The sequence below is a fragment of the Glycine max genome, chromosome 19 (genome assembly GCF_000004515.6).
Source record: "Glycine max cultivar Williams 82 chromosome 19, Glycine_max_v4.0, whole genome shotgun sequence".
NCBI classification, from domain to species: domain Eukaryota; kingdom Viridiplantae; phylum Streptophyta; class Magnoliopsida; order Fabales; family Fabaceae; genus Glycine; species Glycine max.
This window is the reverse complement of record NC_038255.2, coordinates 4574231-4646319: the sequence shown is the minus strand read 5'-3', so window position 1 is coordinate 4646319 and position 72089 is coordinate 4574231. Positions and strand designations below refer to the sequence as shown.

General features: G+C 33.9%; 3 protein-coding genes, 1 long non-coding RNA gene, 1 other non-coding gene and 1 pseudogene across 5 annotated transcripts; all 6 read right to left on the bottom strand.

Moving 5' to 3' along the window:
- Positions 1–22: 22 nt before the first annotated feature.
- Positions 23–1908, bottom strand: LOC100777434 (uncharacterized). The gene is made up of 2 exons (XM_003554888.1): positions 1873–1908; positions 23–898 (listed from the first exon to the last, which is right to left on the bottom strand). Exons 1-2 carry the CDS (start codon positions 1906–1908, stop codon positions 23–25), a joined length of 912 nt encoding a protein of 303 aa, XP_003554936.1.
- Positions 1909–23854: 21946 nt separating this feature from the next.
- Positions 23855–24741, bottom strand: LOC100776902 (uncharacterized). The gene is made up of 2 exons (XR_005890060.1): positions 24582–24741; positions 23855–24467 (listed from the first exon to the last, which is right to left on the bottom strand). It is a non-coding gene; the product is annotated as an uncharacterized protein (transcript).
- Positions 24742–31321: 6580 nt separating this feature from the next.
- Positions 31322–32897, bottom strand: LOC106797525 (dehydration-responsive element-binding protein 2F-like; annotated as a pseudogene).
- Positions 32898–34165: 1268 nt separating this feature from the next.
- On the bottom strand, positions 34166–35932 carry LOC100781880 (extensin). Its single transcript, XM_003554935.5, has 2 exons — positions 35447–35932; positions 34166–35339 (listed from the first exon to the last, which is right to left on the bottom strand). Exons 1-2 carry the CDS (start codon positions 35604–35606, stop codon positions 34477–34479), a joined length of 1023 nt encoding a protein of 340 aa, XP_003554983.1. The 5' UTR covers positions 35607–35932; the 3' UTR covers positions 34166–34476.
- A 5899-nt stretch (positions 35933–41831) lies between these two features.
- LOC100776367 (phospholipase D beta 2) lies at positions 41832–46931 on the bottom strand. Its single transcript, XR_003265693.2, has 13 exons — positions 46713–46931; positions 46255–46371; positions 45856–46050; positions 45059–45307; positions 44853–44921; positions 44452–44777; positions 44182–44341; positions 43985–44061; positions 43257–43310; positions 43071–43161; positions 42633–42986; positions 42364–42462; positions 41832–42236 (listed from the first exon to the last, which is right to left on the bottom strand). It is a non-coding gene; the product is annotated as a phospholipase D beta 2 (long non-coding RNA).
- On the bottom strand, positions 42337–44535 carry LOC121174169 (ABC transporter G family member 32-like). Its single transcript, XM_041012863.1, has 7 exons — positions 44452–44535; positions 44182–44341; positions 43985–44061; positions 43071–43161; positions 42933–42986; positions 42633–42745; positions 42337–42462 (listed from the first exon to the last, which is right to left on the bottom strand). Exons 1-7 carry the CDS (start codon positions 44533–44535, stop codon positions 42337–42339), a joined length of 705 nt encoding a protein of 234 aa, XP_040868797.1.
- Positions 46932–72089: the final 25158 nt, after the last annotated feature.

Below are 72089 nucleotides of genomic sequence, written 5' to 3'. Positions count from 1 at the left end.
CCTTACAACTTTCTGGTTCTACCTAGAGAGATGTCTTGTAAATTGTAATTGCAACTTGAACTATTCGCATGAACAATAAATTAACCAATTCAATCAATTTGTCTTTGAACTCTTGAAACATCAACTTCAAAGGCTGAAAATCCATGTAACTTGAACATAAAAAGCCTCCCTCTAAATAAGCTTCTATGCCCCCCACTATGTTCATGCAATTTGTCTTTGCAGCTCTTTGTCCTGTTTGATAATTCTCATCTTCCAATCCAATTTTTGGTCTTGTTTCAGAAACAACTTGGTTATCTTCAATTCCACAAGCATTTACAGCAGATGAATCCTTAAAGTTGACATCTTCTTCTTCAGTCATATTTCCCGAAGAGATTAAAGATCCAGCATTCATATTTCCAGAACTTTCTTCTTCAAATTTTCTAACTATTTTGTTATTTTTAATAATGAAAGTTGTAGCTGAAACATCACACGAATTAGTTAAACTCATGGCAATCCTCCTTTTCAGCCACTGTTTGTCTTTAACAGTGGTTTCCCGACCAAATGTTACCTTAAATAGTTCATGCAGTTCTCTGATTGATAGCTTGTCCAAGCATATTTCTCCATCTGACATTGAAAGATCAAGCTTTAAATTGGAATAGACAGCAGAAGCAGATGATCCACTCTCTATTACTCCTTCTGAAGGTCTGGAACACTGATCAATACTCCCAGATTGATTACTATGAGTATAATTTAAACTTGATGCTATAGAAGGAATTTCCTGGCAGGGAGTTTCAGATTGAACCTTCCCATCCATGACTGGAAATTTATCAGCTGAACACTGGCTGTCTATATTTACATGAGAATGAGCAGGTGATCCACATGATATGCGTTGTTTCTCCTCTTTGACCTTTTGCAAAATCTGTTGAATGTATTACAAGAAATTTTAGAGGTAGGAAACAATATACTAAAAATACCAGGATATTCACACATGCAAGCAAAGCCCCCAAAACTATGTGGCAATGACCCAAGGGGGAAAAAGACCACAAGATGTGATTATGAAAATATGGGGTAATTAATCACTTTCCAGATAAAAACCACATACAATATCGTAAAGGATAAAAAAACCCATGGTCAAAGACTCATACGGAAAGTTAAATCCAAACAAGAACATATATTCATACTCATGATCAGGAAAGAAGCAATGCACGATGACACCTATATTAACTTTCTTCTTGTGTCAAAGAATGAAATGTAGCAAAACTTGCAATATACATATGTAAATCCAAGCATAAATATATGCTATAGTTCTGCCAAACTAAAGTATCATCAATTATTCAATGCAACAATTCTTAATTGGATAAACCTGAGTCAGTTGTTAATATGTAGAAATTTATTTAAGCTATCTGTTACTACATTACGCATACAAGGCAAACTAGTAATTTTCTTTTCTTGTCAGATAAAAGAAGAAATTTTATTAATCAATAATGAGGAAAATTACATCGGGAGAAAGCACACATTGGCTGTGCATGATTCATACATGGGAAATTGAATCTAGGAAGTAATCTTTTCTGAATCAAAATACATATGTCTTAACTATAAAATATATAATAGGATCTCCTGAGAATACATCTCAGACCCACATCTAATCTAAAGAAAGGGAAAATGTAATTATAACAGGAAAAAGCATGCTGCAACGACTACATAAAATGTTTTAAACTCAATTAAGTAACTAATATGGCCATCACTTCCTCTCTAATATGCTACCAACTTTTTCCAACTGTTCAAATAGAATCACAATAGATCAAAGTAGAGTTTGAGAGTTTTTTTTTCTTCTAATTCTGAAATCAATATACAGAGGAAAGGAACGAGAAAAAATAAAAGAGATCTGATTACCTGTAATTTGCTCACCATTTCATCGTCCACACCCATCATGTGAGTCAGAGACACAAAGAGACTAAATTCCTAAGATTAGATGTCATAGAAGGAACATGGCTTCCATAGACTGTTGTGTGTAGTGTTAAACTGCATCCTTTTCATAATGAATTCCGCTTTACTCACATTTGCATGACTTTACAACAGACACATTATGATTAACAATTAAGTCGTTAATCAGATTAGAGAAGCCCCGACACCTAACACTTGTACTACTGCTATGTAAGAACAATCATACAGGTCATGTTTGTCGCCAGTTTCATCATCCACCACCCTTTTCTTCTCTGTCTTCTCACGTTTATTGTTGTTAAACCCATATTTATGCTTTCTTCCCTTCATGTCTTGTTTCATCACAACTTTAGCCGAATCTCCAATCTTTAGCACAGTTGAATCTCCTGTCTTATTCTCCAATGACACACTTTGATAGCCTGTATCTCTTTTCTTCATATGTTCTAGTGCTTCAGCTTTATAATGCATAAAGCAATCTGAATTTTCCAGTGATCACCAAAGGCTTCTGCATCAACATTGACACTCTCCACCCTCTTTGGTTTATGCTTTTGTGCTGCATTCCGTGCTTCCTCCTTATAAATCTCAGATTTATTAGAGGTTGGACTAGAACGATCAGCACCAATCTGTGCTTCTTCCTCGTCTACCAGCTCAATATCTTTCCTTTCAACTTTTGTTTTGTAAATTACAGTGTAGTTTACAAAGCAAAGGTGAAACGAAAGATATTGAGCTGGTAGAGGAGGAAGAGGCACAGATTGGTGCTGATTCTTCTAGTGCAACCTCTAATAAATCTGAGAATTATAAGGAGGAAGCACGAAATGTAGCACAGAAGCATAAACCAAAGAGGGTCGAGAGTGTCAATGCTGATGCAGAAGCCTTTGGTGAACACTGGAAAGTTCAGATTGCTCTATGCATTTTGAAGCTAAAGCACTAGAACATATGAAGAAAAGAGATACATGCCATCAAAGTGTGTCATTGGAGAATAAGACAGGAGATTCAACTGTGCTAAAGATAGGAAATTCAGCTAAAGTTGTGATAAAACAAGACATGAAGGGAAGAAGGCATAAATATGGGTTTAACAACAAGAGAAGGTAAGGGTGGTGGATGATGAAACTAGCGACAAACATCAGCTGGATGAAGTCCTAAGGATGCCATGTACATGTGTATTTTTGAAGATATAGTATTTATATTCCATCACGCATCCATTGACTGCTGATTACATGTAATAGACTTTTTTTAACATGCTTGCCCCAAATCACAATTAAAAAGCACAACTAAATCACTTATGACTTATCCTTTTTTGATTAATCCTATTTTGTATGTTGTTGTATGTTATTGTATAAAAGATCATGGGTTTTCCACCTACCTCCCCTCCTTCTCCTCCTTCGGACGCATCGGCTTTGCCGTCTGCCGTGAAGCGGACACGCAAAGCCTCACGTCTACGATCGTTGTCCACTAAACCACTTGGTGCTGAGAGACCAGTGGTCCATGTTGATCCTGCTACTGGGAAGGCTGACGGTCCCCACAGGAAGAAATTAAGAACATATTTGGGGATTGTGGCGCGTGATAAGGTGGACGTCACCTACGAGAACTGGAAGGAAGTCCCTACTGCTCAGAAGGACCTGATTTGGGAGGATATTCAGGTATTTTTCTTTTCTTATTTGATTTTGTTTAATTAATAGCCAAAAAATACATTATTGTAACAAATAAACTTTATTTGATGTTGTCAGGCAGAATTTGATATCCCAGAGGCTTCTGACAGTAGGATGAAAAGGAAGTTACTTTAGACCGTGGGGGAGAGATGGAGGCAGTTTAAATCAGACCTCACGAGGAAATGGGCCCTTGCAGCCAATCAGGACAGTGTCGAGGACACTGTCTATGAGAAATACGGCATCAGCAAGGAAAAGTGGGCCCAGTTTTGCCAGACTTGCAAAGACCCTTCTTGCCATTTAACTTGTTTTTCAAAAAACATGATATTGTTATACTTCATTCTACCAATTTCAAACATTATTATTTAATTTTTTCAGGATGCGAGCAAGAAGGCACAGGCCATCCAGAAGCAGAATACTGCCCCCCACGTTTTGTCTCAGGGGGGTTATGACTATTTGGAGCAGAAGCTCCTGGCTGAGAAGACGAAGAAGAAGCTGGAGGAAGTTGCACCGTCAGGAAGTGTTGATGGCATCATCGACCCTCCATCCCCAGTCAGACGCCACGTGAAGTGGAAGATGGCCCGCACGAAGAAAACAGGGGAGATGACGACTGAGGCCGCAAAGGAAATTGCTGAGAAGATTGTAAGTCATTTTCAACTAACCATTACAATTATATTTCAATATTTTGTGAATGCCATGTACCACTGTGTGTTTTCTGTGCAGGATTCCTTTGAGGAGCAAGCCACACAGGGATCCTTCGTCCCTCATGGATGTCAGGATGTTCTCGCCACTGCTATTGGACGTCCAGAGCACCCTGGACGTGTCCGTGCTGCTGGAGCCGGTGTCACCATCAAGCAATACTTTGGATCGGCTCCACGGACGTCCAGAAGCTCTTCCTCCCTGCCTTCTGAACAATTGCAACAACTGACCCAGCAAATCAAGGACCAGCTAGAGGAGTCCATCACAAAAAGAGTGACGCGGCAGGTCATGGCATCCTTCAGCCAGATGCAGTCCCAGCTTCAGTCATAGATGCAATCTCAGGGACTTGCAGTGCCTCCTGACCCTCTGGTTGGTCCCTCCGGTCCTCGAGTGAGCACAAAGGGGAGTTGTGTTGATCCCTCAGGAAATGATCCTGAGACGGGTGACTCTGATAGGTGCGGCTTGAACATAGAAGCAGATCCTGCCCGCCTGGTTGCCATGGGGAGAGTTTATGAGGGATCCACTGTTGTTCATAACACTCCTTTGTTGCCTGGCCAAGTAAAGGTGAGTGTGGAGGAGGTTACAGATGCAGATGCTCCAGTTCCTGTACCCACTGATGAGGTTTCCTTAGTGGGGCAGGCACTTCACACCTTCCTTGCTTGGCCGACACATCTGGTCAAGTCTTTATCACAGCAGGTACTTATTGTCCTTACTATATGTTTCTTCTTTTTGTTGGATCGAGTGGCCTCAGAATAATTAAGAAGGGGGGGGGGGGGGGTTGAATTAATTATTCCTAAAAGTTTACCAATTAAAAAATTACTCTTTTAAGGCTTTTAACTTATGTTGTTAAGAGAATATGGAGTAGAAGAGAAACTTAACAGAAAGTAAAAGCGGAAATTAAATGCACAGCGGAAAGTAAAAGAGTAGGGAAGAAGAAATCAAACACACAAGAATTTTTATACTGGTTCAGCATAAACCCGTGCCTACCTCCAGTCCCCAAGCGACCTGCGGTCCTTGAAATTTCTTTCAACCTTGTAAAAATCCTTTTACAAGCAAAGATCCACAAGGGATGTACCCTCCCTTGTTCTCTTTGAACCTAGTGGATGTACCCTCCACTAGAACTGATCCACAAGAGATGTACCCTCTCTTGTTTTCAGTCAAACCCAAGTAGATGTACCCCCTACTTGTACCACAAAGAATGTACCCTCCATTGTGTTAAGACAAAGATCTCAGGCTGTTACACCTTTGATACTTTGTGAATGGGGATACAAAATAATTCTCAGGCAGTTAAACCTTTGAACGCTTTTGTATTAGGGAATGGGAAGAATCAAAAGAATTCTCAGACTGTGTCGTGTTGAATTCTTTGACAAGGGAGAAGGGGAGACACAAAATAATTCAGGCGGTTAGTCCTTCCTTCTTTTGGAAAAGAGAGAAGAGAGACACAAAAAGAATTCAGGCGGTTAGTCCTTGGCGAATTCTTTTTGGCAAAGGGAGAAGAGAATGAAAAGGATGAATAACACAAGTTTTCAAGGTTTGGAAAACCAGAAAACTTCATAAAGCTTTGGGTACAAAGAAGAAGAAGAAGTTCAAAGAGATTCAAGGCTTGTAAAGGATTGTTTGAATGAATTGAAAAAGTATTCAAGATTGGAATGATTGATTCAAAATGCAAAACAAAGCCTTGCTTTTATAGACTCTTTATGTCTGGTCAAGAAGACCATTCAGAAGAGTTATAACTTTTAGAAAAACTTAAAACCCATTTGAAAAAGTCAAAACCTTTTTGAAGAGTTACATCTTTAGATTTTTCAGAAACAAACACTGGTAATCGATTACCAAATATGTGTAATCGATTACACAAAGCTTTTGAATGAAACAATGTGACTTTTCACATTTAAATTTGAATTTCAACGTTCAAGAACACTGGTAATCGATTATCAAAACATTGTAATCGATTATAGCCTTTTGAAAATATTTGGAACGTTGTAAATTCAGTTTGAAAACATTTTCAAACTTATTTTGCTACTGGTAGTCGATTACAACAATATGGTAATCGATTACCAGAGAGTAAAAACTCTTTGGTAAAGGTTTTGTCAAAAACTCATGTGCTATTCAAAGTTTTGAAAAAAAACTTTTTAATACTTATCTTGATTGAGTCTTTTCTTCATTCTTGAATCTTGAGTCTTGAATCTTGATCTTGATTCTTGAGATCTTGAATCTTGAATATTGAATCTTGTTTGTAGGCTTTCTTCTTGATTCTTGAACTCTTGACTTGTTCTTGATTCTCTTGAGATGGATGTTCTTTGATTCACTTGAGATGGATGTTCTTTGATTCAGTTGAGCTTTTTGTTCATCACTTTTGTCATCATTTTTTGTTGTCATCATTGTTATCATCAAAACACCTTTGAATCATTGTTGATTCATCATGAAGCTTTGCTTCCACAATCTCCCCCTTTTTGATGATGACAACTTCTGAAATCAAGAAACACATGCACACTTTTTCCTAGTCGATCACTCTTATAAATGCTCCCCCTTTGTTTTTGAATTTATGTTTATCTTAAAAATAAGTTGATTACTTATGTGTATTCTTGATTTAATCTCATTTCTCTCCCCCTTTGGCATCAACAAAAAGCCAAAGTGCGTATCAAATAAATTTAATTTAACCATCCATACAATGTTCATAAAAAATATTAACCAAATCATGAAGCAAGAAGCAAGAACCATGAAACCATGAAGCAAACAACCATGCATAGATAAATTATAAACTCCACATAGTCAAATAACATACTTAATAATTGTTCAAACATACCATGAAAATAGGGAAATAGTAAATTGTTCAAATAGTATAATAATATAGCCAAAATACAAGGCTGAAAATCAAAGTACTAATATTAAAATATAAGTCTAAGATGATGGTGGCGGCGGTGGTGGAAGATCAAAGCTTGATCGGATGTAAGATACATCTTCTTCAACCTTAGTCATTCTTGACTCCATTTCATTGAAGCGCATATCCACTTGCAGTTCCAAAGTATCAAACCTCTCACCAACAAAGGTTTGAAGACCATCAAACCTTTCCAAATTCTTCAAAAGAAGAGATGAATCTTCTCCCTCATGTCCTTCTTCATCAATATTTCTAGAACCCTTCTTTACCCATGATCCATCATGCTCCTTAATATAACCAAAGGATGCTATGACTGAAGCGCCTATAAGGAATGATCTCTTGATTGGAACATAAGGTTCAGAATCAAGAGGGATGTTGAAATGTTGAAGGAAGAGGGTAACAAGGTGAGGATAAGGCAATGGGGCATTCAATCGCAATGCCTTATGCATGCGATATCTAACAAGATGTGACCAATCAATTTGTAAACCTTTATGAAAGGCCCACATGAAAATGAGATCTTCTTCAGAAACTTGGGCAAGGTTTGAAGATCTAGGAAGCAAAATGCGAACTATAAGGTAATGGAGGATGCGGCTTTCAAAAGCCAATGAACCGGCAAGAAGTCTTCCGGTCATATCCGCTTGGTTGGTGCAAACCAACCGGCGGGCATCATGCATAGAGAAATCAAATTTCCATTCATCAATCAGTGCACCCTCAAAAGGCACACCTTCACTAGGCAATTTTGTTAAATCATAGAATAGGGATTGGTCAATGACCATCTTAATCCCATAGATTTCAGACATTAGAACATCTTCATGAATTTCTAAATTTGAATAAAAAGCTTTAACTAACTCAGAATAGACAGGTAATTTCAGAGACATGAATGGAATAAGATTGGAGTTTTCAAATGCTTGGAAGCATTCAAAATTCTCATTAGAGAAGAACTCCATATCTATGAATTTTGGGTCTGCAATGGAACGAGAGGAAAAGAGGTTTGTGTACTGTGTACGCTGTTCCTCTGATGAGAATAATGACCCAGAGGGAATGGAGGGAGGAATTGGAGCTTCGTGTGACCCAGAATGCCGCTGACTACGACTCGAAGTTCCTTTGCGCTTTTTCGATGGTTCTGCCATTTGAAGAGTTTTTTCGGGATTTCAATCGGTTCAAATGAAAGAGATTGAAAAAATATGAAGTTTGGGCTTTGTGGGGAGTGATTTGAATAAGAATTGAGTGAGATATGGCTGGAAGAAAAATTGGGGGCGAGGGTTTTCGAGAGAATGAAAGGTTGCAAGTTTCAGAATTTGAAATTTGAATATATAGGTGCAGGGATGCGTCATAATCGATTACACAAATATAGTAATCGATTACCAGAGAGCAACTTTGCCAAAAATAACTGCTTGTAATCGATTACACTATTATGGTAATTGATTACCAGTGGTTATTTTAGTCAGAAAACAAAAATAGAAGGCTTTTTAGGAGAGAAGAAGTTTTGAAAACTATTTTTGAAAATACTATATTTGAAAATACTTTATGACTAATTTTCAATCATGTAATTTACATATCATGTCATGCAAAAATATTCAAAACATGAAGATAATCAATTTTATCAAGAACAATTACAACACAAGTATGAAGAATATGATTTTACTTGAATAAATGAATGAATATTTCATGCAAATAGAATGAAATCAATCAGGCAAATATACTCATGATTTCAATCAATCAAAAGACAAACAAATAAAGAACTGTTAGTCATCATAGTTAAATTATTTGAATGAAAATTTCAACTTTAAGAGAAATTTTAATAAGATAATGATTTTGATATTACCTTCTTCAGGATTGAAGTGTCTATATCTTCAAAGATGAGAATCATTCTTTTTCTCCTTGTTTTTCATCATTGAGAGATGTTCTCGTCACTTTCATAATCTTTGGTTAAAAGATTAATCTCCTTTTCTGAACCATCGGATGAATCATTGTCATCCATGCAATGTATGCTTTCTTAGTTCTTCTTTCGTCAAATCTTTTCTTTTCACTTTTCTCCGACCATTCTTCATTTGACGGACAGTTTGCCTTGATGTGACCAATTTGGTTGCATTTGTAACACCTAAGGACTTGAGAATCCTCTTGTGATTTTCTTCCATTAATGAAATTCTGACGCCTATCAATTTTCCTTTTCTTGATGTATTTCTGAAACTTCTTAACAAAGAAGGAAACATCTTCATCATCTGAATCTTCTTCTTCGTTTTCTTCTTGTATGGAAGATGAGGCTTTAAGGGCTATGCTTCTCTTATTTTTGTCATTTTCTTCATTCTGATTGAGGCGTTGAAGTTCCATCTCGTGTTCCTGCAATTTACCAAATAAAGTGGCAAGAGACATGGAAGAGAGATCTTTGCTTTTAGAAATAGCAGTTACCTTGGGCTGCCATTCCCTACTTAAACTTCTTAAGACTTTATTAATTAAATCCTCATTAGGAAAAACTTTTCCTAATGATGCAAGATGGTTTACAATATGTGTAAACCCTTTTTGTAAACTCTGAACGTTTTCATTTGGATTCATCCTAAATAACTCATATTCATGGGTAAGGGTATTTATTCTAGACCTTTTTACATCTGTGGTTCCTTCATGGGTTAACTGGAGAGTATCCCACATATCCTTGGCATTAGTACAATTTGATACTCTAAAGTACTCATCTATCCCTAGGGCTGAAGTGATGATACTTTTGGCTTTGAGATCGTACTGGATTTTTCTCCTATCTTCTTCTGTCCACTGATCTCTAGGTTTTTGGGTTGAAGTACTTGTGCTTACATCTACTATTGTGGGTATATGTGGTCCTAATTCTATTGCTTCCCATATATTTAGATCTATGGCTTCAATGAATATTTGCATGCGGGTTTTCCAATAATGGTAACCCTCACCATTGAAAATGGGTGGTCTGTGAATAGAATTTCCTTCAGGAAACAAAGGATTTGAGGAGGCCATCCTACAAGAAACCTGCTCTGATACCACTTGTTGGATCGAGTGGCCTCAGAATAATTAAGAAGGGGGGGTTGAATTAATTATTCCTAAAAGTTTACCAATTAAAAAATTACGCTTTTAAGGCTTTTAACTTATGTTGTTAAGAGAATATGGAGTAGAAGAGAAACTTAACAGAAAGTAAAAGCGGAAATTAAATGCACAGTGGAAAGTAAAAGAGTAGGGAAGAAGAAAACAAACACACAAGAATTTTTATACTGGTTCAGCACAAACCCGTGCCTACCTCCAGTCCCCAAGCGACCTGCGGTCCTTGAAATTTCTTTCAACCTTGTAAAAATCCTTTTACAAGCAAAGATCCACAAGGGATGTACCCTCCCTTGTTCTCTTTGAACCTAGTGGATGTATCCTCCACTAGAACTGATCCACAAGAGATGTACCCTCTCTTGTTCTCAGTCAAACCCAAGTAGATGTACCCTCTACTTGTACCACAAAGAATGTACCCTCCAATGTGTTAAGACAAAGATCTCAGGTTGTTACACCTTTGATACTTTGTGAATGGGGATACAAAAGAATTCTCAGGCGGTTAAACCTTTGAACGCTTTTGTATTAGGGAATGGGAAGAATCAAAAGAATTCTCAGACTGTGTCGTGTTGAATTCTTTGACAAGGGAGAAGGGAGACACAAAATAATTCAGGCGGTTAGTCCTTCCTTCTTTTGGAAAAGAGAGAAGAGAGACACAAAAAGAATTCAGGCGGTTAGTCCTTGGCGAATTCTTTTTGGCAAAGGGAGAAGAGAATGAAAAGGATGAATAGCACAAGTTTTCAAGGTTTGGAAAACCAGAAAACTTCATAAAGCTTTGGGTACAAAGAAGAAGAAGAAGTTCAAAGAGATTCAAGGCTTGTAAAGGATTGTTTGAATGAATTGAAAAAGTATTCAAGATTGGAATGATTGATTCAAAATGCAAAACAAAGCCTTGCTTTTATAGACTCTTTATGTCTGGTCAAGAAGACCATTCAGAAGAGTTATAACTTTTAGAAAAACTTAAAACCCATTTGAAAAAGTCAAAACCTTTTTGAAGAGTTACATCTTTAGATTTTTCAGAAACAAACACTGGTAATCGATTACCAAATATGTGTAATCGATTACACAAAGCTTTTGAATGAAACAATGTGACTTTTCACATTTAAATTTGAATTTCAACGTTCAAGAACACTGGTAATCGATTACCAAAACATTGTAATCGATTACAGCCTTTTGAAAATATTTGGAACGTTGTAAATTCAGTTTGAAAACATTTTCAAACTTATTTTGCTACTGGTAATCGATTACAACAATATGGTAATCGATTACCAGAGAGTAAAAACTCTTTGGTAAAGGTTTTGTCAAAAACTCATGTGCTATTCAAAGTTTTGAAAAAAAAAATTTAATACTTATCTTGATTGAGTCTTTTCTTCATTCTTGAATCTTGAGTCTTGAATCTTGATCTTGATTCTTGAATCTTGAGTCTTGAATGTTGATCTTGATTCTTGAGATCTTGAATCTTGAATCTTGAATCTTGTTTGTAGGCTTTCTTCTTGATTCTTGAACTCTTGACTTGTTCTTGATTCTCTTGAGATGGATGTTCTTTGATTCACTTGAGATGGATGTTCTTTGATTCACTTGAGCTTTTTGTTCATCACTTTTGTCATCATCTTTTGTTGTTATCATTGTTATCATCAAAACACCTTTGAATCATTGTTGATTCATCATGAAGCTTTGCTTCCACACTTTTTAAATTAATTCATTAAGTGTGCCTCAAATTAGGCTATTTAACTTTGTTTCATGAACAGGTAGCTGTGTCTCCGACAAAACCACCTCCAAAGCCCAATCTGGAGGTCGATGATCCGCTTTATCTGATGACATTGACCATCCCAGAGCTTTTCTTGAGGCCTTATCAGGTTAGATGGGATGCCACCATGTTCAGGGTCTTTAATCCAGATTTCCCCCTCTACATAAAGCATGAAGACCTCTCTGAAATCGCACACGGTGGTCAATGTCTCAGCATATCAATGTTACAGTTGTGGATTCTGTAAGTCATTTTATATTACTTTTAATTACCTAAGTTATTGCTTTCAATTCATACATATTTAACTTTGACTTAACATTAACAGGCATCTCACTTAAACATGTATGCGAGCGGGGAATTCTGGTATCTATGGATTCCTCGAGCCACAGTCCATTAAGAGGTCTGGGCAATCACAGTTTGAGTCTGAAAGTTACATAAAGAGTTGGATGCAGAGTTCAAAACGCGATGTCTATCTTGGAGCCTACCAAAATGGGTAAGTCACAAAATAACTGAATTTAATTAATGTTTACTAATGTACTAACCCATATTAATCTCCACTGTAGCGGACACTGGCAGATGGTGGTCATCCTGCCCAAGGAACACCTAGTTGTCTAGTTTTGTTCATTGCATAACAGGCCAGACAACTACTTTAAGGGGATTATTAATAGGTTAGTGTTCTTTTCAATACATTTGCATTGAAATATCTCAACGTACAACACCAGTTTTTAATTGTTACTCATCTGGAACAGTGCTTTAAAAGGTCTTGATGATGCTCCACAGCCTAAATCAAAGGCTCCTGCTAGGTGGATTGTCGTCAAGGTACGTCATTTACATAAAACTTCCACTTATATATATTTCTTTATGTGTTTGTACACTAGTTGTTTAATTAATATCCAAATTTCATTATGTATTTAGTGTAATAGACAAAAAAGAAGTACTGAGTGCGGCTACTATGTGATGCATTGGATGTCCACCATCATTTTAGGAACTTTTAGGAATAATTGGGAAGCGGTAAGTTTATTTCAAACAAAATCGATTTATTTATAATTTGTATTACATTATTAACTTATTATGATTTATTTCATCATGCAGTATTTTAACGATCCTAGACCATTGGAGTCAGAGAGATTAAAGGCATTGCGGATCCAGTGGGCACAGTTTTATCTCCGAGTTATAGATCAGGCCTAGGATTTAGGGACATTATCTTTAGCTTTAATTTACTTTGCGTTAACATTTTTGACATTTTCTATGTAATATGAACATTGAATTCATTTGATGATTGTTCTTTATGATAAATCAATAATTTGATGTTTATTATCATTAAAACTGCTTGAAAGCAGAATAAAATGTTTATTTGCTGTAAATTGGGCTTGAAATTGCATTTGAAAGGTACAATTTTGGGTTTACTGTAAAAACAGAAAGTATATATAAAAAATACTTGAAAACAACATTGGTTATTAACAAAAACCGATGTCAATATGGTAAACAACATCGGTTATTTACAAAAAATGATGTCGACATGAACCTTAACATCAGTCATACACAAAACCGATGTTAACTTTTGTACATTAACATCGGTTATTCCTACATAACTGATGTTACTGTTTCTATATTAACATCGGTTATTTATATATAACCGATGTTAATGTACATATGTTAACATCGGCTATCTATACATAACCGATGTTAATGTACAAATGTTAACATCGGTTATCTATAAATAACCGATGTTAAAGTTGTACATTAACATCGGTTTTCTGTGAATAGCCGATGTTATATACAAAGACGTACAACAAATAAGTATATGCATCATCAACGTTGACATCGGTTTTCTACTGAAACCGATGTTAATATATTAAATTAACATCGGTTCTTACAGAGAACCAATGTTAATATTTAACATTAACATCGGTTTTACTACAAAACCGATGTCAGCTTTCGTCATGCATACACTTTTTTTGTTGTAGTTCTTTGTATTTAACATCGGTTATTTATAAAACCGATGTTAATGATGATACATTCAACATCGTCACTTTCAACATCAGTTTTAGAGCCGATGTAGAATGCCCTAAATAATTGATGTTGAAAGTGTAATTTCTAATAGTGTCTTTTAGTCTTTTTTTCTTAATTAGCCCTTCTTTCCTCAATTCGCTTGCTTTCCTGGGCTTAATTTTACTCACAAGGCTAGTGTTTCTCTCATTCTCATAAGTGTCTCGGTAAAAGTATTTGAATTATAACAACTAAATAGTAAAATTCTCAACTTTGCACATCATCTCAGTCAATGCTATCATGCATGCTCAATGTGGTTCACTAAGGACTTTATTAGCCTTGTAACATGATTGGGCTAACAAAGAAATCATGGTTTTTCTAGGAATCAAAGCTTAGGATCTGGGAGAGCATTCATTCCCCCAAAGTATGTATAAACCACAACTTAGAATTTCTCACAACACCAACCTTATTGCTTTGCTACTCTTTTCAGCACCTTTATTTTTCTTTGACGATGGTTTACCCCAACTTTTATTCTTTAAATCTTCTCTTTCTTTTTCTTTTCTTTTCTTTTTTTCTTTTGCAAATGTAAAAACATTCAGACTAAGCTAGTGTAATACCATATTTTGTAACTCAATTTAACTTGTTTTGTATATTTATTTTCCTGAAATAGAAAATCACCCAAAAACATTCCCCCAAATTTGGGGCAAATTTGTCTGGATCCATGAGTACTCTCCTACAACCTAAAAAAAGGTAGTTAGTAAATATCACTTTTTGGGTTTGGGTTCCAATAACAATTTTTTTTTTTACATTAGGCTTAGAAAGGGTGCAAGGGATGCATTCATTCACACGATGGCTTTTTGGCTAAGTAGTTGAAATAAAATAACAAACAAGGCCTTGATTATCTACACATCATACATGCATTTCAAGCAATCCAAGAATCTTGCAAAATCAGGAAATTAAAACCAGTTGTTCTCTCATAGTTGAAAGTCTGCACAACTTACCGGTTTTCATTGAAGTATTCAGGTTCTCATTCCATGTTTTTCTGTCAGAAATACTAACATTTTCACTCTTGTATTGTTAGTTCACACTCCATCATTTACACTGGTGCTTACTTGCACGAGAATCAACAATTCACAAAAATATCCATTAGTACGCAGTTCTTCTCACTCAAAATGTGTTGCAACCAATCAATAACTTTCTACTTCTCTATCAGAATTAAAATTAAATGACTAAATTTAAACTACTGAAATTAAACTGCCGAAATTAAACTGTCATAAATGCAAGAAATTAAAATAAAAATAAAATAAGTGAAAACAAAACAAAATAAATGAACACAAATAAAGAAATTTAAAGAAAAATCTTGATCAAAATGGGCCTCAATCCTGTGTGGGCCTTGGATCCCAAGCTTCTTGTACAGCAGTGATGTCCGCAACATAATCATCATCAGCTCCAGTCTCCTTGGCATCATCATTACTAGTACCAAAGGTATCAACCCCCCTACAGAAGGAAGCTGGACTCCTGACCAAGCAACTTGTACAGGCATTTGGTCGCTTCTTATCACTTCACTCATGCAAGACATTCCTACAGTTTTCTTAACCTCTTGGAGCTAAGGCAAGCACGCGTTATTATTGAAATAAATTGAACACAACTATCCTAAGAAAAAAAAAACACACAATGCAATTAAAAAAAGGATAAAGTAAGAAGTCCTGGATTGCCTCCTAGTAAGCACTTTTTTAATATCATTAGCTTGACGGGTCAGATGCCTTCAAGGTGGCATGAATGTCACTGAGAACATATCTTCCTTGCATTTTCGCTTCTTAGCTAGAGATTCCATGAAAGTCATGTATCTCGGAAATGCCTTGGATACCATTGCAAGAAAAGTGTTGGTGTTCAAGTGATGTGATCCTTACTAGGAGCAGATCGCTTGTTACAGGTTATAGAGTTTTGGATGACGCCACTTCCAGAGAGGGAAGATAAGTCAGGGTAGATGCCACAGGGATTACCTTGATAAGTCCGAGATTGGTTTAGTGAGGAACCCAGAGAGAAGTTCTCACGAAATTTTATCAAATGCCAAAAGTCATTCTATTGAAAATGAAATTAATACATATAGTATATTTGAACAAGAAAATAGAAATAGACATGGAACTTCAAATCAGTTTGGGCCAAAATGACAACGAAAAAAAATAGAAATATAAAAAGAACATATTTGGCATGGGTCTTTAAATTAGTTTGGACCTTCAACAACAATCAAGATTATTGGTAGTGCCTCTAGGCCTTCATCATTCTCCACTTGGACCTTTTTAGTATGGTTGATACCATTTGTTGGAGGGTATCCACTGACTGTTTGGTCCTACTCCTGGTCATAGGTCCCTGCATTTGGGCAGTTTTAGGATTCTCATCATCAAGGAGAGAATGACACTTAAAGATTTATCGCATTCTCCATGTCTTTCTTCCTTGCCAATCAGTTGATGAGGAGGGGTATTGACTTGGAGAATACTTCCTTGTTGAATGTCTACCCGTGAGCATTTCTCCCATTGTTGTTGTGTTGTCTCCTTACTTTTTTCTTCGTCTTTTTCTCTTAAATCATGCTCTTCTACAAGACTTTTCTCATGAGCTTCAACCTCGACAAAGTTTTCTTCCCTTGTGACCAAGGGTAATTTAGCCACTTCTTTTGCTAGCTTAACAACTTGAATTTCCAAATTTTGAATTGCATGTTGAGTAGCTTCGGATGTTTCCATGAGTCGCATCAACAAATTATCAAGATTATAAATTATTTCTTCTTCATATTGATTGTAAGTTTGTAACTCTTGCTCCCAACAATTTTCAATGGAGTAACTCTTGCCAACCTGAATCTCCAGATTTTGAAATGAGTTTTGATAGGCTTTAAAGCTAGCTTGGGATGTTTCCATGAATTGTATAAACACATTCTCCATATTAGAAAGTCTTTTTTTCTTTATATTGATTGTAAGGGTGTAACTCTTGTCCCCACCAAGAATTTTCCATGGAGTAGAGATGACAATAATTATTGAAATGCTTTCCTCCGCAAAAATCACAATTTACCAATGGTGGGTGACTGGCCCTTAATCGTATGCTTTCAAGATGCTTAGTCCACCTCCTTATAATATCTTACGTGGATCAAGTTCTTCTGAGGTTCCACCCTACAAGCATAGACTCACAAGAAAAGCATACTTCTTCTCTTCTTCTTTTTTTATCATTTAAATTTGAAAAATTAAGGAAAAATAACAATTAAAAATAGAATATCCAAAATACTAAGTACAAAGAACAAAGTCCCCGACAACGACGCCAAAAACTTGTTGATGGATTGGCAAGTGCACCAATTCGTCCCAAGTAGTAAAGTTAAAACAGAAGTTTGAGTGTCGAATCCACAGAGACTTTCTTTATAATTAAGTAGATGAATATTTAATTAAGAAAAAGATTTGGAAAGGTTGTAGAAAATAGTAAATTAAATTGCTGAAAATTAAATCAAACAAGAAAAAGAATTAAACATGAATTTAAATTAATTAATTAAAGACAAAAAAGATGAGAAAATCCAATAATATTGTAGAAGAAAATTCAGAAGATGAGAATGTTGGAAACCTAGCTTACCAGAGCTACTTCTTAATGTAATGTTAATGATTTTTTTTCTATTTATAATTATTCCAATTTACACATTCATCTACTAATATACTCTAACTTTGGTTTCTCGCATGAAAGAGCCTAATTTATCTATTTTCTCTCCCAAATCCCTTTGCAGAGCTAAAATAGTAAATTGCATTAAGAATAGAAATGTATAACATGCTAAACAAATATCAACATATCCCTAGTGATGACTTTATTTAGATACCCTTTCTCAGTTCTATTAGAAAATAAAGTTTCCCAACGCTACGCCTAAAACTTACCTTGCAAATAGGTCATCAAGCCACAAGCAACAATTTTAAGCATAGAAAAAGATAATGCAAATGTAATATTCATAAATAGATAGGAAGAGAAATTACATCAAGAGGAGTTGGCTGCCAAGTTCCCAACTAAGGGGGTTTAGCCTCTCATTATCATGGAGACTTTACAATTGCAAGAGGGAAATATTTAGTAAAGGAGGAAAAGATAAGAAAGGGAAAGGAGGGAAGGAATGACTCCCATTGTTTGCTTCTCCTACTTCTAACCTTGGTTTGTGCTTTAAGAAAATGAAAATTTTCAGACTCACAAAAGTTGGTGTGATGTTGACTTTGTTAGAGATAAACTTGAAAGGAAAAGCACCAGTGGAAGTAGTCACTTCATTGGTGGAAATCTAGTAGCATGGATATGTAAGAAGCAAGGTTCAATTGCATTATCCAAGGGATTTCCTTTAAACTATTATTAAATGTATTTTTAGATATCTAATTGGTACTTCTAGCCTTGGTTTGTGCTTTAAGAAAATGAAAATTTTTAGACTCACAAGTTGGTGTGATATTGACTATGTTGGAGATAAACTTGAAAGGAAAAACACTAGTGGAAGTAGTCACTTCATTGGTGGAAATCTAGTAGCGTGGATATGTAAGAAGCAAGGTTCAACTGCATTATCCATAGTTGAATTAGAATACATATAGAGTTTATCTGCTAAACTCCTTTGGATAAAGAATTGACTTGAAGACTACAACATCTATGAAAGTAAAATTCCTATCTTTTGTGATAAAAAAGTTGCTATCAAACTTTCAAAAACCCCTACATTGCATTTAAGGACCAAACATATAGAAATTACACATCATTTTATACGTGATCATGTTTAGAAAGGGACCTATAGTTTGTATCCATTGATATATATTTACAAAACCCCTTAATGAGTAAAGGTTGATTCTAGTAAGAAGTCAACTCAGAATGGACTTTATACAAGAATGACTTAACATCTATATGTCAACCAAAGTTACTTAGTGTCCAAAGGACCCATCGTCCAATGACCCTAAGTTAAAGCGTATTCACCATCGTCCAATGTATGGATGTTACATGTTATTTGCATTGTGTTACTTAAGCAAAACACAACATTTTGAGTAAAACAACGTTACATTGCTTTTTCCTAAGTCACTGCTTGATTAACAAGCCTAATGATTGTTTTTCAAAAATCCCACACGAAACCTTAATTAGAAACTGCTCCAAAGTGAACTTTCCCTCTCTCATCAAACACTTTGCATTCCCTCATAAAGAACTTTCATCTCCAAAACCATTGTGTCCAAGGTTCTTGGAAAACAAGGACTCTCATCAAACACTTTGCATTCGTGGATAGCAATACCATTGTGTCCAAGGTTCTTGGAAAATAAGGACTCTGTCAATGGATACCATTGCCAAAGCCACATGGTGCATTCATGAAGGCAACCGTTACCACCAAGACTAGGAGAGTATCTAAAAGTCTCACGTCCCTAGGGCTCTCTATAGGGAAAACCATGCAAAGGTTGGTAACCAAAAGAAAGTGGTTTACCATCTTATGTGCGAAAGGTCTAGGATTTGGGTCAATATCATAAACAATATCATCTTGCACAAAATTGGCTCAAATATCTCTATTTCTGACATCCACAAGTTCATGCTATTCCACCTAATAGAGAATATTCCATTTGACCTACCACACACCATCTACATCAACATTATTCAAAACTTAAGGCATCTAGGAGGATCAAAATACATCTACTATGCTTCTTTGATAAACAAACTATTGTGAATCACGAAGTCTATCATGTGTTTAACAAGATGGATGAGGACTCCAAGCACAATATTATTGTCAAAGGCTATGTCATTGCAAATAGTAGCAGTTTAATACGGTAAATTTGAAGGCCATTAAACTAGAGCTGGAACTGGACCGAAGAAAAGCTCCTCAAGTGGACAAGGAAGCAATAAACAAAAAAAGATAGAAGAGGCTTGCAAGATTCAATGCTGATGAAGGCAAAGCTTTGAACACTTTTGGCATTGCCAACACGGTTTAAAAGATAATTCAAGAGCAAGAGAAAAGGAAGAAGACTAGAATACAAACAAAAAGAGAAGAAGAAAAAGAACTTATTGCAAAAGAAAGTAGAATCAAGTGGAAACATGAACAAGTAGGTGCGTCCACTACCCCTCATCCAGTCACTAAAATAGCCCATCCAATGATTGTTGCTCCCTAGAAGATTGCTGAAAAGAAATGAACAATCCAAAAGTTAAAGGACTTGAGTGAAACTGAAGATGATGATAATACTCCTCTAGTCCATTGGAAAAGGAAAGCTAATATTCAAAAGCAATCATCTCTTGCTCCTAAGAAGGCCAAAATAACCAAAGCAACATTTTCTGCCAAGGTACAAGCCATTCCTTCTTATGTACCTAAGAGATTAAAAACTAGCGCAACTAAGGAAAATCCAAAATACCCAAAAAGCAATGGACTCCACCATCTCCTCCTTCATCTTCAAGTTGTGACGGAACATCATCAAATGCACCAATCACTCCTCAGTGCCTTCGACCATCCTCCCCACCTCATCATCATCCACTTCCATCAACCATCAATTTGGAGAAGTTCAAAAACTAATCATAAGATGAAGGCACCCATGGCAGGTGAACCAAGATTTCCTTTGGCTTTCACTTCAGCAAATCCACAGAACATATGCAGGAAGTGTGAAGTCATTGAAGAGGTGTTCAAAGAGCCTGTCCTTAGAGAATCCACTTCTACATCTACACCTGAATGGGTGAGGTATGACTATCAGCATACATCATCAGAAGCCTATAAGGCTCTACCTATAGATGTTATAGTCTCTCTTGAGAATCCTTCATGGACATGACCAGTATATCCCAATCTAGTCCGGATGCAACCACATTAATTGGTCCCAGGTACACAAAAACGTGTGTGTCCATCTGCGGAGGAAACATTAGAAAAGGCAAGGAGGAAATTTTAGACTAACGCCCCAAATTCTATTCCACTTGACATATTCGATAAAACAAAGCTAGACCCCTCCTTGGAAATCCAAACTCTAAAGATCAAGTGGGAAAAGAATATTAGTATCTGGACGCCCCTATCGAACCTCTTACCAATAAATCCAGTTGATCTACACCCGATCCCTTCTAAACCCAGTTAGTAAAATATCACTTTTTGGGTTTGGGTTCCAATAAAACTTTTTTTTTACATTAGGTTCAAAAAGGATGCAAGGGGTGCATTCATTCACAGGATGCACAAATCAAAGAAACCAATAACGACTGATGAGATGATAGCTCTTATGCGTGATGAATATGTGTAGTCATTGCAAAAACTACTTGTTACTTTTTTATAATAAACTTGAAATTCATCATTGAAATTATGTTGTTACTTTTTTTTAAGATTCTCTACTTTAATTGTGTTAGGCCGAGAGGATTATGATGTTTACCCGAGCTTTATTTATCTACGTCTTTTTTTTTTTGTCTTCTTCAATCTAAATAAAGTTGGTTTCATTTAAGGATTAAATATTTTTTTAAATACCATTCTAGATAAATTATATTTAAGTACCCATAGTTGTACATCAATCATTAATTCATACTATTAAAATTCAACATGTTTTATTTATATAATTTATTTAGGTAAAAGAATTAGATCACTTAAAAATATATGCATTTTTGTTAAAAAATATATTTAATAAGTAAGAAAATTATTAAAAATATGATGTAAGAAAATTTAAAATTGTTCTTTCTTATTTCATTTACCATATTTGTTTCTTTATAAAGATGTTACATAATAGGTAAGATACTATACTATGTTTTTTTTTAATTTGTGTTTTTCCTAAAAATGCATACTCATAGTCCATACAAGTAACTATTTTAATATACATCTTCATATTTTATGAGTATTTAGATATTTATATTTAGATTTTTTTCTTAAATATTAGTTAAACAAACTTTTTTTTCATTTGATAGTTATAAATCATAACAAGGAATGTACTAAACTAAATTTAAATAAATATAAATCATATGATAGTGCATGCAATATTTTTTTAGCTATGTTGAGTTTCATTTAATAATTAATTATTTTTTAAAATAGTATTCTAGATAAATATTTTTTTTATAATTTAATATATATAAATCAGTAAAATAAAAAATTAAAACCAAAAAACCAGTTAACTTTTTAAAAAAAATATATGTGAGGAAAAACTACAAAAGCAATTTCAAAAATATAAAATTAAAAAAAAAATATAACTCATTTTAGAAAAAAATTATTTCTAAACTAAGTTTTTTAAAACAAAAAAAAAACCTAATTGAAAAATCGGTTTGCCATGATAAAAAAAATTGGCTAGGAAGAATCGATTTCTCACTTTACAGAGTGTTTTGTATCATCCATGTATCTATCCTCCCATTTGTATTATTTGGATAAATTTTTATTTTATTTGTATTATTGGGGTAAAAAGTCTAACATGCCATTATCATGTTTTTTTAAATGGTAAATTTAACGTATTAACTGATTTATATATCAATAGCAATAATTATAAAAGGATATTTTAATAATACTAATAAGATAAATTAACTAATATACTAAAATGATATGAATAATATTTTATGTTATTTTTTAAAAACAAAAACGCTAAGTCTAATATATTTATTAATTAATGCATATCGGTATCATATATAAATAGTAAAATTATATAATAAATTATACATTAAAATTATATTAAATTTTTGAAACAGATATATATTAAATTCATGAATATATTATCTGAATATATAATAAATTATACATTAAAATTAAAAGTATTAAATAAATGAAGGATATAAATATTAATTATAACAAATATATAATTAAAATAAAACATGAATTTATATATATATATATATATATATATATATATATATATATATATATATATATAATATGTGTAGGTGAAAAAGTGACATGTATTAGATATTAAAAAAATATTAAAAATAAAATTGAACTAATAAGATATATTAACTATAAATTATAATAATATTTTCTATTTAATAGTTTTTTGTACTTTCGTTTTTATCTGAAAAGATAGTTAAAAAGTAATAACATATCATTATGGTTGTTTTTTTTTAAAAAAAAAATTTGTAAGTTTCACTTATTAATTAATTTATATATCTGTAGAATTAATTATAAAATGATATTTTATATTAATATGATATATTAATTAATAAATATATAATAAATGATACATTTAAAATTAAAAATAATTATTAAGTGAAGGATAAAAATATAATATTAATTATAATTAATATAATATATGTGTTTGAGAACAAAGATCAAGTCACTCTAACAACTCTAGAATAATTATTTGCTATTCTCACTCTTCGCTTTATTTTAATCAAACAATAAAATATGAGTTACTCATAGCAACCTTATAATTAAATGAAAATAAAAGGGAAGAAATAGAGAGTAACTATTTTTGTATACAATGGTCTCCTGAGATTCAAACTTATTAGCACATGCATATTTATTTACCATTAGGATGACCCCAGTGATTTGGAGTGTAACTATTTCAAATTTATTCTTAGAATAACTTGTGAAAGGTGGTGTCATGATTCATAATATATCTATATATCCATCCCATTTTTTTGTTTATTATATATAACTATATATTTGTGTATGTCATGATTTATAATTGAAGTAAATAAGTCGTAGAAATATATAACCAACTTGGACAAATTTCCCAATAGTAAAAAAAGAGAACACTGAACTATATTGAGGTGAAATAAATCAAATTCCTCTTATGGTTTAACCTTAACATATATATATATATATATATAATATATATATATATATATATATCAATTTTTCAAAAGCACTCACATAACTTCACGGCATAACTTAATTTTAACTTCACTTTACGCCATTCTCTCTATTTTTCTTTCTTATAAACTATTTATTGGGAAGCTTATACAAATTGACTAGTTTTCCCCGCTAATATTCTATTGAATCCTCAGAAGATTAAATGGCTTGGGGATATTTGGACGTAGGTATGGTGGTTATACTGGGGGGAAGAGTGGTGGTGGGCTTAATGGTTGCAATGGATTAGTAACTTGGGGAGGTAGAAATGGGGTTGGAGCTGGGAGAAGTGGATTTGGAGGGAGAAATGGATTTGGGGGGAGAAATGGGATTGGGGGTAGGAATGGGATTGGAGGAAACTGGATTGGTGGAAGAAAAGGGATTGGAGGTAGAAATGGGATTGGAGGGAAAGGGAAAAAGGTATCCTCAGTTGATTTTTTATCTAATGTAGAAGGGTCTATATTAGGAAGGAATTCATTTTTCACATGTGCCTTTGAATTTGGAACACTTGGTTTTTGGTTGCAAAAGTTTGGTTTTTTTATAGGCTTGAATGAGAATAACCCAGCTGAGAATATGTGTTCTCCTTGTTTTATTGCCTTGAGATTCACTGAAGAAGAGGTATCAACTGAGGCAACAGAACAATGAGGCTCATTGCTACTTATCAATTTGAAAGTGCATCCTTGATTCTCTTTACTTGTTTCCACACTTTGAATGGTAGTTGCACTTTGAATTCACCATTCTCATTTGTCTTCACTTCTTTATTGAAACTTGGTACTGATTTCCCAACTTTGCATTTTACAGCCACTGAGGCACCTACACATGACAAAATAAAACATAAGTCAAAAAGTTCAAATAACACCTTAAGGGATATGATGCGATGTGAAAATAAACCATGCAATCGACCACATTAAGGAAAGCAAAATGGACCTGAAATGAAATGGCTTCTTGAAGAGAAATTCTGTTGAAAACATGCGTCGCAGTAGACAGTGCCAACCACAATAGCAGAAGGAAGTTTCTTGTCGTAGCTAGTCTCTGAAAGACTACCATATGTGAGACTAAGAAACACAAATAGGAGAAACCAACACATATTCTAATGGTTGTTGTTTCAACAATTGTGTGTATGAGTGAGAGTGAAGCCCAGTGGTGATGGTATAAATAATGGGTCTATCTTATGCAAGTGTAGGTGAAAATGAGGCATTTATTCAATCGTATATTCAAATTTCTCTCTTTTTTTTCTTTCTAAAAAAACACAGTTGAAAAGTCTAGCATTTTACTATTGACATTTGTTTTTAAAATGGGTAAGTTTAACATACTAATATATTTATGGATTTCAATGGCATATTTATTCAATTGTATTTTTTGTCTTTTTTTTTCTTTCTAAAATAACATAGTCGAAAAGTCTAACATGTTATTATTGACTTTTGTTTTAAAATTGGTAAGTTTAACGTAGTAATTAATTTATAGATTTCAATGGCATGTCTAATCAATTTTATTTTCATTTTTTTAAAATAACATAGTTGAAAAGTTCAACATGTTACTACTGACTTTTGTTTTAAATTGGTAAGTTTAACATACTAATTAATTTATAGACTTCAATGGCATATATTTATTATATAATCGTATTTTATATTAATGTAAAAAATTAATTAATAAAATATTATCTTATATTAATTTTCCAAAAAGAACATTATAAGTATAATATATTATTGAATTAATTTATGTATACAAATAACATATATTAATTATAAAATTATACTCCCTCCGTCATAAAATAAGTATCATTATAAGTTATTTTACAAAAAAAAACTAATAAATAGATGATAGAAAGTAGTGATTTTATAAAACTAACATTAGTATGAATATTACATTGAAAAACTAAAGTAAATCTTACTAGGAGTATTAGTGGGAAAATTAATTAATATTACATTAAGAAACTAAAGGCAACAATTATTTTTGGATATTTTTTCTTTCAAATTCGACACTTATTTTGGGAGGAGGAGTCTGTTATATCCATAAGATTCATTAACTATTAATTAGATTTATTCATATATGATATTAAATATACTATTTAAATCATTATCAACTTATCTTTCGAAACCAATAGATCTACCTTAATTGGTTGAGTAGGGTGTATGACTTATTGCAAATTACCTTGAAATCATTATCAAATGAAACTTACCTTTTAAAAAGCTACCATTCTTAAAATCAATTTAATGTTTCATGTTTATCATTCTTATTGATATTAATTTATTAATATATTTAGAAATATTAATATAATATATCAAAATATTAAATTGACCATTCTTCTAAATAATACTCCCTCATCTCAAAATAATAGTCATCCTAGATTGTTTTACAACGATCAAAGAAAAATATTAAATACATGAAAGAGAATATTAGTTTACAAAATAAACCTTACATAATTATTAATTCATTTCTATATTTTTTAGTCCATCATTAATATATGAGGGATATAACTGAAAAAAATATTATTATGTTACATTGAAAAGTGAAAATGATAATTATATCAAGATAATTTTTTTCTTGCATTATAATTATAATGGGAAAAAGAAAATACAATGTTGTATGTTGACTAGTCTTATTAGTATAAAATTTTATTAATACATTATTAATTATATATTTTGTATTTTAATAAAAAAAAATTATGATTCATTTATATTATTAACTAGTCTTTACCCCCCTACGATGAACGAAATGTTTATGTTATACATAGATTATAATTATTATTTAAATTACCATATTTTTAATTTCTTAAAATATTTTTTATTTTTATTTGAAAAACTAGAATTCCTTAATTAAATTATTTTATAATATAATATTATTTATATCAGAATAATGGTTTTATTTTATATATAAATATATATATGAAATAATTTATTATATTAAAAATATTATATAATAAATGAATGTATAATAACCAATAAATAAATTCAGGAAATAAGAAATTTATTAATGAGACCACTAATCCATTAATAAATCTCTCTTGTTATTATTTATCAAATCAAAAGATAAGAAGGAGCTTATGAGTACTTGGGAAGAGTTTGACGACACATTGTCGGATGAGGATAGCGAAGAAGCTAACTTTTGTATGATGGCTAACATAGCATTAGAAGAGTCCGAGTCAGACCATGATGAAGAAGTAAACCTAGCTTGATGTCCTTGAATATCTAAAATTAGCCTATCATGAACTACTTTCAAATGCATCCATCATGTCAAAAGCTTACAAGAACTTGAGGAAATTTTTTAAAAGATAACTAGAATCATATTAGAAGACGGTTGAATAGTGTGTTAGATAAAATATAACCTTTTTCACAAGATGTTGTTATGTAAGTTTAACCAGGTTTTGCACCTTTTGTCCACTGACAGATACATGTTTTACTTAGACAGAGGAAATTGTCGTCCACTGCTTAGTAAAATAGGTTTTATGTGAAAGCAAATAATGAAAAACTTGTGTGCAAAAAGAGTCAAATAACTGCTTAACTTGAATCTCTAAAATTAGCCTATCATGAACTACTATCAAATGCATCCATTATGTCAAAAGCTTACAAGAACTTGAGGAAAGATTTTAAAAAAGATAACTATAATCACATTAGAAGAGGGTTGAATAGAGTGTTAGATAAATATAACATTTTTCACAAGATGTTGTTATGTAAGTTTAACCAGGTTTGCACCTTTTGTCCACTGACAGATACATGTTTTACTTAGCCAAATGAAATTGTCGTCCGCTGCTTAATAAAATAGGTTTTATGTGAAAACAAATAATGAAAAGCTTGTGTGCAAAAAGTGTCAGATAGGTTGGATAAGTAACCAAAGAAACTCAGTGTAAAAACACTAGTTTTCAAAAATAGTGGATGCGAGTTCTATAATAGCATGTTGGCTATTGGCTTAATAAAAATGGTTAAGCATGATTTACCACTTATGAGTGGACGCTTACTTATAAGAGTTTGTAGGATATATTATTTGGTCTTAGAAGCTTGCTATGTAGAAATTCATGTTCAGTTAGACGATAAGTCATTAGGTATCAACAATATATACCTTTGTAATCATCAAAATACAAGGTAGGGATGAGTCGTCCAATAATCATGGGATCATCCAGACCAAGCAATCTCCCCATTTTTTACTATGGCAAACCATATAAATTTTGATCATATAACAACATAATCATGTAAAGGTATAATATGAAGTGTATGATTATGAGTTTTGTCTAAGAGGTATATTAGACTATATATGTACATAGGATTTGTAAGAACTCCCCTTAAGTCCAACAATCTAAATGCATGTAAAAATGAGTGGAACAAAGCTAAACAGGCACACACACACACACACACACACACACAACACACAACACAACACACACATATATATATATATATATATATGATGTGAAAATAAACTAAAAGAATTTAAACACATATGAATACCAAACTACTCATATATTAATACATCTTTTGTTTTACATCAAAATTATCGTTATATTTTCTCCTTCTTTGGTCATTAAGAAAAAGACAGGGTTCAAAGCAAGCCATAATGTTTGAAGGACATCATCATCACTGTTGAGATGGTGGCGGTGGTGGTTAGCTTGGTGGTGGTGATTTGGTGGTGAAGGTGCAAATTGAGCAGGTTGTGGAGGTGTTTCTATTTGGGCAGGGTTCGGTGTAGGGGATTCTAACTGAGCTTGTGGTGTAGGCTCAGAGTGGACGGGTGGAGGTGGAATACCTTGTGTTTGTGGATGGGGTTGAGGTTGAGTAACAATTGGTTGAGAATGGACGAGTGGATTGGCAACAACTCCAAGTACATTTATTTAAGCTTGTTATAGATGTTGAACAAGAGTCTCAAAAAGAAGGGTGAAATGATCAGTAATGGAATCCTTAATAGATAGTCGATACTATTCATTTCCAGCCTTTGTCGTTCAACGATGGCTTGCAGATCTAACCTTGTTTCTTCCTATTGTTTCAACAACTCTTATTGGGTATCACTTCTTGTTTCAACATGGCTTAACCCATGATCTCCTGAATGTAATCTTTATTTACAACAACATGAGTGGAGTATTTGATAGGAGCGACATCCTTTGGTATGCTTGAACTTGTTGAGTATACAACTACTTCCTAATGAGCTGAGGTAACTTCATTAGACTTCTCAGGCTGAATGGGCATTGGTTTTTAGGAGCCTTCTTAGACTTGTTCAGTATACATCTACTTCCTGATGAGCTGAGGTAACTTCATTAGACTCTCAGGTTGAATGGACAATGGTTTTTTAGAAGCCTTCTCAAACTTGTTAAGTATACAACTACTTCCTGATGAGCTAAGGTAACTTCATTAGACTTCTTAGGTTGAATGGACAATGGTTTTTAGGAGCCTTCTCAGACTTGTTGAGTATACAACTACTTCCTGACGAGCTGGGTAATTTTATTAGACTTCTCAGGTTGAATGCACAATGGTTTCTTAGGAGCATTCTCAGTAGGGTACGCAATAAGAATTTGTTGGTCTTCTTTATCATCATATGAATCAATACCTTGAATGACCTGGTGGATAAAGCTTGTGGCTTCAACTTGCTTTACTTTTCTAGTTTTTCCCTCTTCAGCAATAAGTTTTTCTTGAATATGATTCTCCCACGTAGACCTTTAAGGCTTTAGTTCTTTAAAGATATGCAATACGCGTGTAGTGAAATGTTGATGGATTGGCAAGTGCACCAATTCGTCCCAAGTAGTAAAGTTAAAATCGAAGTCCGAGTGTCGAATCCACAGAGACTTTGTTTATACTTAGGTAGATGATTATTTATTAAAAAAAAGATTTAGAAAGGTTGTAGAAAACAGTAAATTAAATTGCTTAAAATTAAATCAAACAAGAAAAATAATTAAACATGAATTTAAATTAATTAATTAATTAAAGACAAAAAAGATGAGAAAATCCAATAATATTGTAGAAGGAAATTCAAAAGACGGGAATGTTGGAAACTTAGCTTATCAGAGCTACTCCTTGATGTAATGTTAATTATTTTTCTCTATTTATAATTATTCCAATTTACACTTGCATCTACTAATATACTCTAACTTTGGATACCTGCATGAAAGAGCCTAATTTATCTATTTTATTTCCCAAATCCCTTTGCAGAGCTAAAATAGTAAATTGCATTAAGAATAGAAATGTATAACAGACTAAACAAATATCAACCTATCCCTAGTGATGACTTTATTTAGATACTCTTTCCCAGTTCTATTAGAAAATAACATTTCCTAATGCTACCCTAAAACTTACCATGCAAATGGGTGATCAAGCCATAAACAATAATATTAAGCACAGGAAAAGATAATGCAAATGTAATATTCATAAATAGATAGGAACATAAATTACATCAAGAGGAGTTGGCTGTCAAGTTCCCAACAAATGGGGTTTAGCCTGTCATTGTCATGGAGACTTTATAATTGTAAGAGGGAAGTATTTAGTATAGGGGGAAAAGATAAGAAAGGGAATGGAGGGAAGAAATGGCTCCCATTGCTTGCTTTTCCTTTTTCTAGCCTTTGCCTTCTATAAGGAATTATATTCTGTTGGAATTTTTGTGTGTCTTCTCCTTCTTCTCTCTTCTTCTTTTATGGGTGCAGATTAGTGGACTTCTGAATTAATCTGATTTCCTTAATTAGTCATTCTTTCCTTAATTAGCCTCATTTCCTTAATTATTCTATTTTCCTTAATTAGCTCTTCTTTCCTCTCACTACTAAAAAAAGGCTTTCAACATTGCTTCATTAACATCGGTTATTTAAAAAACCGATGTTAACGAAAGCGCGATGACATTTTTGTAATTAAATGGAGTTACTTAACATCGGTTTTAGCAAAACCGATGTTAACTACTTCATGTTAACATCGGTTATTTAAAAAACCGATGTTAGCATCATGTTAAGATGAATATGGTCGGCTTTGGAAAAACCGATGTTAACTTCATAGAGTTAACATCGGTTTGGAGAAAGCCGATGTTAAGGAGTTGATGTTAACATCAGTTTTTTTAAAAACCGATGTAATCTATTTGATGTTAACATCGGTTTTATATTCAGTTAACATCGGTTATCCTTAAAAAACCGATGTTGTTATGTTTATAAGTTAAAACTTGACATTTCACAACCCGCGCGCTCAAAAACCTTGCCCTCCTCCTTCCTGAAATCGCTCTTCTCTTTTTCCTCCCGCTTGAACTCTGTCGGAAACCGCTCCCTCGACACCCACATTGTCCCACATTGTTTTCAATAGTGCCGGAAACCCCTCGCTTGAACCCACCGAACCCCCTACACTGGTCTTCAAAGTGTGGCTCGAAGAGAACCCTACATACACTGTTGGTACTAGGGTGCTGAAAGTTTCGTGGGTGCTCAAAGCTCAAAGCTTTCTCCGCGAGGTACGTAGGTCAACTTCGTGTATGCTAAGTTTCCGTGGGTGTTCATGTTTTATTGATGATAATAATAATAATATGTCTTCAGTTGCAGTATTGCTGATTGAGGTACGAGGAAAGCTTCAAGTTTCGTGCTATTTTGTTAGATCTCACTGCCGTTGTCACTATTTGGGTTCGAGGTAAGCTTGGTCTATTGTTGATTTGAAGTATAGTTTACTCATTTTCACTGCCATTGTCTCTGTTTCAGTGGGTGTTCTCTCTTTTTCATTGTCACTACTATTGTCACTGTGTAAAAGTAATATAGTTTACTAAGATATTACCCTTTTTGAGCTTAAATTTTTTTAGTCCAACTTGTATTTTATATTGGGTTAATCGAGTCAGTCTATTGCGTTTGAGCCATTTTGACACCCCTATGATAACAAAGCATAAGGAGGAGGTAACAGAAGAAAGCTAAAAGTTAACAATTCCCTAAATTGCTAATAATACGCAGACTGATATTATTTTCTCCATTTGCTGTCACAACTACTGAAATAACCTTCTTTCTCACTAGTAGTCTTCTATTCTAGCTACTTTCTTACTCTTACAGTGTTGCCGACAGATTGAAATGCTGCAGACATATATAGGACTAGAGTAGTTGGATAACCAAAACCTTGTGATCTATTGCTTAGACTTATATGCTAAGTTTATTAAAAGTTCCAAATGGAAGTTGAGAAAGTTAGATCATCATTTGGCTCGTATGCTTCAAGCTGAGTGACTTCTGATTCCTGAATACCCGCAAGTCCATGCATCTCAATCAATGCCTCCCAGTTTACACTCTTGTCAGAAAACCCTCCCAAATGATCACAGTCATCTGTCAACACAGCTTCACGCACTGTTGAACTTCTTGAGCTATCAGTTCTTTCTGACTATCTTTCTTCTTTAAGTATTCCCATCTGTTGAAGAAACTCATGGAGGTCTATTTGGGGTTTCTCCTGAAGATCTCCAAGCACCTCCTCTGATGATGTTTGAACATCTTTTGGAGGATTTTCATCTTCTCCGTGATTTTTGCTGTCTACATTCTGAATTTCTGCCTTTGGATCATCGGATGAACTAGATGAGGATTGACTCACAACTGAATTTCGCTTAAGCTCTTGCAGCCTCTGATGGATTAAATGAACACTAGGTTGAGCATTTACATTGAGTAATCCATAGGAAGAAAACATTGAAATGAAGTTCTTGGAAGGGAACCATTTTAACTTTCCTAACGTGATAGTTGAAGTGGACCTGGGTTGCAGGTGGGGGAGATTAAGGTATGCATCTGGACCATAGAGTCTCCTTGCAGCCTCATCATAAGCCATGGCAGCTTCTTCAGCTGTGGCAAAAGAACCAAGCTAGAGCCTGGTTCTCTTCTTTGGCTCTCTTATCTCAGCAACCCATTTGCCCCAAGTTTGCTGTCGAACGCCTCGGTACTCACAGCAGGCGTTCTGGGGCCCGCCTTTCCCCCTTGTTGGCCCTTTCTTCCATGGCTTCAAAGGGGACTTCTTGCAAGTATCCATGGTTCTGGAAAAATGTTGTTCAGTGAATCTCTTGAGGAAGAAATTAACAGCTTCGTTCTTCACTACATTAGGTTGCTGAACCCACACACCATCAATGAGAATTCCTTGGAGAGCATTGTAATTTCTTCTGAAATTTATGACTTTGTGGAAATAAGCTGTGTTGCAATCACCTTCTTTTAACCACTTGGCTATAGATTTTTGCCTCAATAGAGATTCATAGGCATTTGAAGCATCCCACAGATCTTACTGTAAGGATTTCTTAGCCTTAAGCTCATCCTCGGACAAAATTCTATTAGAGGCTAAATCTTCCACTTCATTTAGCTTCTGCTGAATATTCTGAATCCTCTTAACACTAATATTCCCATACTCTTTGCTCCACTGTTTTAAGACACTTCTTTTGCTATCAGGTTTTTTGAAGCTTTGAGAAATTTCTTAGAAGCTTTGAGAACGACTTTGACACAAACTATAATCACTGGTCCAGTAATCTTAGATCAGGTTTTATGTATTAGCTGAGGAAAGAAATGTAGGTCACACATACACGATAGGCTTCTTTTGTACCCAGACATTGGTTCCGATGAAGACTACATCAAGTCTGAACTGGAACCTTATGTCTGCTGTCCTAATTTGTATCATTAGTACCTCTGGTACTGAGATTAATATACATATATTATATTTTTGCTCTTCCAACCTGCTTCTCATAGAAATAAGATGAATTTGGAATATTAATATAAAGAATAACTTTTAAATATAATTAGTTATTTTTTATTATATTTATATATAAAAAAAATTATACAGAATTCTACATCGGAGCTCACCTGGTGCACTGACGTTAAAGGCTGCACTTTCATGTCTTTTGGACTGAAGCAACGATGTTAAAGGATTGGCTTTTTAAGTCGTTTGTTTCACTGAAATGACGTTGATGCGTGCTGTTTTTAAGTCGTTTTGAAGTGCAGAAACGACGTTGATACATGCCGTAATTAAGGTCGCTTGTTTCACAGGAACGACTTAGAAACCACCTGTTTCTACGACGTTGCCGGGACACTGAAATGATGTTGATGTGTGTTGTTTTTAAGTCGTTTTGAATTGCAAAAACGACGTTGATGCATGCTGTAATTAAGGTCGTTTGTTTCACAGGAACGACTTAGAAACCACCTGTTTCTACGACGTTGCCGGGTAAAGGACCGATGTAGGCATTTATTTTCTCCACATTGTTGCTGCGTAACCAACGACTTGCTTCGGGACTTCATTCAAAACGGTGTTTCGTGCCCGTCGTTGAAGGTTTCAGCGTAAACAACGACGTCAACTTTAAAGACGTGCTTCCACCGTCTTTGAAGTGCTTCTTCCACCGTCGTTAAACGCAATTTTTCCAGTAGTGACTATTTGTCAAACGCCAAACCAAATGCAAACTTAATCGTCCACGTTATTATATAAGTGAGCATTTCCATAAAAATTCAAAGATACAAACTACATAAGTAAAAGAAATTTACAAGATTCAACCGAAATATAATCAAATCACAATTATAAGTGAGCATTTCCAGAACAATTCAACGATACAAACTACAAAAGTAACAGAAATTTACAAGATTGAAGCTCTAAGATGTCCATATCCTCATATTTATTAGTAAAATTACTAATACAGCAACAATGTCATATCCATCCTATGTTTAGCTATCTATATCATAGCATATATACGTATATATCTGAACTTGTAACAAAAGTAAATAAGTTGTACACGATATAAAACTAATTCGGATAATTCTCTCAATAAATATTCATAAAAAGAAGAAAATAATGAAGTCATAAGGCAAAATTACCTCTTTTGATTCTTTTTATTATCTTTTTCTGTAAATATTTATTGAGAAATTTATATAAAGTAGCTAGTATCCGATATCTAATCAAGGAGAAGTGTTCATAGAAGCTGAAGCAGGGGGTGTGCCAGGGCTATGAGGTGGAGGGAATAGAGGTGGGAATAGTGGAGGGAAAGGAGGGAAAATTGGTTTTGTTGGTGGAGGTGGTGGTGGTGATGGAGTCAAACCTGGTATTACTAATGGTGGAAAAGGAGGAAACAAAGAGGGTGGTGGGCTTGGAGGGGGCTGGAATGGGTTAGGGAAGAGAGTTGGTGGGCTTGGAGGGGGCTGGAATGGGTTAGGGATGAGTGGTGGTGGGCTTGGTGGCTGGAATGGGTTTGGAATGAGTGGTGGGCTTGGTGGTTGAAATGGGTTAGGAATAAGAGGAGGTGGCTGAAAAGGGTTTGGAATGAGGGGAGGAGGCTGAAATGGGTTAGGGACCAATGGTGGTGGGAAAAATGGGTTTGGAGGAAAAAAGAAATCTTCAGCTAAAAATTTATTATCTGATTGAGATTTGTCTGAAATTTTGGTTGTTGGATTGGTTTTGAACACTTTAGTCTTCTCTGGGGTAGGTTTTGATGGGTATGTATTTGGAAAAAATTCATCTTGTTTTTTGTTACAAAAGTTGGGCTTTTCTATAGGCTTGAATGAGAAGAATCCAGCTGAGAATATGAGTTCTCCTTGTTTTCTTGTCTTGAGACTCACTGTAGAAAAGGTGGAAATTGAGGCCACAGAACAATGAGGGTCAGTGCTACTTAACAACTTGAAAGTGCATCCCTTGATTCTCCTCACATGTTTCCTCACTTTGAATGGTAGCTGCAGTTTGAATTCACCATATTCATCTGTCTTTACTTCTTTCTTGAATCTTGGAATTGAATTTCCATCTTTGCATTCCACAGCTACTGAGGCACCTGCACAGGACAGAACAAAGTCACAAAGTTCAAATAACACCTGAATGGATATGATATGATGTGATTTGAAACTGAACTATGTTATCAATAAGGGAAGCAAAATGGACCTGAAATGAAATGGCTTCCAATGGTGAATTCCTGTTGAGAACATGTATCACAAAAAACAGTGCCAACCACAACAGCAGAAGGAAGTTTCTTGTCATGGCTAGTCTCTGAAGCACTACCATGTGTGATGCTGAGAAACAGAATTACAAGGAACCAAGACATTATAATTCTAAGGTTCAATGTTTCAGAAATTGTCTATGAGTGAAGGCCAATTGGTGTTTGTGCTTCCAAATAAATAAAGAGGCTCACACACTATTCAATTATATGCTCTTATTCCTCTTTAACTGTCCTTTGTACTCTCTTGCTCTCTATGATAAAGACAACTGAAAACAATAGCCAGACCCAAGAAAAGGCTATTCGTGCAATCATGAAAAAACCACCATTAACTGCGAAGAAAATTGCTTTTGGGTTTGGTTTAACACCACAGAACACAACTTTGGTGGGGGTGCACAAGTTAGATAAAGATAAGCCCTTTGGTTTCTGTATGATTTCCAAGATAAACAAATCTTATTTAAAAGATAATAATGGATGCATAAAACTAATATAATAATACATAGTGAATAGTATAATAAAACAAGAAAATTTGCTTGGATTTTTGTTCCTTTGTTGGTGTGTGAAATGCCAAAGGAAGGTTGGTCCTGTTGGTTCACGAGACTAAGAAAGTAACCACATAATCTGTGAGAAGGACATTTGACATCACTGATGACAAACACGTAGGAAATTATGTCTTTGCTGGAGTCACAGTAAGAGCCACGACAATGCTTAGCATGACACCTTTGAAGTTCTAGATGTCGGAGGCTAATATAGTTTAGACAAACTAATGAACTGTGTTAGGATGTGATGCTGCATGTGACAATAATATATAAATTATGATAGTTTTAAAGAGTTTATGACGGATATTCTGACATGGAGTTAAAAAAACTGTGCAATAAGTGGATTTCAACTTCCAATGAATTTATTTTCTTTTTATTGGAGAGACATAAGGCTCAAAATTAAAGTTTTTTACATTATTAAAAATCGAACACAAAATTTTTCGACTAGGTAAATTATTCTTCAAATATGAACGTAACAAGTTGTTAATCTCTGTATGAATTCTTTTTTTTTTTTATGAATTGATTTTGAATATATTGTTTGTTGATGAGAGAATTAAAAAATGAAAATAATCACTTTTCAACAAACAGGCAACTAGAGTGAGAAGAAGATTCAGTTATATATGTATTGATAATCGAGCCCGTTATATTATGGACAAATTAATATTACAGGGTTCTTTTATTAAGTGATGGTTACATGTATATTTGAATTTTATGTATAAATTTTTATACTGAAATGCTAGGAAAACGTTCTTAAATGCACTTTTTCAAACACATTTTTTTTATTGATTAAAAATTATTAAAATGATAAAATTTGATAAGTCTCATATCATTTTTGATGATTTTTATTTCTAATTTTATAATTTTTAATAAAATTTAATCAATTAGAGTAATATATTAAAAAAATGTATTATAAAGTGTGTTCCTATTACTTCTTTATTTTCATATTATCTTAACATATTTGTGATTACAGTAATGTTATTAGATATATATGCTGTTTATTTTTTCGATTATATGTACGAATCCTCAGACTTTTTTTATAGAATTATATTATATTTGCCTCTGATTTCTATCCCTATATGTAACTTCAAATTCTTCAGTACTGAATTATAACTCATATTTATTTTATTTTTTTGTCAACGAATAATTTACTGCTATTATTTTGTTTGATTGCATGGAATCACCTTCTTACAGTATGGAAGACAAGCTCTAAACAAGAATATTGCTTCCAAGTTGTATATACTTAAAAAGGATATATCATATACAGAGACAGTAACAAAAATAAAATACTCATTTAAGAATATGATAATAACCAAGGTGAATACTTGAAATCTACAAATATATAGATATGACAATACATAAGCAATTAACTAATTATCGACATTGAATTTCCAAACAGACTGCCCCAACTTATGTGATTTATTCAAGACTCGAAAGTCAGAAGAACTGCAAATGCTGACAAGTCTTGCTGTTAACTTAAAGATTTTCAAAAGAATCACACAACCTATATAGCACGAGTCATGTGATTAACACCAAAATATCATTTTATTTAGCACAAAGCATAATAAGACAGAGATTCAATAAATATTGTTTAATATTTCTTAAATAAAGTAAATAAAAAATAACGGGCGATAAAAATAAGAAAATTAACACTTCACCATAAATGGGTGGCTACGGTTGTCGAAAGTATCCTTTACAATTACATCTAGAAGACACTAAAACTTGTGGTCTGTGCCTCAAGCCAATACTCACTTGATTTATCAATTATCATTTTTCTTATTTGGAACTTTGATACTATGTTATTGTTAATTATTTAGAAGCTTTGTTTTTAAATAGTCTTGATTCTCAACATTAAGCATGCTTCAAAATATTTCTCATAAAACACAAACGAAATGTAACTTATTTACTAAATATTGTTGTAATTGCCTTATGATTTGTCATTACTCGTTGAAGTAGTTACTTTTCGTTTTTCTCTTCTTTTTTTTTTCTTTCATTTTTGTAGTTTTGATATAGTATCATGATTGCTTTGTGTACATCAAATTTGTTTCTTGCAGAAAGTTAATTTATAGTATGAGACGCGAAAATTGAGTTTTATTTTAATGAAATATATAGGGGAGGAGCTATGTGGGAAAGGGGATAGTTAACTTTGAAAAGGCACACATTATAAGCCCAACTACTTGTCAGATTCTAGCAAGTCATTATCTTCACGGGTGTTTAATTCCAATCATATATATATAGCATGCCCTCATAGACGAGTTTACTTGTGCATGATTACTTATGGGGTCCATGCATTGTCTAATTATTTGTTTAATGCAATAAATATTTTATAAAAAAAACTACAAACAGCACACAACTGCACAAACATGTTAATTAGTTCACCAAGCCCTCAAAGATTAAAAATGATGTAGATGAAAGATGAAAAAAATTATAATTTTACGATTTTTGTTTTGTTTGGCATGAAAATACGACACCACATACTTTATGTAAGTTGCACTCAAGCCATTGCATATTGTGCTTGTGCCGCAACATTTTGTGTGCCTTAGCATAAAAATCAATAAAATGCTTAGTATATTTTGCTAGATCACAATGTTTTTTGTTTGGTACATATTAATTAAATCGAGATCACAATGTTCCATGTTTGACATAGGTAATAAAATTAATGAAAAATGTTTTTGGTTTTATATATTTAGTTAGACCTAATTAAAGTTTTATATTTTTATAATGACACTACTAAAAAAATTATTTTTTACTATACACATTTTAAGACGGTTATGCGAAACTGTCTTAGAATGTCACGCGGTGATAATTTTATAAATACGAGATTGTTCAACGAAGAAGGTTTTACAAAAATCGTCTTGAAAACTACTGTTCTATGATGGTTTCGTGAAAGTCGTCTTAGAATGGTTGTCATTCCATGACGGTTTTCGTAAAATCGTCTTAAAAGTTAGTGTTTTTAATTTTTAACTCTCCCTCTCTCTCTATGTCTCCTCTCTAGTTTCTCATTCTCCCTCTCTGTCTCCTCTCTTGTTTCTCATTCTTCGACTCACTCGTTTATCGGTCTCCGTCTCACTCCTTTGGTTCTCACTTTCTGCTCTTTCATAAACCCTAAGATTGTTTCCCTTCCTTTTTTCGGTCATGAACCACAAAACCACCACCATCAATCGTCACCTCTCCATGTCCGCAACAAAACTCCTCTAATTTTAGTCTTTGCAGCCATAAGGTGATTTCTGGCCACTGTGTGCCGCCGTCATCCGCCACAGAAATCGATTTCCACGTAACACATCGAATAACTGCCTAAAGCATGGCATGCCCCCATGGGACCCATCCTCGTTCACAGAACTCATCAGCATTTTCTCTGACGACACCATTTTCTCATTCACGTAGGTCAAGGTAATTATGGAGAGAGTGAGAAGAAACACGATGGAAAGGAAAAAAACAACTCTTCAAATTTGCGTAGTAAACGTCACAGGCTTCTGTTTTAGTGAAAGGGAAGACATTGTGGAGGCCGCTTTAAGAGCCTGGGACATAGCCCAAGATGTTTCCGACAACCATGAAGAAGGAGAAGAAGGCATTGGCATTTTCACGTTTTGCGGTGGCCGGTGGCGCAGAGGTACAATTTTTTTCTACACCTACAGTTCTTAAAATCCTTTCATCTCCCTCTATCTCTTAAAAAGTGACTTTTCACTCAAAATCTCTTTTGTGTCTGGAAATTCATGTTTTCCATTTATGCCAATCACATAATTCAAGATGGGGAACCAACTTTGCAAAGGGTATGCTTCGACATGTTTATGAATGAAATTAAGTTGATTAATATTACCTTTTCACTTTCTTTTATGAATATTCTCACCATGCCCATTTTTTTCTTCTACAATTTGCAAAAGAAAATCAAGGTTGAAGAAAAGGCAAATAGGTTTCATTTGTTTTGCACGTCACAATTTTTTAGCAGCTTGGGGATATAACCAATGTGATGAAAGCATAAAATATGTCAATTCAAGAGTATATTCCCTATATTTGTTTTGCAAATTAGCATGCTTTTATAACCTTAGACTGTGTTTTCTGCAATTATTTTTGTTCAATTTGGTTTAGACAAGTAGAAGATTTCTTGCTATATTTGTAAGAGACATTAACTGTTTTACGATTGAATTTGGTTCCATTCAACAGAAAAGCCGTAACACGAGTTTGTTTTTCTTGTTCTTAAAAACATAATTATTATAGAAGGCATGCAAAATTGGCTTACACTAAAACTATTCCAAGTCTCTATCAATTTGTTGGTTATTGTGTATATTGTCTTTGAAAGATTTATGTTTGAACCTTAAAATTATTCTATTGAGCAACTATTCTATTCTTCAGAAATTAAAAGGCTATTTATATTGTTGTAATTTTTTTCTTTTAATAGAGGATGATACTAGCATGGAAACAGATGTCAAGGTGCCAATATTGATAGCCTTTCACTATCATATTTATGATCGTGATTGGCACTTTTCATGTGAGTGTGTCATTCTTTTTGCTTTTCCTTTTTTAAATAATTTCTTGCCAAGATAATAAGATTCAATACAATTTGAATAAACTTCTTCCAATCTGTTGTTTTTTAGTTGTAAGTATTCAATCTAACCACATCTAGCTTGTTTTTCAGAAATTGGATTGGATTTTAAACTATGTACCCATAACAATTGCTTGATGCTGATCGATGTGCACACTAATTGTTTCTAATGTTTATATGAGCTCAAGGACCAAACACACATGTGCTATATACTACAAGAAAAATGACATATACCTACGGACAAAAACTGTCACTATAAATAACAAATCCGTAAGTAAATGTATGATAGACTTTGTCCTACGGACGTTTCTTCTGTCAACTTTGAGGGGGGGTATAATGAGGATTAATTGTCTGTCACTATAGGTTTTACCTACTATGTATAGTGTGTAAGTAAAAATCATTAACTTCTACTTACATTTCCTAACTGTAGGTAAAAAGTTTTTAATATGTATCTATCATCTTGAACTATAGGTAAAAATCATTAACTTCTACTTACATTTCCTAACTGTAGGTAAAAGTCTTTAATATGAATATCATTTGAGATTGCAAGAACCTTCTTTCCCATTAACCGATTCCACAAAACAGCACTGTTTAGAAACAAGGCCAGAACCTAGGATTAGATATGTTCAAACATGATGTAATAATCACTAGAAATCTTCAAGTAACCTTCAAGGAAAAAAAAAGTATTTGTACCTAGTGGTGAGACATATAATTTAAGGTAACACAGAAAATGGGGATAAAGTACGAGATTCATTAATTAAAAGGCAATAAAAATTTGGGGCTGAATTAGTTTATTTAAGGTAATTATTGTGTCTTTATTAAATTATAGTTTTCTGAAGAAACAAATTGTTATTTTTTCTATAAAAAAAACTACATCATTATGTTAAGTGTGATAAAATTACAAAAATATTGACAGGATTAACATAAGGGTTTTTTATTTTAATTTCAAGGTACAAGTATATATGTTCAATAATGAAGACTACTAAAATAATTTTTAAATTTTTTATAATCTCAAAAAAGGAAAATAGAAACTTTGAAGGGAAAATATACTCCCATCAATTCCATCAAGAAACGGGTGATCCCAACAAAGTCATGTCTCATTAAGTGTATATGTTGGAGCTCTGGATATATTTTAAAAATAACCCTTTTGAAAAATAAACTATTTTTTTTAAATTGCAAAACAAAAGAATCCAAACACTCATAAGTATTTTTTATGTGCAATTCATAAAGAATTCTTTTTTTTATCAAGTTCACAAAGAATTATGTTATCTATATAACGACTCATTTAATAATGTATACAATAATTTTTTTATCTCATAAAGTAACCTTCATAAAGAACCCTTTTGATGTAATAATTACCACTATTAAATTTAAACGAAAGGAATCCTTCAAAAAGAAATTATATGTGTACCTGATGGCTCACGGGAACAGCGATGTGGCAATCGCAGGAGCGGCTTCCCATGTAGTCAAAAGTGTTTGTAGGCAAATGTCATTTTTCTTGTAGTGTATCAATGTTTACTCCTGCTGCACTCACTTCCTGACCTTTTGGTTTGTGATTCTTGACATCAAGAAAAATTAAATGCTTGATTACAATCAACATCCCTGTAATTTAAGTGTGAAAGAACTACTCCTGTTGCACTCACTTCTTGTCTCCTTGTCTGCCTATCATAACATACAAGAAAAAAGGTAAAATTTTGTTTGGAGTTATGATGGATTTGAAGATGCAATAAGCTCTTAAGGACAAATGCAACAAGTGGTCAAGTCAAGTCAACCAGCACCCAACACTCACATGAAGTGTGACATTTTGAACTTGACACAGCAACTGATATGGAAGATTGGGGTAGTTTGGAATCTGTGATGTTGTTGTTCTTCTAGTAGAAGCTGCCACCTGTTCATATTCAAATAAAAGGAAACAATATGCTTCAGCAAACCAAAACAAACAAAGTCATCACCTCAGAATCTTGGCTAAATATTGAAAAGAAACTAATGAGTTAGAGATTAAAAGAAGCAATGTAAGAAAAATTATTACTTTGAAAAGAGAACAACAGATTCATTCACCTGCTCACTATGTCCCTGAGGGAAGTAAAACACAAGACTCCCAACTTGGGGTAATGACACAAGAAGCCCTGCAAAAGCATGCCATAACTCTGAATTCAAAGTCTTTCTGACCCCTGAAAATTTTTTAGTAGCATCACACAAGCATATCATTAAAATGCAAGAGGGAACAGTAAGTTGTTGAGCTATCCAAACCAGTAGATACTTCATTAAAATTCAAAGAGATGACTGTTGTTCCTTTGAGAATGTGAACACATTGCTTGAGCGAGTTTAGAATTTGGTAAGTTGTCGAGCTATCCTAACCAATAGATATTTCATCCATGAATAAAGCATTAGTTGGTCCAACCAGCATCTCCCCTGCATTTAAAAATTTATAATTATTAAAGTTCACACAGATAATCATTTTATTGGGTTTCAGGATTGAAATCAGATTTGTTTTACCTGTTGTAACACGTTTCCTTTGTCCACCAGATATCCCCCTTAACATTGCATTTCGTACAATAGTATCAGCACAGACCTCCAGTCCTAAAATCTACAAATGTAAAGCAAATAAACATGAGACATTAAGACCAAATGTTGTAATGGATTCATGATGATTGGGGAAGGTTTAGAAAGTACATATTTTACCCTTAAGACATAATCTGTCATCAAATTTTCCTTCTCTCATTCAGTTGCTAAAGCCTGAGCATTAAGAGTCAAAAGGACAACCACTTAATCTCGGTATGGAAAAATGAAATGGCTGATGCACCTATAACTACATGCTAATGTAACTGTTAGAATTGATGGCCCAAATTTTTGGCTTGGCGTGAAAGCTTGCCGTCCAACCAATTTGGTGATTAAATATTTTTGAGAATTTTTTTTTGTGATCGTGCTATGATTTATATGAAATAATATAACAGGGCTGCTACAAATACTCTTTGTGTATATATCTGATACTAATTTTTAACATAGTGAACTGTTTCTCCTCTACCCTTTATTTTTTTGCCTGCAAAGAGTTTTCCACATTAAATATGTGTGTTCATTCTTCTACTTTCTAGATCTCTTATGCTTATTATTTCTAAAATATAGTAACTAAAATTTTTATTCACTGCTTTTGTTTGTGATTACAACTAAATATTACTTACTTTTTCTTCATAACAAATTTCTTTTGGATGAGAAACTTTGACATGAATAGAAAGAAGTTTAAGAAGAAAGGAATATCCATAATTGAACAGGTATACTATTATAATTGTCAAGCTGTCATATTTTTATGTTTTTGGTTTGAATGGTCACCAGTTATTCAACAATATAAAAGGCTTAGGGATGCATGCAAATGGGAAAAACACATCCTCTACAAGTGATGGCCTCTTGGTTACCTTCATGTAGACATCAATATCTTGATTAGGCTTGATATTTGTCTCTTTTTCTCTTCTGGACAATTCTGCAAGCAAATCTGCAGAAAGCCAAAAATATTACGCAGTCAAAACTTAAATTTCATCTATTTGTTGGCATTCGTTTTCAATATTGAATATAGAACAATGATCATAAACAAAAGTCATTCCAGTAGACTAACCATAACGAGTTCCAACTCCTTGGACTCTTGCTGAGAAGGCCAAGGTTTCTCTGACTGTCAACTCTGCAACATGAAGATCATTTTGATTGGCATAAGCAGCAGTTTTTTGGGGTACAAACTCATCCATCCCACGACCATTATAAGTCACCTTTCCAGAAAACTGATCAAGTAGCCACACTATATTAGCTAGAGATCCAAGATTGAAACATAGAGCAAAAACATGAAAATATTGTTCATGAAAAAAGAATTTCTACTCCTTAATGTCCTTACCTTTAATTTTGGATCAAGTTTTGCACCCAAGACCAACAAGAGGGTGGTTTTTCCGGAACATGGAGGGCCCAAAAGCAATGTCATTCTTAACAGGAGGAAATGGAAACATTATATTGGTTCCAAAGGTTCTAGCTAATTACATTCTAGTCCATGAAAAAATATATAGAACATCAGTTGTACTGTTATGATTGAAGGTCCCAATTATATGACGAGCCAAGAAAGTATTGGTTCTCAATATAGATAAACTTTTGGGCTGCTCGATTTGCTTTGACATACGCTGAATGTATGCTCATGTCTATCAGTACATTCTTTCCACAAACCAAGTTCTGTTCAATGAAGTAAACGGAATTAGCATTTTCCTCCACAATAAAAAAATAAATTTCAGAAGAAAGTCACTTCACCCTTCTTATAGCATCTTGTGGTTCCTTTGGAAATCCTTTCACAGAATTATAATCAATTGAACGGAAGACCTTCAATTAGAAAGAATGCAAAAGATAAATAATCAGAGACTTAACTTGAACTATTTTCTTAAATGGAGTAAGAATTCTTTTTTAGAAATAGGGGGTTGAATTAATTTATCTATTTTCCAACACAATTTATAATATACCTGGACATGCCAAGTCTCCCGGTTATTTTCATTCTGGCAAGGAACTTCATCAATGCCAACAATGTCAGGGATTCTATCAATTTTCAGTAATGAATCATCATGTGAACTTCTCATCTTTTGATATCTATGCATTTTTAATGCCCTTAACCAACGCTCCTCAAAATTGGTGAGAATGTCATATGTTGCTGGACCATCAACTTGGGAATGCAAATCATGCCATGGTTGTCTTGGACAACCAGTAACTGGCCCCTGTTTATTATTATTATACGAATAAAACAAACAATTACAATGTAGATGACATCATAATCATTATAAATTTGAAATGGATTTTGTATGTTGAATCACAAAACTCTTATGTTCCTTTGAAAAAGAATGACTTAATTGCACTTGAGGTTCCTCTGCCATAATTGAAATTCCACTTTGTCCCATTTTTTTCCTATTATTTTAACTTGAATATTCAACAAAAATGGTGACATGCTGGTTTAGCAGAGTGTTATGTCATTATGGATGACATTATTGTCCTAATAGTGCATTAGAATGTCACGCTATTATGGATATGTTGACATGAAATATAATAGAGTTTCACATCAGCATTTATGTTAAATATTGGATGTCTAGTTAATGAGGAATAATATTGCACAATTAAAAGGAAGTCAAATCTAAAATAAACGGGGGGAGGGCAAGCGAATTCAAATTTCAGCAATAACAGAGAGACCAAAAGTGTATTTAGAGTGGAAACATTCAGACAATTTTCTTAATTGGTAACTAGTAAAGATTAAACAAAAATAATGATTTACCTCAAAGTTAGGATTATGATAGTCATCTTTGTGTGTTGTCTGCAAAGTCCTAAAGATGGAATGGTTTGGGGTATCATATCGGCCCACACATAAATCAAGACCTCCGATGAAAGCTTTAATTTTTCTTTTATTCTGACCTGCATCAGCATCCACAATGACTGTCTTCTGATGATGGGTATAGATTGTTCCAGCTTCCTACCAGTTAAGTATAAAGCAAAATACTATTCTTTAAATACATATACAATAATACTAGTAAGGTTACACGGAGTAAATTTATATATACAGCCGAGCATTTGAGTATCCCATCTGATTTTTTTACAAAAGATGTACATAAAAAGAATAAAACCCAAAGATAAAGATTATTTAACTTTATTCTTTTAACTATAGTATTTATAATACCTGCGTTTTGACCCAGCTATGTCCTTTTCCACCAGCTCATGGGCAAAGAAGCACTCGTACTGAAGAGTTCTTGAAAAACTGGCGAGTGTCCTCATCATGAGTGTTCATGAGTCCAACCTACATTCATAGTAAGTAGCTGATAGAAGTAAGCAACTATTTACATACTATATTTTTCGATTCAAAATTCTCGCAAATCCAACATAATAACAATCAAACTTTATAGGAGAGTACACAAGTACAGAGCAAGACAAAGAGAACATAATTTATCACACATTTCATCACCAACGACTATAATCCTTTCAACATAAACTCAAAAACCAGATAGGTCCTATAACCTAAGCAGTTGTCTAAGTTGGCGGAGTGAAATGAAGATTTTTAGTATTAGAAATTGAATTTAGGAAAGGTATTTTAAAAAAATAGTGAAAGAAAACAATTACTGAAAGATGATAGGAATTGACCTTCTTCTCAATTACAGTAGAGAGAAGTGACGAAGGAATCTGCTGGAATTGGAGACCCTCGCATCTCTTCTTCTGCAAACTCTCTTCCCTACGGTTCTTTCGAATCTCCACCATGGTATCCTCTCCGCGTCGACGACCTTCATCGGCGTCCACGACGACCTTGTAGTTGTTCCGACGAACCTCGGTCCTGGCGTTGGCGGAAGGTCGATACGACTTCATGTTGGATTTGGATTCGGGTTTGAGATGGCAACGGAGTGAAGAGGGTTTGGGGGTTTTATTGTTTGGGAGTTTGAAAAGAGAGTGTTTATTGAATTGGGGGCAGAAGTGTGGTTCTATTGCTCTTTCTTCAGTATATTAATAATTATTTTAATATGTTAAAATAATTATTTTAATATGAGAAAAATAGTGAAAATATTGTATGTTATTGAGTTTGTGATTAACTTTCTTAAAATAATTATTTTAATATATTTGTTTTATTGTATTTTACCTACACTATTATTTGTAGGTAGAAACTTTTTAAATTTTATTTACACCAATAGACTGTAGGTACAAGTTTGATAGGATTTTACCAACACTAAGTAATCGTAGGTATAAATTTTTTGAAATTTTACCAACACTAAGCATTTGTAAGTAGAAGTTATTTTGAGTTTTACCTACATCAAATAATAGTAAGTACAAACTTTTGAATTTACCTATGACAAACAATTGTAGGTATAAGTATTTTTTGACTTTTACCTACACTAATTTATATGTGTAGGCAAAAGCCTCCGTAGGCATATGTCATAGGTATATAGGCATTCTAGCATCAAGAATGTATTTAGTAGCCATTACCACCCATTTTATGTCATTCAATATTTGGCCTTTCAACTCCTAAATTGATGGAACACTTGACCTTCTAAGTCAAAAACATACAGACCACTATTAAGGAGTTAATCAAAGCTAATAATAAAAAATTATTACATTATCCCACTTGGTCCAAACGTTTTGACTCATTGGCTAAAATAAGTCAATGTTCAATTTCCTTAAGAAATGAATATGTGAATCATAGCGATAGTTCCTCTTATAACGAGTAATATCATCCATGTATTACAACAAGCTCAATTTCCCAAGTAGTATACTCAATATGGTAATAAAACTTAATGAATAAACCCAATGTTTATTCTTGGTCCAAAACATAAATTTTCTCAAATAAATTAACGTGCACCTGAATATAAGAAAATATCACAATATAAGAGTTTCAACTTTAATCTGTATGTATACAATCATAAAGTGGAACCAAGTCTCATTCTCTCTACATGATCCTTGAATTTAAATAGTGGCATGCCCTTAGTCAAAGGATCAGCAATCATTAGTTTAATGCTTATATGCTCAATGACCATTTTCTAGTCTTTTATTTTTTCTCTAATGGCTAAGTACTTAATGTCGATGTACTTACTTCGACTTCCACTTTTATTATTCTTAGCCATAAAGACAACAATTGAGTTATCATAGAAAATTCTCAAAGACCTTGAAATACTATCAACTATCTCCAGCCCAGAAATGAAACTCTTAAGTCATACACCATGTGATGTAGCCTCAAAACAAGAGACAAACTTAGCTTCCATGGTAGAAGTAGCAGTCAAAGTTTTCTTAACACTCCTCCACGAAATAGCTCCACCAGCCATCATGAAAATGTACCCAGATGTTGATTTGTGAGAATAAACATAGCCAGCAAAGTCTAAGTCTGAATAACCAATCACATCTAGATTTTCCATCTGTCTATACATAAACATGTAATTTTTGGTCCCTTGAAGGTACTTCATCACTTTCTTTGCAACTCTTTAGTGGTCAATACTTGGATTACTCTGATATCTTCCTAATATTCCAACTGCAAAAGCAATGCCAGGCCTTGTGCATACTTGAGCATACATGAGGCTTCCAACAACTAAAGCACAAGGAATGTTTTCCATTTGTTCCCTCTCAAAGTCATTCTTTGGGCATTGGTTCAAATTAAACCTATCACCCTTCACAATGGGAGCGACACTTCGTGAACAATTTTTCATCCAAAATCTCTCTAAAATTTTGTTAATATAGGTTTCCTATGATAGACCTGAAATACATCAAGGTCTATCTCTATGAATCTTAATGCCAATGACATAAGATGCATCACCCATATCCTTCATGTCAAACTTCTTAGAGAAAAATTGTTTCACCTCATGTAGCAAACCCCAATCATTGGTTGCAAGTAAAATATCATATATGTATAAAACAAGAAAACGTATTTTACTCCCACTGACCTTGTGTTATATGCATTGATATGGGGTTTTCATCAAAACCAAATGAAGAAATTATTCCATGAAACTTAAGGTACCATTGATGGGAGGATTGTTTTAAACCATATATAGATTTCGTAAGCTTACAAACTAAATGCTCACCACTGCTAGAGGAGAAGCCTTTAGGTTGTTTCATATACCTCCTCCTTTAAATCACCATTAAGAAAGGTTGTTTTCACATCCATTTATTGCAACTCAAGGTCAAAATGAACAACTAATCGATTCCTTCTTTTGGAGTAAATCCTTTAGCAATAAGTCTTGCCTTGTATCTCTCAATGTTGCCTAATGAAACTTTTGGTCTTAAAAACCCATTTACAGCCAATGGCTTTTGTCCCATTAGGCAACTCTACAAGGTTCCAAACTTCGTTACTATGCATGAAATTCATCTCATCCTTCATGGCATCATACCATAAATTTGACTCTTTACAACTCATGGTTTGATCAAAAGTTTCAGGATCATTTTCAGCTCCAATATTATAGTCAAATTCTTGTGCATATACAGTATAATCACTAGGAATAACTAATTTCTTACTCTAGTAGATTTCCTTAATGTTAAATCAACATTTTCTTGTGGAACATGTTGCTCAGTTGGTTGCTTAATTTGATCTACTGGATTATCAGCAACAGGTTGTAGAATGCCAATCATTTGTTGTTCATCATCTCTTTGAAATTGAGGGGTATGAATTACAACCAATCGTTCACTTTAAGTGAAAGGTTGAGACTCTATATGATCAACTTCAGAACCTAAGTCCCTAAATTGATCACTCCCACTGATCAAATCATTTTCAAGAAACTTGGCATTTATTGATTCCATAATCCTAGTAATATGATATGGACAATAAAACCTATAACCTTTAGACCTTTTAGCATATCCAATGAAATACCCACTGATAGTCCTCAGGTCAAGTTTCTTCTCTTGTGGGTTATATACCCTCACCTTAGACAAACAACCCCAAACGTGCATATGTTTCAAACTCAGTTTCCAACCTTATAACAACTCAAAAAGTGTCTTTGGGACAACATTGGTTGAAACACCATTTAATATATACACTACCGTCTTTAGTGCTTTAGCCCACAAGGATTTAGGAAGATTGGTGTTGCTAAGCATACTCCATACCTTGTCCAATAATGTCTGATTCCTTCTTTTTGCAACACCATTCTAATTTGGAGAACTAGACATGGTGTATTGGGCAACAATCTCATGTTCTTGAAGAAACTTTGCAAAGGGACCAGGTGTTTATCCATTCTCAGTATATTTGCCATAATATTCTCCACCTCTATGTGATCTCACTATTTTTATTTGTTTGCCACATTGGTTCTCAACTTCAAACTTAAAGACTCTGAAGGCATCAAATGCTTCATTTTTGTTATGAAGCAAATAAACATTCATATATCATAAATAATTGTCTATAAAGGTGATAAAATATTTATGACCATGTGCATTCATATCTGGACAACAAATATTAGTATGAATAATTTCTAATATGCTTGAACTCCTATTAGCACCTTTCTTGGACATGTTGGTCTACTTACCCTTAATGCAGTCCACACAAGTCTTAAAGTCAGCAAAATCTAGAGTAGTGAGTACCACATCTTTCACTAACCTTTTAATCCTCTCAATGGAGATATGTCATAATCTTCGGTGCCATAACATGGAGAAACTCTCATTAATATTACAACTTTTAATACCAATTTGAGCATGCATTGAATTATAAGTGGCATCATTTTGTAAGCCAAGAAGATAAAGACCATTAAACAAGATATCATTCCCAACACATTCAGAATTATAAAATAACTCAAACGATGTGTCTTTAAAATTAAAGGAATATCCAAAAGGTACGAGTTTGGAAACAGAAATCAAGTTTTAGAAAAACTTGGCACATAAAAGGTCCTTTCTAATTTCAAAATAAATTCACTACTTAAAGTTAAAATGCAAGTTCCAATATCCTCTACATGTAAGCCTAGCTTATTGCTTGATAAAATGCTTTGCTCACTTCTTACTAGTTTCCTTAGGTTTTGCATACCCTGTAAAGAATTTACCATATGGATTGTAGATCCAGAATCAATCCACTAGGTGTTAATATTAACACTAGTCATATTAGATTCATAACATACTAATAAGAATGATTTACCTCTCTTCTCAAACCATTTCTGGAATCTAGGGCAATTCTTCTTCATGTGGCCCTTCTTCTTACATAAGAAACACTTTGTCACCTTCTTAATATCAACTTGAGGTGGTATTATACCATTCCCCTTTTGATTAGCTTGAGACTTAATAACTTTGTTCTTCCCATAAGCAGTTATCAGCAATGCACTCTCACTCATCCCCATTACAAGCCTTCTTCTTCCTGAATACACATGGTTATTAGTTCATTGATAGACCATTTGTCCTTATATGTATTGGAGGAAATCTTAAACAGCCCATATTTCAGTGCAAGGGTGTTCAGAATGAAGTGCACCAGGAAGGACTTAGACATATCAATCCCCAATTTCTTAAGTTGAGCTGAGATATCTCGCATTTGCATTATGTACTCACGCACACCTTTCACATTGGTGAGCCAAAGAAAGGAGAACTTCATGATCAAAGTGTTTGCTAAAGCCTTATCTAAAGTGATGAAGTGGTCATCAATAGCTTTAAGCAAGTCTCAGACTTTTTTATGCTAGTCAACAAAACCAACCAAGTATTCCAACTGAGATTTTGGTCTTAATGAACATCACACCTAGCCAGTTGAATCGCTCTCACCGCTCATATAACGCATCAGCAGCTGGGCTAGTTTCATCAGTGATTGCAAGTGATTCGTCTTTCCTTATAGTATAGTCTATGTTCATCTACCCCAATTGTAGAAGAATTCTCTCATTCCATATCTTATAGTTATCTCCTTTGAGATCAAAAACACCACATGAATATCAGAAAAACTAATTTGAGAAGCTGCAAAAATCCAAAGGCTCGTGTCAAAATTTAAGGCATATTAATCTTAATTGTATGATTTACCAATGTAAACACACTAGAAAATTGAATTTTGTGGCATAAAAATTGTCTATGGGCTAAATTTTTAATTCAACAAGATACAATTACCTTGTGTTTGGATCAGAAATTTCAAAATTTCAGGGAATTTGAAATGCCTGGAATTTGAATTGTTTTTATTTTAATTTCCTTCATTTTTCAAATGCTTTGTTTGGATAAATCAATTCAAATTTCTTCAATTTTAAATTCTTTGTTTGGATAAGACAATTCAATTTTTTCCATATGCAAAATTTCAATTTTATATTTTAAATAGATGAAATTTAAATATTAAACTTTGTAGAAAACAAACACGGTCTAATTTTAAAATATTAATTAAAAAATATTTTTCAATTTTTAATAATTTAAAAATACAAAATATTGATAATTTTAACTAGGGTTGTTTTGCCAACTAGTGATGTTTTTCAACTGACATCAACTAAGGTTATTTTTCGGTTGACATCAAATAGGGTTTATATTGTCAAAGTATGCCAGGAATATTTGTTAGCTAACATCAGTCGGGGCTATTCTTTGGCTAGCTTTGGTTGAGTCTATTTTTCTGCAGATGTTGGCTAGGTTTTTTTACCAACGTCGCCTAGGGTTTGTTTGACCGACACTGGCTAAGGCCTTTTTGAACGACATTGATCAAGGCTATTTTTAGCCAACGTCTGCTTCAGATATTTTGGTCGATGTCTTCTAGGGATTTTTCAATTGATAAATAGACCTTACTAACCAACATTGGCCTTAAAAACCCTAGCAGACATTAACAAAAAAAACTCTACTCAACATCAGCTAAAAAATAGCTTGGTCGATGTCGACCAATAGAACCTACCCGACCTCTACTGAAAAACATCATTGGTCAACGTTGGTCGAAAAATCCATAGTCTAAGTTGGCGTTAACGGTTTGGCAAGTGCACCAATTGTCCAAGTAGTAAAAACTCAGAAGTTCGAGTTTCAATTTCCACAGGGACTTTGTTTTGTACTTGTATTGTATAATTTTCAATTTATAAGAGAAGAGATAAAGAGAGGTAAAGGATAAATAAAGGGAATAGGAATTAATAACAAATAATTATAGAAAAAGAAAATAATAGGAAGCAAAATAATCAATAGAGAATTCAATGGGATGAGAATGTTAGGACCTAACATGCCTTGTTTGCCTAAGATGTATGATTTTTGGATTTTTCTTTATCAATCAGGTAAATTTATCCTACCCACATCTATTATATTACTTGCTCCTGATGTCTCATGATGACAAGCCTATTTTACCTATCTATGTCCCAAATGCCTTTGCAAAGATTTAATAGATAAAATGCATGAAGCTTTAATTCTAGATGTGTGCTTTGATGCATAGGCATAATGCAATCATTCTATGTCTAGTAATGATTTTATTATGATATCTTTTCCTTTTAGTTCAATTAGAAGTTATCCTCTATCGAGCATCTAACCCCTAAAACTGATGCATGCATACCTTCATTATATTCTTATTAAGGATTACCCTCTGTCGAGCATGAAATTAAAATAGGAAAAGATAATAGGATAGAAAACACTTGTTGCATTGATAAATATGAAGTACACCATACATCTCTTGGCGTTTTAGGCCTGCCAGGCCCTAAGTAGGGGTTTAGCCTCATGGCCATGAGGGCTTTACACTGAGATAGAGGTATAAGAACTGGTGGAGGAGAAGGGGTGGAAGAAGGGAATAGAGAAAATGATGAGAGAGAAGAAAGAATTCCCTAAGGAAGAGTTCTCAGGATTTAGGTGTGTATTAGAGTGCTTTGGGACTCGGTGTGTCCTTTCACCTTGGCTTGACTCCCTTTTTATAGTTGCTGGAGTGAACTTGAGCTTGCATACTCGCACTTAGCACAGGTGCTTGTTTTCATGCTTATCGTGCGTTGCACGCTGAGCGCGTCTTGGGCTAGGCCTCATGCTAGACTTTTCATCTTTTTTCATATTTTCTGCATCTTTTTTGCTTTTAATCCCTCCGTTTTTTATATCTGCAAGCCATAAACAAGAAAAACATCAATTCCTAACAATTAAGCATGAATAACTACTAAATAATTATTTTTAAAGATATTTTACTCTATTTTCATTATAAAAAACAACTCATATTTAGCAGTTATCAGTTGGCTAAAAAACCTTAGCCAACATCGGCTATAAAATAGCCTTGGCTGATGTTGACTAAAAAATAGTTCTGACCAATGTCGACCGAAAAAACTCTAGTGGATGTCGACTGAAAGAACCTAATCAATGTTGACTAAAAATAGTCATGCCTAATGTCGGTCAAAAATACCTAGCTGGTGTTAGTAGAAAAAACCCTAGCCAACATCAACCAAAAAACCCTAGCTAATATGGTTAAGAAATAGCTCTGGTTGATGTTAGTAGGAAACCCTAGTCGATGTCAGCAAAAAAATCCTAATCGACATTGACTAAGAAAATCTTGTTGACATCAGCCAAAAACCCTAGCTAACATGAGCTGAAAAATAACCCTAGCTGATGTTGGCTAAAAAATGACTTTGGTTGATATTGGCTGAAAAAACCTAGCTGATGTCAGCTAAAAAACCCTAGTAGGTGTCTCCTCAAAAGTTAGCCATGAACGATGTCAATAAAAAAAATCTAACTGATGTCGGCTAAAAAAATCATTGGTCAACATCAACTGAAAAACCCTAGACGACAACGGCCAAAAAATATCCTTGGCCACGTTAGCAAAAACTTCCCATGAGAAAGTAACCCTAACCAACATCATCTAAAAATAATCTTAGCCGATATCAGCTAAAAATAGCTTTGGTTGACATCATACAAAAAATTTTGACCGAAAAAACTTCGGCCAACGTCAGTGAAAAACAACTTATGTCGATGTCGGCCATAAAAACTTTGGTCACCCGTAGTTGCGAGTGTTTAGCAAGAAAGAGTTGCGAGCAAGAACGTGAGTTAGAGTTAACATCTCCAAAAAAAAATTTCAAATTCTTTATTTTTTAAGAGAATTTGAAATCTCACTGTTTTAGTCAATCAAAATGATTCATAAAAATACCAAAAATTAAATCTCCTTTCAAATATTCTATCCAAACAAGTTATTTTATCATGAATCCTTTTAAATTCCTTGAAAAAATGAATTCTCCTAATGAATTAATCCATCCAAACACACTATTAGACTTTATGATAGATTAATATAATTACATACTCAAATTCATGTTTTACGGTTACAACATGAAAATAATTTGATTTTCTATCGCAAATATTTACTTTATGATAAAACTGTCAAATTATATATCACCTTATGATCCCTGTGAGTAAACCATGAAAAATAATATGACATTTTATCCAAAATAATTATACAAATATAATAAAAATTCTTGTGGGATAAAATTCATTATATAAAGTACAATTAATCATAATAGTATGCCTAATTCCTTAAATGATCTTTAAACAACTTAATATATAATTTTAATCAAATTATATATGATGTGGTTAATCCATAATTAATCAAAATTATAATGATCACTTAGACATAAAACTTAATCATATGAGAATAAATCATATTATGTACTTCAAGATCAAGACATAATACAATGATGAATACAATTCTCATATATAATTGCATAATTGAAATATAATATTATGCATTTGATTTCATATATATATATATATATATATATATATATATATATATATATATATATATATATATAAACTTTTCCAAAAAATATTCATGCATAAAATAAATCAAAACTACACAAATTGTAAAAGTAAACAGAAACGCATAAGCATATAACATATGGGAAAATGAATAAATATCAAAGAACCTTAAACGGCCCAATGGCTCATGTGGCATCTAGTAAGCTATAGGTTATTGGTTTGAGACCGAGCCAATGCAGAAATGGTCTATTTTCCTTTTTTATTTTTTTTTAACGAACAAAAATTCACCATTCGTTATCTTCAACCTCTAGCGGGTCAATTCGACCCATATACAGACCCGATTGGTTCTCACTCATTCAGGCATCATTTTACACGATTCAAAAGCTAGAAAAGAAGGAAATCAACCAAAATAAAGATTTCAAATCTTATTTTTAACAAACGAGACTCTAAACACCTAAAATGAAATTAGGTCGAAACAATACCGAAAACCGAAAATGGACAAGGTAGAGGTAACTGCGGCTCTGATACCAAATGTCACACTAAAATATCAAGCATGTGATGTTACAAACAACAAAACAAAACACAAGTCATTAACAAATGCGAAAAATAGAATCATAATATACCTCCAGCCATTGTCATGAAAGAACTGTTTTATTTTGGTTCTTCCAAGCTCTCTCTCTCTCTATAAATGGTGTATTAGACGAAATGAAAGATATGAGCTCAGGAACCAAACACATGTGCTATATATAGGCATTCTACCATCAAGAATGCATTTAGTAGCCATTACCACCCATTTGATGTAACTCAATATTTGGTCTTTCAACTCCAAAACTGATGGATCATTTGACCTTCTAAGTCCAAAACATACAGACCACTATTAAAGAGTTAATCAAAGCTAATAAAAAAATTATTATAATGATCTCTCTCTACTTTGGGGTATTCTTTTGCAGGTATTTTGTGATAACTACTTAGATGGTGGCTATCATGTGCCATATGCACATAAAAGGCCTTGCATTTGGTCTTAAGTTGGATTCCTATTCTATCACAATATGCTTCTTCTCTATATATGTTATTGTACTGTAGCATTAAAAGTTGAGTCATGTTGATTTTTTTTAATCCCTTGTTACATTCCTTCTATGTTCCAACCAAAAAAAAAAAATTGTTTACCTTCCTAGATCAGTTTATCATCTAAAGTAATATAATACTTTTGGAACTTGATTTTCAATAGCTCTTTGTTATTAGAGATTGTTTATGTACTAAGGCATGGTTATGAATGAGATAGAGATCATGAATAAACTTCAAGTGTTTATTTTCTTAACCTTCATGTTCCTTGCTTTGTAGCTAATTCCTTTTAATTTATACTTGTAGTTAATCAATGAACAAGATTCGATTTGAGTCACTAATTGCTTAATCATTAGATATATATGTATATAACTCTGAGTACAAGCATAGTCCCTATGGAATTTGATACTCGGTCTTACCATTTTATACTACTTGTGCAACTTGGTACGCTTGCCAAGGAGACAACGTGACCCTAGTCCGTATTGCTTTCTCGCTATTGCCTTTATTAGACTAGAAGCAAGGGGGGAACTTCACACTGTAGAGTTCATGTTCAGAGTCTAATAATGTTTATCAAATAGTACATGTTCCAATGTGTCTTATTGTCGTAAGTCCTTGATATATTATATATGTTAAAAAGGTATGTTATATGTAGCTTGATTGGAAATTTTGTATGTTTTTAGCATGGTTTTATGTTTATATAGGTGTGGCTCACATGATCATAACTCATATGCTCTTGACTACAAAAAACATTGTTGTGTCTACAAGCTATCATGTGGAGGCAGTATATATGGGTCACCTTCAATTGATGAGGTGAATTTTCCCTTCTAAATGACATAATGTATGCATATTATAAAATTAAAAAAGTTCTTACTAATTTTGTATAGGTTTGTGGCTTGCTTTATGTGGCCTCTACCGATGGTCATATAACAACTATATCAATATCGGTATGGTAAATTTATAAATCAATGAATATACATGCATAGTTTTTATTTCTTTAGTGGAGCTTCAATTCTGTATTTATGTAGAGTGCCTTGTTTCCAAATACCCAAATTGCAACCTTCGGATTTAGTTTCTTGTGAAAAAACAAATTGTAGAAGTGTCAGCTGCTTCCTTCTTAGATTCAGAGGTTTTCATTTGTTGGTAACTCCATTAACTATGGTATTTTATGTTTATCTTGCAAACTTAATCATTATATATCCATAGAGGAAATAACCTAAGAAAAAAATGGAAAGGAAGCAAGGAGTTTAATGGCAATTACTAGTAATTTATAGAGGAAAGAACAAAAAAAAATATAGAAAAAGAAACAAGGAATTTTTCATGACTAGAGTGTTATATTGAGAGAATAAAGTAATCTTGTAAACTAAAGGTATAGGTAAAAAGAAGTCTACCGAAACCTCTTAGCTTGCCTTTGATAGGATGACTAAGGAGTTAAACATGTACACTAATGATAAACAATTGGAATATCCAGCATTTTGACAACTTAATGAATTATGAATTAGGGTTTTTGTAGCTTGCCTGGTATTCATAACTTGAGCTATTTCATGCACTTCGATTTATAACAAATATGGCATAAATAGGGACATATTTGCTTTTGCATAGTTCTTTTTCTTGAAACAAGTTTTCTGCCTAAAGCTTTGGTGATTGAATTGGAATGGATGACAAAAAATATAAAAAGTAAATTATTGAAGTTGCTTAGTATTGACCCAAGAGGTTAATCCTTAGTTTGAAATTTGAACATTAGATGCATTAATCTGTTAATGTTGCTGCGTGTTGAAGTTGCCAACAAGTTCAAGTCAATAAAGCTATTGCCCTAAGCAGATGAAATAATCCTTTTTTTTCTGAATCTAGGCTTCTCCATTAACTATATTGTGGCTACATGAATTAGAAGTTCCTGTGTTTGGTTCTCTTGTTGTCGCCCACAATGAAACTGTCATGTATTGTTACTTTGGCTTTTGATTATATTGTATGTCTTTCTAATTATGTATGTCCTGTGTAAATTTTTGTCCTTATAGCAGTATGCCTTTTCTTGTTTCTTGCATTAATATGTTGCATGGTAGATGGCCAAATAAAGGATATTTGTTTACAATAGAGTTCTCAGGTGAAGTGTATTTCCATCATTATAAATAACCAGTGAAAGATTTATTTATATTAGTAATTGTTTTATTTATTCCACGATAGGTGCTTGAATGCTCTAGAAGCGAAGGTGTGTACTCATTCAAACTGGTAAGGACTTACAGATAAATGTGTTTCCTTATTTCTCTTTTATCTTTTTGTGGATTGTAATTTTTAATGTATTAGATTCATGACCATCTACTCATATTCCTTATCTGAGATTAAAGTTAATTGTTGAATCTGTATATCAAGTTATTGGCTGCTTGGTATTAGCAGTTTTTCTCCCTCCCCTTTCCCTTTTTGACAATGCTCCAATTCATTGTGTTATATTTCATAGCTTTAGTCTTACATATTAGTATGCCATGTATTTTTAGTAAATTAGATCAGGTTAGGAGAAAAACATAGCTTGAAGTCTTGTACTTCTAGCAACTATTATGCATTCAATTCCACTCACATCTCTCTCTCTCTCTTCAAAAGAAAGAGTATAGATGAATCCACATATCCACCTAATGTTAGCAATTGCTGACTAAAGAGTGACTTATGGTGTTCTTTAATGCTAATACAAAGTTTGGTCATTTTAAGGATTATAAAATAGTTTCTTGACTCTCGCTAAACTATTTAAGTTTTGTTTTTTTTTTAAGTTAATAGACATGCATCTGTTTAAGTCTTGCAAAAGTAATATTCATTCTACCTTTGAGTATGTGCCAGTGGTACCATTAAAAAGGTATAGAGTGCAAATCTTGGTGGGATAAATTAAAGTGATATATATAATTTATTATTACTCATTTTTAGTAGACTATATTATTTATATTATTTAAATAAAGAAATAAGCATAAATGCACGTGCAAATATGCTTAGGTAGTTGTAGTTAATTTCTAGTCATTTAAAAAAAACATTCTAAAATGGTTCTTTGAAAACCCGTCTTAAAATGTGTATATTCTAAAATGGTTTGTGAAAAAACCGTCTTAGAATCTTCAATTTTTAAAAAGAAAAAGACATTCTAAGATGATTTTTGGGAAAACCATCTTAGAATCCTCAATTTTTTAAACATTTTTTTTTAAAAAAAAAGATATTCCAAGACGGATTTTGGGAAAACCTAAAAATGTCTTAAAATCCTCAATTTTTTTAATTTTATGATAAAAGTCATTCTAAGATGGTTTTCAATCAAAACCGTCTCAGAATGTCACATTTTTAAGACGATTTCTAGAGAAACCTATCTTGAAAACGTGACATTCTAAGACGATTTATGACTGAAAGAAAGTAAAATACGAAGACGGTTGAAAAACTCTCGTGGAAAGTGATCATTTTTAACAACAACGGTTTCAAAGACAGTTTGAGAACCGTCATGAAATGTGCTTAGGAACCGATGTTGAAAACATTTTTTCTAGTAGTGTGAATTTGGTTTCAATATGGATTTAGTCATTTCTCTCAGTTTGTCAACTTTTTTAAAGTCAGGAGGAAATAAATCTATCTATTTTTAGAATTTGAAAATCAAATTTATCGATATGAAAGTAGAAGGAGCTTGATAAAGTTTAAAAATACAAAGATGAAAAACACATCTTTTCTTTAAATTAAAATGTAGGTAGGTAAAAAATATTAATATATTTTTTTTAATTTGTTTTTCTAAATAACTTTTCTTCTTATCAAATTCTACAGTGCTCCTCAAACCCATCTCCACTAGCAATTTGATCTTTTGCTCGGTATGTCGAGTTCTTCTGGACGATGGTGATGATACTTGTAAAGCAACTCCAACGCTTAAGTCAAATAATGAATGATCAAGATCAACGTGTAATTAGAAGATGAATTATCCATCATGCACCTTTCTTATTTATAATGGTATAATGGTAGTGTGTATGAGTTAGCGGGATATGTAATTACTTAATAGTTATGGGTTGACAGATAGGGAGTGGAACAACTACTATCTACTAATAACTTAGATGATGGAATTCCTTGGTCAGTACACAAGCCCTCCAAGCAAAGTGACTTAATGGAAAATTGATTTTAGGTCTTTATGACCAACACGTTATGCAACCTCACTAGCCGTGAGTGTTGTAATTAAGCATGAACTACAAGTCAAAGTGACTTGATGAAGAAGTCGATCAAAGTGAATTTTTTATTTTAGGAAAGTCAACAAAAATATATTTATAAAAAAAACTTAGAAAAGAACACAAGCTAGCTAGAAAAAAAAGACTTATAATCACAATATAAATTTTTTTACATAAATATCCAATCGCAATTCATCGTGTACGGTAAGTTTGTTTACCTTTAAAATAATTATCTTAAAGTAATCTAAACAATGATACGTGATTGGACGGCGTTATAAAATTATCAATTTTACACCATCACGGCATAGACATTAAAATCAATAAAAAATAAAAACATATTACAATGTAAAGATAGAACTCCACTCCAATTATTACAAAAATGTCGCCCAGACAAGAAACAAATTCCTGTCAGTTTATCAGAACGGCCGGTATTACCGCCACTAACTTTTCTTCACGATAGTTCATATCCGACGTTAAGTCATGATTCCAAATGTGTCATGTAATGCCTTAAGGATGATTGTAAACCACTTGCGAGTTTTGACTAGCGGTTATTTCAAGTGACACCATCATGTAATATTTTATATATTTGGTTGGTTAACTACAGTTGTAACAGCCGCAAAGTATGATACATTATTATTATTATTATTTTAAACATAGAGGTGGTTTAAACCGATAGCAATGCTGCATTCATAAAAAAAGAAAAGAAAAATACTTTGCTGCGATTGGTAACCAATGCTATAGTTTCAACATTTTATTAGAAACACTACAATATATCAAGAATGAAGAAAAGAAACATATCATTTCAATTAAAAATTAACTATTGGACTAGCCTCTAAACATAGGATTAAGAAAAAACTATTACGCTTTATCCAAAGACAACAAAATTCTTTGAAGCTTACTTCTATCATATCAATAAGAAAAGCATAATATAACAAGAATTAAGCAATTCAAACATTGTTCGTTGTACCTCTCTGTCTTCACTTACTTCACTGCATAACACTTTGATCTCTCTACCTCAAAAGAGAGGGGGGGGGGGGGGAGGGGGGCAGGTCACACTACTAGAAAATAAGCTTTTAAGATTAGTTATTCAAGACTTTCAACATCGATTATTAACTGATGTTGAATGTACCGATGTTGAAAGTATTATCATTAACATCAGTTTTATAAAACTGATGTTAACGTAAAATAACAACATAGGTTATTTAAATAACTGATGTTATATAATAAGAATTACATAACAAAAAATGTATATATGTTGATACCAACGTTGGCAATTAACATCGGTTTTGCAAAAAACCGATGTTAACTGCCAACGTTAACATCGGTTTTCAACAAAAATTGATGTTAACTGCCAATGTTATTATACGTTAACATCAGTTTTTTTAGAAAACTAATGTTATCAGTATAGGTTAACATCGGTTTTTTGTTGTTTTTAGGAATTTTTTGTTTAACACATTGTCTATTTTTTCAATAAACGCAAAAATTAACTTGTAAATTTTAAATCAGACCACACAGCACACAATATATAATTTGCATTATGTTTTGAACAGTTTTTAGCAGAAAAATTCCATGAGAAATTTATTATTAACTATGAATTAAAAGAATATTTAATTTTAAAAGGAGACATGAATTGTAAAAAATGTAAAGCAAGTAAACTAAAATTATAATAGACAATATATCCCACAACTTTGAGGTAGTTGTTTGGCCTATTATGCAATGAACAAAACCAGATGACAATATTTTCCTTAGGAAAAATGACGATCATTTGCAATATGTACTGCAGTGGAGACCAATATAAGTTATTATAGTATTATACATTATTTAAATTCATTTGTTTAGTTTAACTTACCCATTCAGGTAGGCTCCTAGGAACACATTCCATGTTGAATTTTGCATCCAGTTCTTGATGTAACTTTCTAATTCAAATTGCGATTGCCCAGATCTCTGGATGGACTGTGGCTCGAGGAATCCATACATATCGACATTCTCCGCTCGCATACTTGTCTCATTCATATGCCTATTGTTGTTAACACAAAGTAAATTATGTATGAATTTAATACAATAAGTTAGCTAATTAACAATAATCTAAATTGACTTACAGAATCCACAACTGTATAATAGAGATGCTAAGACATTGACCACCGTGTGTTATTCCAGACAGATCTTCATGGTTTATGTACAAGGGGAAGTCTTCATTAAACACCCCGAACACGGTAGCATCCCACATAACCTGCAATGGCTTCAAAAAAAGTTGTGGGATGGTCAATGTCATCAGATATAGGGGATCATCGACCTCATGATCCGGCCTATCTGCAGGTTTTGCTGGTCCCACAGCTCCCTGTTTATCCAACATAGTTAATTAACATAATTTAATTATAGTGAACACTTTAATTGAAAAAAGAAGCATTTAATGACACTAAAATACTTGTTCTGATAAACGCTTGACCAGATGTGTCGGCCAAGCAAGGAAGGTGTTAAGTGTCTGTCCCACTAACTTAACATCTTCAATGGGTACAGGAATGGAAGCATCTGCATCTTTAACCTCCTCAACACCAACCTTCACTTGATCATGCAACAAAGGAATGTTGTGAACAGTTGTGGATCCCTCATAAACTCTTCTTAGGGCTACCAGGCGGGGAGGATTTTCTTCGATGTACAACCCGCATTTGTCTAAGTCACCCATGTCTGGATCATTCCCTAAGGAATCAACACAACTCTTATTTGTACCGACACGAGCAGCTGAAGGACCAACCTCAGGCTCAGGAGGCAGTGCTAGTTCCTGTGATTGCATCCGTGACTGAAACAAGGACTGCATCTGGCTGAAGGACAACATTAGCTATCGAGTCACTTTTTCTGTGATCGAATCCTCCAGCTGGCCCCTAATTTGTTGCGTCAGTTGCTCCAGGTCTTCGGGAGCCATGGAGGAAGACATGTGGGAGGTCCTTGGAGCCGGTCCAAAGTATTGTTTGATTGTCACACTGGTTCCAACAGCACGCACATGACCAGGGTGTTCTGGTCGCCCAATGGTAGCAGTCAGGACATCCTGACGTCCATGGAGGACAAAGGAACCCTGTGACGCCTACTCCTCCAATGAATCATGTACAGAACACATTTATTCATTTAGTCAATCACACAATAAACATAAATAATTATAATCATTAATTAAAAGTGACTTACAATCTTCTCAGCAATTTCCTTTGCTGCCTCAGACGTCATCTGACCAGTTTTCTTGGTGCAGGTCATCTTCCACTTCACGTGTCGTCTGATGGGAGATGGAGGATCAATCACAGCCTCAGTGATTCCGGATTAAGCAGCTTCCTCCATTTTTTTCTTTCTCTTCTCATCCATCAACTTGTTTTCTAAATATTCATAACCCCCACCAGACAACATGTGAGGGGTAGTGTTTTGCTTTTGGATTACCTGTGCCTTTTTTCGCACATCCTGCAAAAATTCAACATTAATGAAACTCATGATTACAATGTATTATAATAAGTGAATTTAAAGTTGAAAACAATGAAAATTTCAAATTAGTTACCTCCCACGAAGGGTCTCTGCGGGTCTGAAAAAATTGGGCCCACTTCTCCTTGCTAATGTCGTACTTTTCGCATACAGTTTCGTCGACAATTTCCTTGTCGGCTGCAACTGCCCATTTCAACGTCAAATCTGACTTGAATTGTCTCCACCGTTCCCCCACAGTTTGAAGTATTTTCTTTTTTGTTCTCTGATCAGATGCTTTAGGGATATCAATTCAGTCTGACAAACAAAAAATTACATTCTATTGTTACTAAATTACAATTTTATTATCAATGAATAAAATGAAAGATTTAACTAAAATACCTGAATATCCTCCCATATCCAATCCTTCTAAGCAGCCAGGACTTGCTTCCAATTCTCGTATGTGACATTGAACTTATCACGAGTGACGATCCCTAAATATGTTCTTAACTTCTTATTGTGGGGACCATCGGCCTTCCCTGTCGTAGGATCGACAAGGACCAATAGTCTCTATGCCCCAACTGGTCTAGTCGCCAATGATCTTAGCCGTGTGGCTTTTCTTGTCCGCTTCAAGGTAGACGGTGACTGTGATGCTGCACCAGCAGGAGGAGGAGGAGAGCTGGGTGGTATGGCCATTTGCTTGTAAAGAAAAAAAAAACATTACTTAATTAACATTATCACAAAACTGAATAAGTTATGTAAATGAATAAACAAAAATGCAATACATAATAAGAAAATTACATTATACGATGTTAATTAATTCTCTTTCATCATGATTATTACGATTAGCATGAACGTCGTCAGCTTCTTCCTCTCCGACGATGTTAGCCGACATTTGTGTGGAAAGAGGACTAACATAAGTATCAATGTATAAATCATCATCTTCAACATTAACACCAATTGTTTTCCCGTGTAGAACCACTGACCACCTTTCATCACAAGGTCCTGAACATAAAATACTTGTTTAGCTTGTTCTGCCATGATGAAAGGGTCATTTTGGTAAGCGAGTATTTTAGATCTACAAATGTAAATGCTACATCATTGGTCCGCACACCGATGTTGTTGTCAACCCATTTAGATTTGAAAATACAGACAGTAAATTTGACTTAGTTAAGCTCCCAAATTTCATCAATGAACCCAAAGTAAGGGATGAAAGCTACACAGGGATTGTCATCATGTACACTGGCGAAGTGTTGAGATTCAGCCTTTAGGGTGACCCCACTATTTTGCATTGTACTTTTCTCGTCTTGTGCTTTTGTATAAAAGGAATACTTGTTTATATCATATCCTTGCCAAGTTATAACATTTCTTTTAGGCCCATCTGCTAGCTTTCTTAACGTTTCAGAAGCATTATCATAAGCAAAGATTGTATCTTTAAACCAATCTAGGAAAGTCTTGTTATGCTTTTTCAAGACCCAGTTCTTCGACATTTTTGGATTACTTCCTTTCACTAAACCTTCATGCCGAAGTATGTATGGCAAAACTTTATTACTGTTATTCAACACATAGAAGTGAGCTTGTTACAAATCTTCTACAGTTGGAGTGATAACATGCACTCCTCTTGAACCCTTACCGCCCACTCTTTTGTCATGCCGAGACTCGGGAAGCCCAACATGTTTAGCCTTTTCAATGTACTCTAAACAAAATTCAGTGGCTTCTTCTGCAATGTACCTTTCAACAATAGATGCTTCCGGATGATGTTGATTCTTGGTACACCCTTTTAAAATCTTCATGTATCGCTCAACCGGGTAAATCCATCGCAAATAAACAGGACCACAACATTTGATTTCTCTGACCAGATGAACAATTAAGTGAACCATGATGTCAAAGAAAGTAGGAGGAAAATACACCTCTAACTGACACAATATAATAGCAGCCTTGTTTTCCAGCTCATCTAACTTCACAGGATCAAGGACTTTTCTACATATGGCATTGAAGAAAAAGCAAAGCCGAGTTATGGCTAACCTGAATTTGTTAGGCAAAATGTCTCGTATGGCCATGGCTAACAATTGTTGCATCAAGACGTGACAATCGAGAGACTTTAACCCTACCAACTTAAGATCCTTCAACAGCACGAGGCTCGTAATATTTGAAGAGAATCCTTGTGTGACTTTCCCCTGGCGCAGACACTGACAAAATCTAATCTTCTCCTTTGTGGACAAAGTATGACAAGCTGGAGGCAAGTATATTTTTTTTCCATCAGACCTTGGATGCAACTACAATCGTATACCCATCTCAGCTAGATCTTGACGAGTATTCAAACCATCTTTCGTCTTGCCTTGAATGTTAAGGAGCGTCCTAATGACACTATCACATACATTTTTGTCCACATGCATAACATCAATACAATGTCTAACATCTAGATCAGACCAATACGGAAGATCAAACAAAATCGACCTCTTCTTCCATATGCAAGTCTTACTTTTTTCCTTCTTTTGGGTCTTTTCCAAATATAGTATTAAGGTGTTGAACCTATTGGAAGACCTGGTCACCAGTTAACGGTTTCAGCGCAATTTCATGCTCTTGACTTCCATTAAATGCTTTTTTCAATCGCCTGTAAGGGTGATGAGGTTTTAGAAAACATCGATGCCTTGTGTAGACTGTTTTTCTACCATGTTTCGGTTGCATGTAGTTTGTGTCTTCTTCACAGATGGGGCATGTACGATGGTCCTTAACTGCTCAAATTACCATATGCTGGAAAGTCATTATAGGTACAAAAAAGCATTGCATGCATTTGAAAAGTCTCATTTCAAAACCCATCAAACACTAAAACCCCCTCGTCCCACAACTTTGTCAAGTCTTCAATCAATGGAGTTAGATAAACATCAATGTCATTTCCTGGTTTTCTTGGGCTCGATATCATCAGAGACAACATCATGTATTTTCACTTCATGCACAACCAAGGAGGCAAATTGTAAATTACTAGCAAAATTGACCATGAACTGTGTTGAGTGCTTAAACTGCCATTTGGATTCATTCCATCACTAGTTAGTCCAAGCCTAAGATTTCTTGCCTCTTTGCTGAAATCTGGATACAAACGATCAATTTTCTTCCACTACGAGGAATCATCCGGATGATGGAGCATTCCTTCGCAGTTTCTCCCATTTGCATGCCATGTCAAATCTTTTGCATCGTCTCCATTAGCAAACAGACGCTTAAACCTTGGAATGATGGGAAGATACCACAACACCTTTGTCGGGGGGCCCTTCTTTGAGTTTTTGTCACTATTACACTCGTCATCATCCTTCACTTTGTACCATGATACCCAACACCTAGGGCAGTTGGGCATTTCTTGAAATTCATGTCTGTACAGTATGCAATCATTCAGACAAGCATGAATCTTCTGATACTCCATACCCATCGGACATAGTATCTTCTTGGCCTGATAGTAAGTTTTAGGCCATGTTTTCCCTTGGAAGCATATCGTGCACTACTTGAAGCAGTGAACTAAAGCTTTTGTCACTCCACCTATATCTGGCCTTGACATTAAACAGACTTAACACCGCTGACAATAGCGTCAAGGAATTCTTGCACCATGGATACAAAGGCTTCTTTGAATCACTTTGCAATCTATCATACATAGGGGCACGTGCTTGCTGAGAAGATTCTTGTCCAAGGTTACGAATCATATCCTCCAAGTGATCTCCCATTTCTACATCAAACGGTTCAGATTGGGACCCACTCTGCATGTCTGTCAATTCACCATGCCATATCCATGTCATATAATTCCTCTAATTCCATCACACAACAGATGCTCTCGTATGTCATCGATTTTTTGATGTCTCCCGTTTAAACAATTTATGCACGGACAAAAAAAACTTCCCATTTTCATCCGGTCAACTTCTTTCTGAAGCGAATTGTAGGAACTGCTCCACGCCTTCCTCATACGTAGGGCTCAAGTGACTTTCATTCATCCAACTTTGATCCATCTAAATAATAACTCCGTCATACTTCGAAACTCATTCAATGCATGAAATCTCACTTTTTCATTTAAGGTGTGGCCATATCCCATTCAGGAAGACACTTTTTTTATGGTAGATTCATGCGTCAAGGTTAATCTTATTTTGTTAAATTTGATGAAATTTTGGCAGCATTTCGCATTGGTCTCCAAGTACACGACATGAAATCGGTGACATTAATTCCTTGATAATCAAGTATGCACTCAGAGAACAACTAGAAATGCATTGTATCGTAATTTCATCAAATTAAACAAAATAATGTTAACCTTAACACATGAATCTACCATAAAAATGTGAGTCTCCCCAAACTGTCCAAACAGACAATTCAAGATTCAATACAATGATTAATGCAAACTTTCCGCAAGAATCATTGTATTCAATCTCAAACGGGAATCTAAGGTTCACTCATTATGAACAAAAGTTGAATCTAAAGCAAAGCACATTAATGACATACAAATTAAATACAGTGAAATATAACACAACACGAATGATGGGAAAAACCTTAACCAAACAAGAAAGCAATGGCTGCGGAGTTAGGGCAACAGACGGTGGAGCTATCCACCCTCGTCACACGCGGCGCTAACGATAAGTCCTCTGATTCGTTAGCGGCGCTGGGTATTTATTACCTAGCTAGCTAGTGTTCTCTTCTAATTGTAGATTTTACCATTATACCATAGAAGATTTTACCGTTAAGCAATGAGGAAGAACTCATTCATTTGGTGCAGCTGGGTTCAATATTAATTTTGGGGTCCAACCATTTCAATTGATGCTTTAGCTACACCAAATGATTGTGCACTTCCATTTTGTTCTCAACTTAAAAGGCTAGAGAATGATAGAAATGGAATTTCACCTAACAAAGCCCATGAGCTAGTGGCTAACCTCATGAATCTATTAGGCTTGTACCTGGAATTTAATTACTAATAGGATAGTTGAAGGTTTTAAGCTCTTACAATGACCTATTAGTAAATTAATCTTTTGATAATATTTTAATTACACTTTTCGAATTTTGATGTACGGGTTGTGCCTCACTAATAGGATAGGTGAAGGTTTTAAGCTCTTGCAGCTTATTAAGTCCAGAGGGGTTGTGCCCCACAATCAATTTCTTAGCTTCACACTCTTAATACTCTCAAATTGGTGTAGAATTCAATCAATTGTTTTTAAATCTAACACCAGTATATGTGTAGTAAGAATGTATTTAAAGCCTTTTATCAACTATGTGTAGTAAGAGCTTCCACAGCAACGCCAATTAGCAGTAGCAAATGATAACCTAAAAAAAAAGCATAGGCCAATTAACCACACTGTATTTAAAGCCTTTCATCAACTATGTCCAAAACTGCATTACTCAGCAAGTGAAAATTCTACAGGATGACAACTAGGCCAAATAGTAATGGGACCAAAGTTAGATATTATTGGGTTCAAATATGTAAACTGATTGGCATGAAAGGTACTACTAGTCACTCGATAGTTGCTAGGTGAAACTGATTGAGGCTGAGTAAAAGGTTCAAGATGAACATTCATGTTTACTTAACAGGGGCCAATTGCAGGAACTGCACTAGGACCAGAAGGAAGACTCATATTCATGGAAATTGGTGCAGCATGTGCAATGGCAGGTGATGGGTTCAATGGAGCTGCAGATGTAGACAATTTCTTATATGGGATTCCCCCAGTATGACTTTGACTTGATGGTCATACATTGACTTGATGCAGACAGTTAAGGTGTGGCAATATTATTGTATGCTGCCTTTTGTTTTTGTTTATTTATGTGCATATTGATTATGAATAGTACCAAACAAAAACAATCAGTGGTCAGCTCTATGACAGCTCTCAACAACCCAACACACAGAGCGATAGCAATAGCAAGCCCAAGAGGTGCTCCAAGTGACCAGCCCACCTCAGTGATTACATTCAGTCACGTGGGTAAAACTAGCAGCAACATATTCTTATTGCCTAATCCACTATCACTACCCATAACATAATCAGTTATAACAGAATTCTATCCCACTAATTTTGTTACTCTGTTTTGTAATCGTGTAGCAGCACTAAGTGCTTAGCTTCCATTATAAATAATGTAAAGCAATAGGAATGAGGAAAAGAAAAAAGCTTATTACTATTTCCCTTTTGTTCTTTTACTATTCCTGTTATTTTTCTAAGTTTCTGCAGCTCCATTTTTGTGACCTATCACAGAGGGACACAACCCTAAGATAAGAACACTATACTTCCTTCCTGTAAAGAAAATTGTCTTATTTTTTTTCTACAAAACACAGTGCACATTTGGACCCATGTGGCAGATTAGGATAAGCAGACCCACATAAAGACAAACCCAATTTTCACTAAACAATATCTTATTTTTGGTTGGAGTTTCAAAATTTCAGGTCATGAAAGTGTTAATGAAAATAAGCAAAGACCTAGTAGCTGTGAGAATTATTAACTGGGTGTTGGAGCGGCCTTCTAATTCTAATATTAGATAAAAGTGAGCAAAGCAAGCTGAGATTTTTGAAACAAATGTGGCTACTCAGTAGAGAAATGGCACCCAATTTTTCCAATGACAAAAAGTAATAGTTTTACAGGTTCTAAGAACCTAACCTGGATTCTTCAGTACAAACCCAAGTCAAGTATCTGTGGTAATCAATTCCAATAATAGACAAAGTAAGTGTCAACACCAGAATCAGTACCTTGTCTACACAAACAAAAATTAACAAAGAAAATGAAGAATGTATAAAACAAATATTGCAAAATCAGTACCTTGTCTAGACAGAATCTGTTGATGCCTTGGTGGGTTGATGCTTCTTTTGGGCCTTATGGTTCTCTGTCTATCAATTGCATAATGGAGTTACTAGAAATTTCAAAATTCATGCACTACTCAAGGTAGCATATTCAATCCTTCAAGCAATTAAAATCAATAATTTTAACCATATGAACTATAGGACAAATACAAGTGTTTGCTCACGAACCCAACAATGTAGTAACAACAAAGAACTGTGGACTATGCAGTAGCAGTACTAGAAGACAAATTCATAGACTTGGTAGCATGACTTCCTCTAACCACACGATTATAAATAACTAGAAAAAGCAAGGGATTAGTTTTTATTGTTTATAATAATCAAGTTAATTTCACTTTAAATTTTCCTGTAGCTACAACAAACAAGCCCTTATAATAAGTTATAGATATACCAACACCTTTAATAGTTAAATGTATCCTAGCTATATGTTGCATGGAGCCATGGAACAGAATGTTATTATTCTAAGCCTACAAATAATGAAAAGTTTTTATAACAAAAGTTAAACTGTATCTACTTGCCCTATGCATATCTCTCTCTAAGACAAAAGATTAATATACAAATTTACTTAATTACGTGCATATAATTAGCCATAAATAAAAACCTAATTTTTTGCTTAATTGGAGCCCTTGGATATTTAATAGTAGTTGCTAACCAATGTGCTATGCATACAGGCCTCGAGTAGAATTAATGTTGAGTTTTGACATGGTTCTTTCACTCTTTATTAAGGTTCAAACTGCTATAATTATTTTTCTTCATGGCCAACTTCAACAATAAAAACCAAATATATCCTCTTATCAAAACCTAGTCTGTAACTCACAGGTCCATATAATTCATTTCCTGCTATAAGAAACTACTCACTGCTACCAAAGAAAATGACGTGAAGAGCTTTATTTGAGACTAAGACTTAAGCATATGCACAAACCAAGGTCAAAACCATGTTACAATGTACCAAATTCAACAAGAAGAAACATCAAGTTA

Coding starts and splice junctions, on each gene's coding strand:
- LOC100777434 (XM_003554888.1), bottom strand. CDS start 1,908: ATGGGTGTGGACGATGAAATGGTGAGCAAATTACAG. Junction 899..1,872: donor AAATGGTGAGCAAATTACAG/GTAATCAGATCT, acceptor TACATTCAACAG/ATTTTGCAAAAGGTCAAAGA.
- LOC121174169 (XM_041012863.1), bottom strand. CDS start 44,535: ATGACATTGCTTTTGGGCCCTCCATGTTCCGGAAAAACCACCCTCTTG. Junction 42,987..43,070: donor AAGGAAACGTGTTACAACAG/GTAAAACAAATC, acceptor TTTTAAATGCAG/GGGAGATGCTGGTTGGACCA. Junction 42,746..42,932: donor CATGGATGAAATATCTATTG/GTTAGGATAGCT, acceptor AAAAATTTTCAG/GGGTCAGAAAGACTTTGAAT.
- LOC100781880 (XM_003554935.5), bottom strand. CDS start 35,606: ATGTCTTGGTTCCTTGTAATTCTGTTTCTCAGCATCACACATGGTAGT. Junction 35,340..35,446: donor TGGAAGCCATTTCATTTCAG/GTCCATTTTGCT, acceptor TGTCCTGTGCAG/GTGCCTCAGTAGCTGTGGAA.